The following is a 72,089-nucleotide window of genomic DNA, read 5'->3' on the forward strand; positions in this document are numbered from 1 at the left end:
GGCCCATATCTGGGTCCATGGCTTTGTGATAGACATGGTCTGTGTTGATGTCCATGGTTCCTGTTACCACTGAAGACAGGGAAGACAAGGATGAACAGAGTTGTCCCTACCCATCACTGACTGGCACTATGGAGAACTGGTCCTGTACCTTGCCTGAGCTTCACAGTAGAGCTGTCCCCTTTGGCGGGAGCACAGGTAAACCATCCCTGAAGGTATGAGAGTGGGAGAGCTAGCCCCACTGTCTGTCATGCTGTGGCAAGAGCCAGGAAGTGATACCACCTTCACCTCTCATCCCTTGCCACATTGTTCCAGGGTCACAAGAGTAGGAGAGCTAATCCAGCCCCTCATCAGCCACAGTACTTGGGAGAGCAGAACCTGCACCTCACCTTGGTAGCACAGCAGGGCTTACCCCTATTGATGGGGGTTAGGCTGGAGTGGCACAGGTAATCTGGCCCCACCTCTCATCTACCATACAGTGTAGTGGGTGAAGAGAGAATTCTTCCCCCACAACACCCACCTACCCCTCATCACCTCTGATGGGTGGGAGAGCTGACACTGCCCTTCAGTGGCTGCAACATTTGGGAGAGCAAGCCCTGCACACCTCTGGGGAGCACACCAGAGCCGACCCTGTTGGCAGGAATGCATGTGAGTCAGCCCTAAGAGTATAAGACCAGGAGAACTGTTCCATCCCACCCCCTGCCCCCGCAACACACACCCTGTTATGCCTCCTAAAGCATGGAAACATGGAAAGGGACAAACCTTCAGATTCAAAACTGTAGGATCTCCACAACACAGGACAACAGGGTATCCACCAAGGAGTCCCAATGAGATCGAATTATCAATAACATAGCAGAAGCCAGAGGCCTCAAACCGGACAATGACTCAGCAATACACACTTACAAGTAAAGATATATGGCCTAAAGGGTAAACCATGTGACTCACCAGGCCACACTACAGCTTCCACAAAGGATTCTTTTCTTTTTGTGGTTTCTTTTGGTTTTTGTTTGGTTGGTTGGCTTGGATTTTCATTTTTCTTCTAAATCTTGTTTTGTTTTGGGAGGGTTGCAGGAGCAGATGGTGGATGCAAAGGGACAGGGAGATAAGTGAGATGCATGATATGAAATCCACGAAGAATCAATTAAAATAAAAAATATATACTAAACCACATAAACAGACTTGAGGACCAAAATCACATGATCATTACACAAATTCTGACATTCCTCCATGACAAAGGTTCTAGAGAATGTAGGACTAGAAGGAACATACCTAAACATAATAAGTAAGAGCTGTTTATGAGAAACTCAAGACAGCAGGATCATAAATAGAGAAAAGCTTGCAGCAATCCTACTGAGATCAGCAGTGACATGGTGACACCCACTGTCCTCACTCCTTCTCTGTAACATGCTCAAAGTACTAGCTGAAGCAGAGACATAAAGAAGTAACCTGATAAACGGGAAAGAAAGGTTTCAAAATATCTTTAATGGTAGATGATATGATATTATCCATCAGCTACTCTAAGAATCCTACCTGAAAACTTCTAACAATGATAAAGAAATTTGGCAACATGGCAAGATACAGAATCAACATGCACAAATCATAACTTATCTTAGACAACCAACAAACACACAGAGAATATGATTGTAGACACATTGTATTCATAATAGCCTCAAAGAAAATAAAATATCTAGGAATAAACTTAACCAAGGAAGTAAAGAACTTCTACAACAAAACTATAAATATCTGAAGAAAGACATAGAGAAAAGTGTAAGAAAATGGAAAGGCACTTCATATTCATAGATTGGCAGAATTAACCTTGCAAAAATGACCATTTTACCAAAAGCTATGTATAGATTCAATGCAATGATGATCAGATCAAAATCCTCATCTCATTCTCCACAGAAATTGAAAAAACGAACTATCCTAAATTCATCCACTTAATTTTTGACAAATATGTCAAAAGCATAACCTGGAGAGAAGAGTTCCTTTTTAACAGATAGTGAAGGGTAAAGCAAATGTCCACACAGAGAAGAATGAAATTGGACCTGTGTCTATCAAATTTCACAAAAACTAACTCCAACTGAACCACAAAACTAAATTCAAAACCTGACATATGGAAAATGCCAGGAGAAAACCAAGGCAGGGCACTGCATGACATCGGCATAGGAAAGGTCTTTTGACTAGGATTTCATTTGTGCAAGAATGAAGTCTGACAGCTGACAAGTGAGACTCCATTTTTAAAACTAAAAATATTCTGCACAGATAAAGGAACAGTCATTAGGGTGAAGAAAAAGCTCCTAGAATTGGAAAGACTCTTTTCTGCCATCTGACAGAGTATTCATATCTAGAATATATAAAGAATTAAAAAACAGAATTGGTTAAAAAAAAAAATGGCCTATTCGGGGGAAAAAAAATGGGACTAGTACCTGAATAGTGAGTTCTGAAAAGAAGAAAAATGGCTTAAAAATATTCTCAAAAAATGTTCATTGACACTAGCATTTAGGGGGATACAAATCAAAACAACATTAAGATTTCTTCTTAGAAAGGGGTTTGGGGGAGATGGGGCTTGTGGGCTACAAGGTCTGGTGGGGGATGAAGCATGACCCCACCTTAGACTACTAGCAATAGTTGAGAGGGCGCCTGAACTGGTCTATTCCAGTAACCAGATTAGTGGACACCCTGTCATCATAGAGCCTTCATCCAATTACTAATGGAAGCAGATGCAGAGATCCACGGCACCAGGCTGAGCTCCAGGAGACCAATCAGCAAGAGAGAGGAGGGATGCACTAAGCAAGGGACATCGAGATCATGATGGGAAAAATGAACAGAGACGACCAGCTACACTAGTGGAAACTGTGAACTGTGGCCCCATAGCTGTGGAGCCCCCATGGGACTCGTCTAGGCCCTCTGGATATGTGAGACAGCTGTTTAGCTTGAACTGTTTTGGGGGCCCCCAGGCAGGGGGATCAGGATCAGTCCCGGGTGCATGAGCAGGCTTTTTGGAGCCCAGTGCCTAAGATGTGACACTTTGCCCAGCCTTGGTGCAGGGAGGAGGGGCTTGGGCATGGCTTAACTGAATGTACCAGGTTCTGCTGACTCCCCATGGGACACCTTGACTTGGAGGAGGTGGGAATAGGGGGTGGGTTGTGGGGGAAGACTGGGGGGGTAGGAAGAGGGAGGAGGAGGGATCTGTCATTGGTATGTAAAATGAATAGACAATTTCTAAATAATAATTTTAAAAAATGATTTCTTCTTACCCAATTCAGAATGGCAAAAACCAACAAAACAACCAAAAACAAATGCTAGAGGGTATTGGAGGAAAAGTGAACCTTCACTGTTGGTGAGATTATAAACTGGTACAACCACTATAGAAATCAAAGAAAATTCTCAAAAAAATAAAAATTAATCTACCATATAAAGTCTCTCACTCTTGATCCTGGAGGACATGGGAATGGAGGGGAGGGGCTGGGGAGGAGGTGGGGGCTGGAGGGGGGAGGACAGGAGAACCTATGGCTGATGTATAAAATTTAAAACACATAATAATAAAGAAAAAAAAGTCTCTCACATATGCTCTAAGGACTTGACATCTTACTCTACAGATGCTTGCTCAGACACGTTCATTGCTGTTCTATTCACAGTAGCTAATTAAATGCAAACTAATTAAATGCCATTCAACCAATTAATGGATAACAAAAATGTGGTAAAAGTACACTATAGTATACTATTTTGAACACTGTAAGTATATGGGTTGAACACGGAAAAGTCATATTGTGTGAGGTAACGAAAACACAGAAAGATAAAATTTGCATGTGCTTGTTACCAGTCTCCTAGCTCTACATTTTTAGATGTGAATACACATTGCCTCAAGTAACTGAAGAAAACAAGGGGACCATTACTAAGAAAGAGTTGGTTGAGTACAATAAAGAGGAATAACATGGTACAAGGAATCTGTTCAGGGAAATGTGAAGTGCTGGTTTTTAGCAATGAGGATGGAGGTAAATACAAAAGATGGGAGGTACATAAAGCAGAACAGCAGGACACAGGTGATCAGATAAGCTAGATGTGAAAAGGGGGCTCTCTAGTGAGGGGTGACGAGGTGACAACAAAAGGTGAGGAGGGTAAAATAAAAATAAGGAGTTATACTACTAACTACTTTCCTAAAAACCATAATACATGTAATTCTGATTGGATAGTTTTGTTTCTTTCTTTTCCTTTCTTTCTTTCTTTTTTCCTTTTTTCTTTCTTTTTTCCTTTTTGCCTATTTTGTTTTTTTAAGACAGGGTTTCTCTGTGTAGCCCTGGCTGCCCTGGAACTAGATGTGTAGACCAGGATGGCCTCAGATTCACAGAGATCTACCTGCCTCTACCTCTCAAGTGCTGGGATTAAAGTTGTGAGCCTCCATAGCATGTTTTTTTTTTTTCCTTTTTGATTATTTATGAGTTTGTAATTTAAAAGCATTTCACCCTTCCCTAATCCCTCCTCCAAACTCTCTCAAATATCCTTCCATATTCTCCTTTATATTCATGTCCTCTTTTTCATCAGTGGTTACTGCATGCATATATGTACTTGTATGTACATATGTATTCTCAAATATAAACTACCTGAGTCTGTAAAATGTTACTTGTGTGAATGTTTTCAGAGTTGACCTTTTGGCACTGAGCAATCAATTGTGTTCTTTCCTGGGCATGGCCACCTCTCCTATCCCAGCTTTACTTAATTGTAGCTCTTTGCATAGGGTTTAGGCCTTATTGACTTTCCCCCATGTATTATTTCAAATCAAGCTTGGGTTGTCACACGGGTGCGATTTAATGGGGATAGCTTCTGATGTTACCAAACCTCACAGTAGGGAACATGTATAGTTTTAAAGACCTTTTCTCATCTGGTCTGACACTACTTCTTCCAAGAGCCAAGACACCTGATAAAAATCCCAATCCCAGGCATGAAAAGCCTTCTTTTAAGTTATTGGGCAGATCTGTCTAAGAGACTCCCAAAATGTATAACCTATTGCTTTTGCCTTTGGTTGCTCCCAGAGGTGAAAGTTAAGTCCCTGTTTCAGTAGTCATCAAGGAGTTCAGACATAGGACTTAGAGGGTCCTGAGCGGGAAATGATCTGAATGCGTGGTTGTTGAGGACTAGCTTTCAAAGTACCAGAAAGCACCATTTAAGCTTTCAAAGTAAGTAGGTGACCCACAGTCCTATCAAACTGTGAGACATATGAACCACAACAGCAACCAAAATGGCAGGATATCTCTTAGGGCACAGTTGTGACTTGAGTATCTGCTGGTGGTAACCAGCATGTCTAATAGGATTTAAAACCTGTTCAACAAGAAAGAAACCATGCCTAGTAAAGGAAACCGATCCAACTTCCTAGGGCTATCAACAAATAAAAATGCAGAGTTGTGGGGCCCAGGCACAATGGATACATTCATCTACAAAACACCCCATATCTGAGATTCAGGACACACTGCGGAAGAGCGAGTAGAATGATTGTGAGAGCCAGAAGATCAAAGATTTGCTGTGAGACTGTGTCTGCTAGCAATACCAGAAGCCACACCCATAGTTTAACTAACAAGACAGTCCAAATGTGAGCTGAAAAGGAGAAACCCCAGGAGACAGCCAAAGTTGGTGGGAAAAAGCCCAGGAGGCCTCAGTTCTTCACAAAGAACTACAAGCAAACTGAGGAATGCTTGGAGTGTGCAAAAATGTTGGTTGCCCAATTCCAAATGATCAGCCTTGAAAACATACATACAAGTAACATTATATGGACTGATATTAGAATACACATAGACATAAAAATAATACAGTTATACATATGCAGTAATAATTGATGAAAACAATTTCATGTCCTCTTTTATGTTTCTTTGTTTTAGTACTCACCTAGTCTAATTTGTATTTCCTGTGTATTCATGTATATAGGCCATCCCCTAGACCATGGTGGACCTATCAGGACACACTTTCAAATAAAACTAACTCTTCCTTCTTCAGAAGCCATAGACTATCAGTTGTGCCTCAGCCAGGGGTGAGAATTACGATTCACCATCCCAGACAGAATGTTGACTAGGTTTGTTTTATGCATATCTTCACATTTCCTTCTGCATCCTCTTATGAATTACTTTATCTATAAGATTGAGAACCTGTTGAAAAATTGTTAGAATGTGTACAATATATTTCCTGGAGACAAGGTACCCTGCCAGGGGCCAACACTGATGATGACCAGGTTCCAGAGAGAAGGCAAGGAGTAGGCAAGGGCCGATTGAGCCAGGCTATGGGGCTCCGGAGACTCCTGCAGCCTCGCTAATTAGCAGTCAGAGTGCTTCTTTTTTATTTTTGTTATTCATTTTACATACTAACCGTAGACCCTCCTCTCATCCCTTCTCCTGCTCTCCCTGCAGCTTCCCATCCCCCTGATTCACCCCTCGTTACCTCTTCCAGAAGGGTAAGTTCTCCCATAGGGAGCCTGGTACATTCAGCTGATGCAGGACCAAGCCCCTCCCCACCGCATCAAGGGTGAGCAAGGTGTCTGACCACAGGTAATGGGATCTAGAAAGCCAGCTCATGCACAGGGATAGATCCTGATCCCACTGCCAGGGCCATCATACAGACCAGCTACACGTCCTCTTTCACTTCCTCTTCTATATGTTTTAGTCATCATGGATAAACTGTGACAAAACAGAGTTATCTTTTATAATCATTTTTACTCATCAACCCCATAACTCAATTTTTAAGAAGTTCTTATGGTTTCAAGGGCACTAGACGGAAAATCTCCAAGTCATCCCAGGCAGTTTGCCATGTCCCAAGTAGGGTATTATTAGCTCTTAAATGGTCAGAGTGCTCAAGGAAAACCCTTAGGCCTAAGGATTTTCCCTGGTGCTGCTGCAGTTATTATTCTTTTTCTGGCATAATACAATGTTTCCATTTTGTATCTTTATAGACTTTATTATATGCCTAATCTTGTTATTCTTTTATTCCTTGGATATAAGATATCATAGTGGCTCTGCAGAAGCTTACTTTTCTAAAAAGGTCTTAATATCTCAAATTTTTATCATTTTTCTACATCATTCTTTGCCCATCAATATAAGTCCCTGTGTAGGACAGAGATAATTCCAGCTAATCCAACTTTGTTGCTATATATGCCGTGTAATCTACTGAGTGTTTATTAGGAAGAGGCTTGTAATCTGATCTGCTTATTACAACTGTTTGAGTTTCATGGTTCCTTTTTATCTTATAGTTCCAGTCTGAGTTCTTAAAAATTATAAAGCAGAATTATTTCTCCTATAGATAGAGGCCCTCTGCCTTTGCATGTGGGAGGGAAACCATTGCAGTCTATACCAAATGATATTACAAATCACAATCTAAGCCATTTGTAAGCAGGGCAGCTGAAAATATGGTATTTGTTCCAGAGGGAGTCATCACATTTTTATTCATATATCTAAAACAAGGTCTCTAGATATAGGAGACACTTGCTGTCTGCATATGATAGGATCCTTTTATTTGTGTTGTTTTGTTTTTTGAGACAGGGTCTCAAGTAGTACAGATTAGCTTAGAACTCACTATGTGGCTAAGATAAACTTGAATTTCTGATGACACACATTAAGTGCTGGAATCAGAAGCAGGCACTACAAACACCTGCCTTATGAAGTCCTGCAATTCAAACCCAAGTCCTTGTGCATATTACATTAGCACTCTGCCAACCAAGTTTCATCCATAGCCCCAGAAAGTGGGGTAAAGATTATGCCTTTATAAAAACAATTATGCACTTAAAAAATTTTTTTGGCATCTTGACACAAGCTAGAGACATCTGGAAAAAGGGAATCTCAGTGCAGGAATTTTCCCATCAGATTGGTCTGTGGGAATGTCCAGGGGCATATACTCTTGACTGCTAATTGATAGAGGAATGAGTAGCTCACTATGGGTGATGCCACCCCCAGGCAGGTGATACTCTGTTGAATAAGAATGACAACTAAACATGAGCCCCAGAGCAAGTCTGTAACAATGTTCTTTGTTGTCTCTGCTCCAGTTCCTGCTTTGAGTTCCTGCCTTGGATTCTCTATATTTTGGACTATAACTGGTGGCTTAATAATCCAATTTCTTTCCAAGTAGTTATGGTTAGTTTTTTGGTTTGTTTGTTTTGTTTTGTTTTTAAATCATGGCAACAGAACTCAAACTAGAATGGACATTGGTATGAAGTTTTGGCTTTTGCTCTGACCATATTGTTTTTGTGGGGGAGGACTGGAGAAGGACTTGGTAGCTTTGGGCTAGAAAGGAACATTGAGTTCTTAAATTTTAATGATTTACTATGAGATTTTGAATGATATGAATGTTGATAGAGGTAAGATCAGATCACAGAAGCCTGGAAAACAAAGATTCTTTCAGGATAGGTTATGTTTTGTTTTGGATTAAGAATCCATGGATGTGAAACTTTGCTTTACTGGAATAATCAATGCTGCTTATCTGGGGTTGTAGAGTAGAACATGATTAATAAGAGGCCAGCATCAGTGAGGTGAAATCTAGGAAATATTCCCTTGGGATAAGAACCCAAAGCTGCCATCTGGGGAGACAAGGCTGCATCTCCAATGGGCAGCCAAACTTGGTAATATGCAAGATTTTCCTATATGGTAGAGTTTGGAGGTCTGAAGGAATTATGGAAAGCAGCTTAGGCTTGTTGTCATGTGACAGGTTCAGAGTCCTCTGGAGGAGCTTCCACCAGCGGCCATTTGTAAAGGAGCAGACTCAGTTGCAGTGGAAAAACCAGGATTGAAGAGTCATAGAAACAAAGAGAAGGTTGTTAACCGAGACCATGTTAAAGTTCCTAAAAAGCCACTCACGAAGGTGCAGCCTAAGTTTCAGTGGAGAGCCTTGGATATTGGAGATGGTGGATAGCAGCAGGTGTGGAGGGAGGCCAGCCTGAATCAAGCAGGAAATTTGCTGCAGGTGGGAAAACCAGAAAGGTGGGGCCACCCAGGTCCTTTGCAGTTCAGAAGATGATGGGTGACTTCTAGATATCAGGCACTGAGGTATTTACACTGATGGTGGTTTTTTATTTGTTTTGTTTTGTTTTGTTCTTTTGTTTGTAATTGTATCCTGGTTCTTCTCTCTTGGTATAAAAATCTATGGCATTTGTTTAGAATTTTGCAACAATCCACAATGAAAAGATTTCAGGTTATTTTTAAAAGACATTGAATTTTTAGGTGCTGGAATTTTGAGAACTATGATATTTTTAAAGTGATACTGTATTTTTTCTTTTCTTTTTTTTTTTCATGAAATATATTCTGGTTTTCCCTCTCCAACTCCTCCCAGATCCTCCATGCCTCCTCTCCCATCCAAATTCCTACCCTTTTGTTCTCTTCTTAGAAAACAAACAGGCTTCTAAACAATATCAAAAAATAAGATAAAACAAAACAAATAAACCAGAACAGGAAAAAACAACCATCAAAAGGAAAAGAGTCTAAGAAAAAGCAAAAGAAACACAGACATAGAGACAAACATGTTTGCTCACATAGAAATCCCATAAAAATACAAAACCAGAAAACATAAAATATAAACAAAATACTTATAAGATTAAAAAAAAAAACTCTCCTGAAAAATCATTATGAGACAAAGAACCTCCAAAAATACTACAGTTTGTTTAGTGTTGCACATCTACTGACAGACATGGAGCCTGCCCTTTAGAGTGGTTTGTTTCTCGGGTGAAAATCACTTGGAGAAAGTTACAATTTCATTTGTAAATCATTATCAATAAGAGATAGCTTCTGGGTTATAAATTGGGGTTTGTGTCCACTTGTTCTCAGTGCTGGGACCTCATCTGGCCCAGACCCATGTGGACACTGTACATGTTCCCACAGTCTCAGTGAATTCATATGTGCCTCAGTCCACTGTGTTTAGAAGGCTTTGTTTCCTTGGTGTCTTTCATCAGCTCTGGCTCTTATATTCTCCTCTTCCATGGTGTTCCGTGAGCCCTAAAGGGAAGGACTTGATAGAGTAATACCATTTAGCACTGAGTGTTCCAAGGTCTCTAACTTTATGCTCATTGTTTGTCTGTGGTTCTCTGTGTTTGTTCCCATATACTGCAGGAGGAAGATTTTCTGATGATGGCTGAGCAAGGCACTGATCTATACGTATACCAGAATGTCATTAGGAGTTATTTTATACTCTGTTCCTTCAATAGAACAGTAGTATTTGGTTTTCCCCCAGGTCGCTGGCCTATCTTGTCCCCCAAGTGCTTGGCCCACTCAAGCAGTGTGGAGACTGAGTCCATCCTATGGAGTGAGCATTTGATCTACTGGGATAGTGGTTGGTCTTCCCCCAAGCCTTGTGCCAGCACTTCACTAGCACATCTGGCAGGCAGGTCTTTGTTGTACAACAAAGGATTGATAGCTGGGTTGGTGTTTGTCTTTCTCTTTTGATAGTATACAGAGTACTTTCCAGTGCCAGGAGCACTAGTCAGTAGGGATGAATACTACTGTTCTGTTGATGTTTGACTTTTCCATGTTCAATGAGTTGTATAGGTATTATCTTAAGCAATAGAGCCTTATCATTAGTTCGTAGATACCAACCAATAACTTTGGTTTTTTAAGGATTCCCATGGGGCCCCTATGGCCAACAGCCACAGTAAATATAATCCATACCCAGAACTGGAAATTTTGTTTGATGAGAAATGTCCAGTTGGGGCTCTGTCTCCTCCAATATTTGACTATTTCATTTACATTGCCTTCATATATGTGTGTGTTTCAAGAAGACTATTGTGTTTCAGTTCCTTATGAACCTTCTAATGGTCCTTGGTTTTAGCTGTTCCTCTCTGTTTTTCCTAACTCACCCTTCCCCCTTCCTCCCAGATTGAATCTCCTTTCCATGTCCATTTATAACATTGTATTGTGTTTCTCCTTACGAGGGACAATCATCCCAGTATATCTTACTCTATATCAAATCTCTTTGGTTATGTGAATGTATTCTAACATCCACATAATTGAATATGTACTGTATTGGTCTCTTTGGTTCTGGGTTACCTCTGTCAAAAAAATTTGTTTCAGCTCCATCCATTTACCTGCAAATTTCATATTTTTAACAGCTGAATAATATTTCATAGTGTAAATATACCACATTTTCTTTATCTATTCTGTTGGGGATGTCTAGACTGTTTCTAATTTCTGGATATTATGAATACAGCAGCAATGAACATGTTTGAGCAATTGTCTCTGTAGTAGGATGAGTGCCTTTTAGGTATATGCCCAAGAATGGTGTAGCTAAGTCTTAAGATAGATAATTCCCATCTTCCTGAGGAACTGGTACACTGATTTCCATAGAGGCTGTACAAGGCTGTACTCCCACTTGCAATAGAAGAATGTCCCTTTTACTCCACATTCTATCTGGAACCAGCTGTCATTTGTTTTGAGAGATTCTGACAGATGTAAAATGAAATCTCAAAGTAGTTTGGTTTGCATTTCTCTAATGACTAAGGTTGCTGAACATTTGTTTAAGTTTTTCTCAGGTATTTGTTTTTGCCTCTGTTCTAAATTCTGTTCAGATCTATACCCCTGTGATGGTTTGAAAGAAAATGCCATTAAAGGGAGTGGCACTATTAGGAGGTATAGCTTTTTTAGAGTAGATGCAGCCTTGTTGGAGGAAGTGTGTTATTGTTAGAGTGGACTTTGAGGTCTCCTATGCTTAACCTACTCCCAGTGAGACAGACCATTGCCTGTTGCCTCTAAGATGTAGAACTCACAGCTACTTCTCCAGCACCATGTCTCAGGCATACACCACTATGGTGATATTTTATTTGTACTGAAATGTGATTTTATTTGTATGTTAATAAAGTTGCCTTGGGGTAGGGCATGCCATAGCAGAAGCTGGGTGGTGGTGGTGCACGCCTTTAATCCCAGCCCTTGGGAGGCATTGCTAGGCCTCTGTGTGTTCAAGGATACAGCCAGAATGGAGACATATGCCTTGAATCTCATAGAAGACCTGGAGGTCTGTAAAGACAGGCAGTGACAAGGAGGTCATGTGGTTGGGTTTACAACCAACGAGAAGGCAGAACACAAAGTATAAAAAGGAAAAACACACAATAGATCTCTTGCTGAGGGAAGGACAGGAGCGGCAGTGAAGGGTAAGGTCTATAGCTCTTAACTATTGCTCTGACCTCTTGGCTTTTAACTCTGCAATTGGCTCTGTGTTTCTTATTTAACAAGACCGTTACATCTACACACCACCATGTCCCACCATGATGATAATAGGCTGAGCCTCTGAACTATAAGTGAGCCACCCCAATTAAAAGTTTTCCTTTATAAGGGTTCCCATGGTCATGGTGTCTCTTCACAGAAATAGAAACCCTAACTAAGACAATCCTACTTTTAATTAGGTATATAGGTTGCTTTCTTGATGAACAGATTTTTTTAAGTATTTATATATTTTATTTATTAGCTCTCTATTGGATGTTTAGTTGGTTAAAAAAAAAAATTCACACTCAATAGCCTACTTTCTCCAAATGTCCAAATGATGGTTTGTAGCTGTGTAGTCACTACATAAGTGTGTGGGTTCACATGGGTCCATGGAATGAAGGTACAGAGGCATCTTAAGAATGAATCTAGCCTATCATGGCTGCAGGGGGGCGGGCAGCCTTTAAGGACTGAAGCCCTAACCCTTCACCTAGGGCAGTTTTATTTCTCTCCAATAGATTTTAGCCAGTTAATTTCCATATCTTCAAAGCAACCCAAAAGGAGCTCCCAGAGGCCAAATGCCAGGTGCAAATTACTTGAATTATTAGGTACCTTGGTTTTCTGGGGTTTCCTGCACCAAGTTTTGCATAGGCCTTTGATCCTTGGGGGACTCTCTGATCATGACTATCAAACAAGACTCACATAGGGTGATAAAAGAAACAAAAGGTAAAGAAACAAAACGTGTGGTTACACAAAGGAAGGATTAGGGCTAGGTGCTGCTCTCTGGAGCCAAGCCAGGAGCTCAGCAGGAATGCCACCACTATGGTTCCTTTGCAAGCATTTAAGTTTCATGAGGTCCATTTATTAATTGTTCTTATTGCTTATGCTATTGCTGTTCTGCTCAGAAAGTTTTTCCGGTTACAGTGAGTTCAGGAATGTCCTCCACATTCTCTCCTGTCAGATTTGGCATATCTGGCCTTATGTTGAGGTCTTTTTTCCATTTGGAGTTTAATTTCATGCAGTGTTATGAGTATGGATAAATTTGGATTTTTCCATATGCAGCCATCCAGTTTGAACAGAACCATGTGTTTAAGATGCTGTCTTTTTTCCAATATGTGTTTTTTTCCTGCTTTGAAAAAAATCAGTTGTTCATAAGCACATGGACTTATGTATCATCTTCAAGTGTATTTCATTCATCAGTGTGTTTATTTTTGTGCCAGTTTCATGCTGTTTGTGTTAATATAGCTCAATAGTACAATTTGAGATCAGTGAGCATGATACCACCAAGAGTTCTTTCATTGCTCAGGATTATTTTAGCTAAACTGGACTTTTTGTTTTCCTGTGAATCTGAAAATTGTCCTTTTAAGTTTTGTGAAGAATTGTGTCCTAATTTTGTTGATAATTGCACTGAATCTTTGGTTTTCTTTTGATAGCCTGGTCATTTTTACACAGTTCTATTTGTAACTTTCCTTGTTGTAACAACATGAGGAACAAGAAGTAACTTAGAATTGAAGAGTTATTTGGCTTACAATTTGCGAGGATACAGTATATTTTGGTTGGGAAATCCCGGCAGCAGGGTGATCTAATTTGCATCTGCACTAAAGAAGTAATGGACAGCTGGGAGATGGTGACTCAGACCTTCAATCCCAGCACTCGAAAGGCAGAGGCAGGTGGATCTCTGTGAGTTCAAGGCCAGCCTGATCTACAGAGCGAATTCCAGGACAGCCAAGGCTACACAGAGAAAACCTATTTTTGGAGGAAAAAAAAACAAAACAAATCCAGAGAACAAAAAGAATTGGAATTAGACTATCAAACTTCAAGCCCCACCCACTCTAGTGACTATCAAGTTTCCACTTCCCAAAGGTCACACAGCCTTCCTGTATTGTTCAATCCTGTGAGCTTATGGCTGTCATTTCCCAAACAGTGACAGGGTTCTAGCAAGGGCCCGGAAATAACTACTGCAGGCTTCAGATGCTACCTGGTGAAATTTTTAGTTTCCGTTGTTTAGTTTCCGTTGTTTTAGATGCTAATGGTGAAAGGTAAAATGAGTGATGTTTTGTGTATTATTGAATGCATGTAGACAGGTGAAATTATGAAAAAATGCTGACTGTCATAAATGAAGATTCCCTACTTACAAAAAGAGAGAAATAATTCAAATATATACCTACTTTGCAGATTTTTCAGTCTTGAATGACTTCATGATTTTTCAGCTTGGTGTCATGGCCATGCCAGGAGGATGTGTTGAAAATGAAGAGATATTAGGGCCATAAAGAGTTTCAAAATTTATGTGGCGTTAGAATATTTTTAGTTGATCAAAAACTAAAATGCAACTTTCAATATCCTCATTTTATTCCATTGCCCACTCCTGTGTTTGGTTGACAACCTTTTATAAAATTCTTCAGTGTGTATTATTAACGGATGAATATTTTCAACCAATCCAAAAAACTAAGAGTGCTATCGTATAGCAGCCCAGACGTATAGCAGTTTTCTCCGTTTTTCTGCAGATTTTAATCTATGCACCCCCACCAGCAACTTCTTGATGTTCCACTTTCTTCATTCTGCAACTAATGAAATCTCATGTGTGCAGTTCTGTGGTGAAACATGTCTTTTGTGACATCGTCAGTAGGTGTTTCTAGGTCATGGTCACTGGTATTTGGTTCAGAACAAATTTATCTGAGGCAAGAGCTATTTTGTGTTGACACTGATTTTGAAATAGACAAGTTTGTGGTGGTATTGTGTTCCCAAAAATATTGTGTGTTCCCCAAAATAAACTTATCTGGGGTCAGAGAACAAGATGGCCACAATATTAAACATGAGGTTAGGCAGTGGTATCACATACCTTTAATCCTAGCATTTCAGAGACAGAAGTACCTCTGGATCTCTGAGTTCAAGGCCACATTAGAAACAGCCAGGCAAGGTGACTCACGCCTTTAATCTCAGAAATCCAGTCTTTAATCCCAGGGAGTGAGGGAAGAAAGAGAAAGATATAGAAGGCGTGAAGACCAGAAACTAGCAGCATTTGGCTGGTTAAGCATTCAGGCTTTGGAGCAGCAGTTCAGCTGAGAGCTATGCTGGATGAGGACTCAGAGGCATCCAGTCTGAGGAAACAAGACCAGCTGAGGAACTGGCAAGGTGAGGTAGCTGTGGCTTGTTCTGCTTCCCTGATCTTCCAGCAGTCACCCCAATAACTGGCCTAGGGTTTGATTTTATTAATAAGAACCTTTAAGATTCATACTACACAGTGGATAGAGTTGCTATTATTTTATGTTGGGCATCTATTTTCAGTATTTTAACATGTTTATAAAATATCTTCTAACTAAAGTAATCTGGCTTTGGGGGTAGAGGTAGGGTTTTGAGTGAAAATTTGAACTTAGTGATTGTGTATAGAATATTTAAAGTGGAAAGAGTCACTGCTGACAGGTTGATGACTGTAGAAAGAAGAACAGGCTGAGTACAGGTGCTTATGATCCTGTGGGTCAATTAGAACTTGGGAAAAATATGCCTGATATACCCACTAGACTTAAGCATCCTTTTCACGGCTGTCAAACTTAAGAACTACATTTCCCATAAACCATTTCGATTGTAATTCTTCTTAGAAGCCATTGATTGGTTTCCAGGAGATTTCTTAGTTCCTCAAGACTGCAGGGTTCATTAAAGCTGTCAAACTTCATTTCCCAAAATGCACACCGTGAATGTTCCCCATTATAAACGGCCAATGAACTTCCGCGAGATTTCGGAGGAGGAAGTGAAATTGAAGCCATTAGCCTAAGAAAGCGATTGCAATGAAACACATGTGTGAAATAATGTTTAGGGGTTTCTCCCCTCTGTCTGTCCGGACCCATTTGTTCACCCAAGCGTTTGGAACCTTTTACATGAACTTATAGTCCTTCGGTCTTAGCTGCGGAGACTTCCGCTTCCTGGATTCCACCCTCAGTCCGGTAAGCAGCGGTTTCATCCCTAAACCCTTTAGCTCCTGTAAGCAGAGGGCAGTAGTTGTCAGGGCTGAGGACACCAGAAACCGTAGGAGGCGCGCCCTTTTGGTCCCCATAGCTGCCCACCAAGGAGAACTGGGGATAGAACACTTCTAGGTGACAACGGGAGGTTCTGCCGACCTGGTTTTAAAATTCGTACAGCGGGGTGTTCATGGGTGACCGGATGTCAGGAATTGTTCTTAGCGTGGGTTTTCTTTCTAAAACCGTCGCTGATATGAGCACACTGTTTTTGATACTGTTAAACTTGCATAATACCTTTTCTATTTTAAGTTAAATCTTCAGTTACTTTATGCGTTTGTTAGCTGACAGTCCTCATGCAAATAAATTACTTGTAAAAATAGTTGTCATTTAGTTTTACACACTGCCAATTTAACTCGAAAGTTAGTTCATTCAACACTGTATTCGCTAATGTTTTGCCTTGAGTTTTTCCCGTTATGTCTGCCCTTTATCCTTTTACAATAGACATGAAAAAAGGTCATAACTTTCATACTCAAAATTATAATTAAAAATACAGCACCAAGTATATTCTCTGCAGAGGCCAAATTTTTGTTTGCAGTCTAGCAGATGACAACAGTATCTGTAAATAATTAGCATGATTATAGAGATCAGTGATAATGATTACACAATGATGGACATACTAGGTGCCAGTAAATTGTACACTTAAATCGAAATAAAATGGTTATTTTTATATTATGAAAAATTTGAAAAGGTAATCATTGAGCAAATTTACAAGCTAAACTGTGATGGAGATCATTAAACCTTAAAAGCTTGTATGCGCTTGTTATAGTGAATATTTCTCTCTCTCCTGTAATTAACTATGTGGATTTTACTGTTCCCCAAATACATATTGCACTATTATGTATTTTCATAAAAATCGTGTTGTTCGTAATGATGCAAGTACGCCACTCTTGTGATTTAGAGATTTCTAAGTATCTTGTACTCAGCAGATAGTCATCATTTTCCAGCAGTGTCATACCTTATATTTTCAAATGAGATTATGAAACCCAGGTATGAGATTTCTGTTTCCAAAGTTTGTTGAATCTGTTTCTAAGCTTGAGAATATTAGCATATTTATGCCACTTTTATAGTTAACCTGTTACTATTTATAACTAAGAACTTTGACTTTGGGTGTCCAATTACATTTTCTTCAAATGTACTCAGTGAATCTGAGATCAACATTCTTGATAAAAAAATTTCTACTAATTTAGTGTAATATTTTGGATGTTATTCATAGGTAGTTTTATCACCTGAATAAAATAAGTAAATATGTATGCTTCCTTTGAATTATACACACTTGCTATAATTTGGCTGGAGACTTGAAATACATTAATGAATTTGTCTAGCAAAATCATAGATGGTCCTGTTTCCCTTCTGACTATGAGTGAAATGAACTTCCCATGTGCTCAAATATTTTTCTTTCTATGTGTATTTAGGTCAAGGAACTTGTCTTTTTCTGGAGGTGTTGTTTAATTTTGTTTATCTATTTTGCCCATTTGTTTGCTTTTTCTCCTCTTTTTCTGGTTTATTGCTGTAGTCTTTTACCAAGTATTTTCTTTTTTCTGTTCTTTTTTCCCACTGTCTTTCTGGTGTTGATAAATTCAAGTACCTTGTCTTGGCCAATATAATGATGATATAATGAATGAATAGACAAATAACTGTTCATTTTGTTTTGTGTTTGTTGTTGCTGTTCAAAGAATAGTGGAATTAAGACAAATGACTTCAGGTACACTGAATTTGTATAAGTAACTAACTTATTTAGAAAGGACACATTCTCTTGATATTTGGAACTTCAGTTTGCTATTTTTTGTGTATAATTTATGGTAAGTTTTCCTTTTCTATTTCAGGCTTATGCCAGCCATCCTCCTAAAATGAGGCAGAGGCTTTTCCTGCTCTAAATCTGGAATATTTGGGGTAAGAATATCACCATTTATTGGACATGTTGATACACCACTATGATTTCAGCACTTAGAAAGTAGAGATCAGGGCCAGTGTAGACTGCGTGCCTATCTGTAGGCCGACCTGGGCTGCATACGACCCTGTCTAATGGCTCGAAGACTGAAATCACCCGCAGAGCAGGTCTGATGGACAACCTGAGTACACATGTCACATCCCATCACCCCTTATAGGAAAGTGGAAGGCTAAGACAGTAAAATGGGCTAGAAGCGTGTGGGTGCGGGAGCGGGTGTCCTAGGAAAAACAGACTGCAGAACTAACAGAGAGACCGACTCAGCAAGGTGGAAGGAGAGGACTGATCCCAGTGGTTGTCCTCTGGCCTTCATGTGTGCGCCTAGACATACTTACTCATACTTTTTTGTCTTAAAGATACACTCTTCTTTTGTAGCCTCCCAATCTTCCTGCTTCAAAGGCCTGAGTTCTGTAAGGGGTTTTGCCATCACTCCCAGCTCGGGTAAACTTTATTTAAAGCTGTGCTTGAGTTTCTGGAAGACTATGTTGCATCCATGTTTTCTATTTTGTTACAATAATTTCTTTAGGAAGTTTTATTTCCACATAATGTTTAAGTTATGTAATCAAAGTTTGTTCACAATCACTTAAGTTTTATTGTGTTCTACATATTCCTAATATTTATAATTAATCTTTTTTTTTTAAATTTAAACAGGCTCTTACAATGTAGTCCAGACTGGCTTCTCAAATTTATAATCTTCATGTTTCAACTTCCCTCTGTGATTATACAGGTATGTACCACTCCTGTTTAGATATTTATTTATTTTATTTTAAACAAAAACATTAGAACTTTGCTTGACTTAGACAATCCAATTTATTAAACATACTTTCTGTTTCACAGGTTTCTGGCTTTTTTTCTAACTTTGTGTGGGAGGGATAGGGTCTTTGAAGCCCAAGCTGGCCTTGAACTTCTCAGATAGCTGAGGGTGACTTTGAACTCTCCTGATCCCTCCACCTCTCAGTTGCTGAGATCATAGACCTGCTCTGGCTTCTTCATTACTGTCTTCATTTAATTTTGTAACACTATTCCTTTTCCTGACTTAGGCTAGATTACTGTGACATCTTCCAAGGTAGAAATACTGTTTGGGGGTTTTGTGTTTCATACATTTTTTTGTTGTTTTTAGACAATGTCTTATTATGCAACCCTGGAAGACCTAGAACTCTGTATAGATCAGGTTGGCCTCAAACTCAAAGATATCTACCTGTCTTTCCCTCCCCCATGCTGCAATTAAAGATATCCATCACCATGCTTGTATAGTTTGTTTCATATTATATAATTTCTAAATATGATTATCATATATTATGAATCTTTTGATATATGGATTAATGTAGCAGTTTCTCTTGAATTTCATTTCTTGACATTTTGTTGGAAACATATCTCACACTATTTGGGCAAAAAAACTATTGCTGACAAAACATTGTCAAAACTAGGCCAGCAGGATGCAAATAAAAAGTGACTACCGAACGTTGCCAAGGCAAGGTAAGACAGTCTTTGAAAATTCCCTGTTTCTCAGAAAAGTCTCTGTCAGATATTCTAGGCCTGTAAGCCAAGGATGAATGCCCCAATGTTACAGAGGAAACATAGGGTGACTGTCTAGGCAGCCAGATATCCCTGCTGTTAGGTAATATTATATCCTTCTGGTGCCTTTGATGGAGTTGAAGACTATATTGTTATAGTTTTCATTAGTTATGATAAAAAGGTAAATTAAATGTAAAAATGTAAACTCACCAGGATAAGATAGATAATAGAGTATTTTCTCTAATTTTGCCATATACAAATGGAGTGGATATTATAACTAATTCTCACTTGATAACTATTTAGTTATATATAGTTTTACTATATTTAGATTAAAACTTTCCATTTTAATTAGACAAAAAGGGAGAAATGCTGTAGAATAATCCTGTACACTGAAAATACATTGTTCTCATTGTTAATAAAAAACTGATTGGCCAGTAGCCAGGCAGTAAGTATAGGCAGGACAACCAAACTAAGGATGCTGGGATAAAGAAGGGTGGAGTCTAGAATTACCAACCAGACACAGAGGGAGCAGATGAATGTGCTGTACTAATAAAAGTACCTCCAGGTGGCAAGAACATAAATAAGGAATATCGGTTAACTTAAAATGTAAGAGCTGGTTAGTAATAAGTCTGAGCTATTGGCCTAGCATTTGTAATTAATATTAAGTCTTTGTATTGGTTATTTGGGAACTGCTGGGTAAGAAAGAACATCTGCCAACACTCTTCCCTTTTAGCCCCTGGGACATGGTCTAGATCACAGCAGATATATTATTGATTTATTGAGATATATTGATATATTATTGACTTATTGAGAATACAACTTGTATTGTTTTTTCCTAGTCTAGGTCATAATGGAGAGAAAATGAATTTGAGTAGTAGTGAAATTGAAGAAACAATAACGTGTGGTGTTCATTGCTTTGTGTATGTTTGCATGCATGGCTAGCACTGATTGAAATAGGCCCAACAAGGGCAAACCTCAGTAAAAGTGCTGTTCTGTATGTAATAGTTGCAATTAAATACAAATGCTCTGACACTGTTTTGTAAAGTCATATGGAAATAAAATTGAACATTGGAAGAATTGCAGCCACAAAAAAAAGGAGTTTATAACGTACAGTTTGGAATCCCAAACTCAATTTTGGATCATAAATTTGACAAGTGAGGTATAGCTGCTGTCATGTGAGAAGGAAGCATGGACAAGAGTAAGTTCTGCTAAGTACCAGGTGAAGTGCTTCCTCGGGGCCAGTACCTGGCACTCAAAGTATTTGTCTGGGTTAAGTTCTATAGTGAAAGGAACCAAAGATAGTTCAATGTAACATCTTGCTGATCCTGTGCATTCCAGCTGGGATAGTGGCACCCACACCTAGTTAACCCCATTTTCTCCTAGTTCATAATGAAGAGAAAAATGTGTCTGAATAGTAGATTTGAATAAACAATAACCAGGGGGATAATATTCAGTGTGTTACAAAAGCAGGTACCATAGAATCTAAAATTTGGTGTCTCTGAAAACTCTGCATGCCACTTCATCCATGATGCTGTCATTCCGATTACCACTGTCTTGTTCTATGTATCTTGCAGAAAACTTCTGGGTCAATAGTCACTGTACCTATTTCTAGATATGCCTTCACCCAGCCTATCTTCTGCTGCAACTGTATTCGAGATCTCTTGTTTGTGACCTTCATTCTGCATCAGTAGTCTCTCCATTGGCCTCTTGAGCTGGCATTACTGTAGAACATTGGACATATTCCACAGGGCTAGCCTGGATGGTGGGGCATTGTCTCAGTTTGAGCCACCTGGCCAATTTGCTCCATGAAGTAGACGATGAGGCTCAAGGTGCTGTCATAGTACCATAGTTACTGTTCATATCACAGGACCTTTGAAACTATTCCCAATCCTTCAGATTCTTTATACACCTCTTTTTTTGTAATTTTTGCAAGCAACTTACTTCATAGAAGCTGCCTTGCTATGCAAGTAAGTGAGGATCAATTTCTACCCATTTTTATTGACTCTCCACTTTCCTGTTAGGAGTGTTCACTCCAGCTCCAGAACAGTGAACAAGGAAGAGAAGTAAAAAACTAATCTTGGAGGGTATCGCCTGTTTAGAAATATAGAGAAAGAACTAACCAAGTAAACTGTGTAGTATGTTAGAGGCAGGGCATCTTAGTTTTGTTTCTCTTGCTGTGACAAGTACTCTAACAAAAAACAGAATGAAGGAGGAGAGGCTTTTTCCAAGTCAGTTGCAGAGGTCTTAGTGCAAGGCAGTTGGCCATATTATATCCACAGCCAAGGGCAGAGCAAAATGAATGCATCCATGCTGCCTGCCTACCTGATTCCTAGTACTTAGCTACCTTCTTAGACCCTTACACAGCCCATGAAATAATGCTGCCATAGTGGTCTGTGTCAACTAATAGTCAAGCTACTTTCCCTCCTGAATGACCCCAGGGCAGCCTGGTCCAGAGAATTCTTCACTAGAAGCTCTCTCCCAGGTGATTATTAGTTGTGGAAAGATGACATTTTAAACCAGCCATTGCAGGAAGCAATGCCTCCTGGCCATTTTCTGTGGATGTTTGGAGATAGCAAGAGCAATAGCCTAACTCTGATCAGTTTTCTGTAAGCATTTGTAGGCAAAAGCCTAGAAGAAAGAACGAACAGTTCCCCAAGTGCTACCTTCTGCCTGTACATGCTCAAAATGGTGAGAGGCTTCAGTGACTGTGGAACCAAAAGATATTCCTGGGCAACTCAGAGTGTTCACTACTGTGGCAGCTTGAACTTGCAGTATTGCTGGAGTTAGTGTCAGAGCCTGGATCCTACCAGTTTTAGCAGACTAGGCTTGGTGAACATTCTCAATAAGACATTTGAAAAGATACTAGTAAAAAGTAGGAAAGGGATATTCATTCACTGACTCCTCAGTGGGAAAAAAAGTGTTGCATTGACTCCAGAAGTCCATCTACTGGTGCTGACATGAGGTTTCAGCTTAAGCAGAGGGGACAAAGTATGCATAATTAACAGTTCCAGTGAAAGTGTGGTGTTCCCTTCAAGGTGATCTGATAAATTGCCAGAAACCTCATCATATATATATATATATATATATATATATATATATATATATATATATATAAAATTTATTTCTATTTTATGTGCATTGATATTTTGCCTGTGTGTGTCTCTTTGGAAGCCCTGGAACTGGAGTTATAGTCTTGGTCTGCCGTATGAGTGCTGGGAATTGCACCTAGGTCCTGTGGACAAGCTGCCAGTGCTCTTAACCTCTGAGTCATCTCTGTAGCCCCATCAGAAGCCTCTTTATTGAAGACTAGTTCCCTTTCTGAACGGCACTGGCTTCAGTCTATTCCTTTTCCCAGCATGAGATTCTTGGGCAAATTTTGTTTTCAGGATTGAATTGTCTAGTTAGTCCAGTAATAAAAGGGAGGGTATCAGGGACTCTTTAGAATATCTTCATTTCTCTGGGGATGATCACAGCAAGATTTACAAGACCTTGTTTCATCCTTCCCTCCATCCCTCCTTACCTTTCTTTATTGTGTTCAAATTTTTGTGGGTTTCTTTATCCTGGGTTCAAACCCAGGGCTTCATGCTTGCTAGGTAAACATTCTTTCACTAAACTGTATTCCCAGTTCTAAATTCTACTTTATTGATTATTCATGTCCATATTTATCTATTTGTAGTAAAATATAGCCTGTTATAACTTCGTAAAGTGTATCAAGGGGACATATGTATTTGGGGGGAAAATAAATGTGGATGAAAAAAAACAAGGGTTTGCATAGTAAGTGGAGTAAATAGAAAGTACTGTTTCAGACCCTAAGAAAGACACAGGGATCACCCAATGACAGAGAAATGGATGAGATCTACATGAACAAGCTGGGGCAAGGGTTGTGGGAAAGAGAGCTTAGGGGAGCAGGAGAGGGAGAACAAGGAAAAAAGAGACCATGATTAATGAAGACCCCATGGGAATAGGAAGAAGCAAAGTGCTAAAGAGGTCCCCAGAAATCCACAAAGATACCTCCACAATAGACTACTGGCAATGGTTGAGAGAAAGCCCCAACTGATCTACTTTGGTGATCCAATGGCAAAACACCCTAACCGTCATTCGAGAACTCTCATCCAGTGACTGATAGAAGCAGATGCAGAGATGCTTGGCCAGCCCTAGGTGGAGCTCCAGGAGTCCAATCAGCAAGAAAGAGGAGGGATTGTATGAACGAGAATTGTTGAGACCATGATTGGAAAAAGCACAGGGACAAATAGCCAAACTAGTGGAAACACATGAATTATGAACCAATAAGCTAAGGAGCCCCCAACTGGATCAGGCCCTTTGGATAAGTGAGACAGTTGATTAACTTGAACTGTTTGGGAGGCATCCAGGCAGTGGAACCGGGACTTGTCCTTAGTGCATGAGCTGGCTGTTTGGAACCTGGGGCTTATGCAGGGACATTTTGCTCAGCCTGGGCAAAGAGAGGAGGGGACTGGGCCTGCCTGGATTGAATCTACCAGACTGAGCTGAATCCCCAGGGGTGTCCTTGCCCTGGAGGAGATGGGAATGGGGGGTGGGCAGGGGGGAGGTGCTGGAGGAGGGAGGACAGGGGAATCTGTGGCTGATATGTCAAATTAAATCAAATTAAATCAAATTAAATTATAAAATAAATTTTTAAAAGTAGTTTCAAAAGCCTTAAAGTTTAATTTAAAAAAAAAAAAAAAAAAAAAAAAAAAAACCTGAAGAGAAGAGCCAACCAGACACAGTGTAGGGAAGAAGATTGGAAGGAAGAGATAGCAAAGATAGCAATTGACAGAGGCCTAAAGGATGTGCATGTCTCAGGGTATGAGGCTCTGTGAAGAAGTCAGTGTGGGCTGAGCTAGCATAGCAAGTGACTGGGAAGATAGTCATGGTGGGTTGCCTGGGGTATTGAAACCTGTTCTGAAGAAAATGAGATGACATCAGAAGGTTTTCAGCAAGATGTGGTGTCACCTGTATTTCACAGTGTTGACAACAGCAGCAGGGTTTAGGAGACCAGCTGGGACCAGTCAGGCTGGTTCAGACTTAGAAGAGCAGTTATAGTGGAGATGCTGAGCAGAAGCCAGAACTTTGCGTATATTTTCAGTGAAATGACAGGATTTGATCATTTGGATAGAAAATGTAGGAAAGAAAGAGAAGGGACAAGTTTAGCTACATAATTTAAATATCTTGGTCATTCCTTTCTTTTTCTGTCTCTTTCTTTGTTTCACCTGTGTCTGTGAATATGTGCACATGTCTGTGTATGGATATACTCACTCATATGTGTGTAGGCAAGAGGTTGATGTTGATGTTGGATGTCTGCCTTTATCAGTCTCCACCTTATTTTTCTGTGTTGAGACAGAATCTATCATTGAGCCCAAAGCTTGCTGCTTTGGCTAGATTGGCTGGCCAGTAAGTCTCCCAAGGTCCCAAGTTGATAACATTTCCTTGTTTCCAGTGATATGATCATGGACTTGCACTGCCATGGCCAGCTTTTTCTGTTGGTGGTAGGATCTGTAATCACATCCTTAGGCATGCATGGCAAGCACTTTATTATTGTGCCATCTCCCCAGATATTTCTTTTGCAGTGCTGAATATTAAACCCAGAGCCTTAACCAATGCCAGGTAAGCTCTCCATCATTAAATTACATCATCCAGTGATACCCCTCCTTCTTGTTTTCTTGTTAACAGGCTAGCTATAAAATTCTGTTCTGTTTTTAACTATTACTTTGTATCTCTTGCCCAGTTTTAATGAATCCAAAACTAATTCATCAGCTTGGCAAGTCAGGTGTTTTTGCTCATGTGTAAGTAATATGTACACAGCTAAAGGGGCTGCAAATGAAACCGTTTCAAAAGATAATTTCCCAACACATAACAAAAGGCTTAAGCATGTTCATAATACTGCTCAAGCATTTTGTCATCTAGATATTCATTCTAAGGGGGAAAGAGGTATATTAATAATATTTAATATAATATACAATTTTAGCTTCACAGATTTATTGTAGGTATAGTTTTTCCACTTGTGAAAAATTAGAACATTCTAAATATTTAAACATAGAACACAGAGCATTTAGTAGAGTAACATGTAAACCCCTGCTCCTAAGGCTTAGAAATAGTTGGAGAAGACAGTTCTGGGGCAAAGCATGAGAATCTAATAATTCAGTTATAGTTTGTCAGCTTCTAAAATTTCCCTAAGATTTTCTTCTTAAATAATTTGTTCCAGATCCTATGTCTCATGCTTATTAATACCACTTAAGTAATAAGTTCTATAGAATACTGAGTTTTTTTCAATAGCTAATTCTCCCAGGGAATCACCATAAGTGTAGCTGGAAGTTTTCCTGTGTCCTGGCTAGCTAGTGGTCGGGACAAATCTCTCCCACTCACTTCCCCCAAGTAAACACACAGAAGCTTATATTAATTATAACTGCTTGGCCATTAGCCCAGGCCTATTACTATCTAGCTCTTACACTTAAATTAACCCATCATTCTTATCTATATTTAGCCATGGGGCTTGGTACCTTTTCTCAGTTTTGCCTTGTCATCTTGCTTCCTGTGTCTAACTGGCAATTCTTGACTTAGCCTTCCTCTTCCCAGAATTCTCCATGTCTGCTTATCCTGCCTATACTTCCTGTCTGGGTACTAGCCAATCAGCATTTTGTTTACCAACCAATCAGAGCAACACACATTCACAGCTTACAGAATGACATTCCACAACACATAAGTTTTACTCTTAACATCGGCTTTTGTAAGAATTTTTACATTGTCTCAGTTCTAGCCTTCAGTGAGGGGCCCTTAAGAGCAAGGAATTCAAACATTAAACATGCCAAAGACATAGGCGAGAGTTGTGCTAAATTCCACCAAGGACAGTGAAAGGTCAGTCCAAGTTGTCCAAGCACTGTGATCTTTGTCAGGCAGCAGCTCCAAGACACTTGGCATCGCCAAGGAAGACCGTAAGAGCCTGAGATGAGGATATTTGCTTCTAGACAGTGTATTCTTTATAAAAATTGTGACATGGATTAGAGGTGGGTGGGGGGAAGGAGCTGTGGTATGGAGAATATGATCAAAATACACTATGAAATTCTCAAAGAATTAATTAAATATTATTAAAACAGAACCATCAAGGATGTTTTATTTTACAAATACTTCAGTTGTTTCTAAATTCCATTTTCAATAAAATATACATGAATGTATATTTTGTATACAAATATGTATAATGTATTTGTCTTAGTGTGCTCATTGCTATAAAGAGACACCATGACCATGGCAATTCTTATAAGAAAAATATTTAATTGGGATGGCTCACTTACAGTTTCAGAGGTTCAGTCCATTATCATCATGGCAGGGAGCATGGTGGCAGACAGGCAGATGTGGTACTGGAGAAATAGCTGAGATTCTTACATCTTGCAGGCAACAGGAAGTTGACTCACAGACTGGGCAATATGCCGAGTATAGGAAACCTCAAAGCTTGACCCCACAGTGACACACTTCCTCCAACAAGGCCATATCCCCTCCAACAAAGCCACACCTTCAAATAGTGCCATTGACTCCCTATTAGATTATGGTGACCAATTACATTCAAGCTATCACAGAAATTTTTATAATTTTTTTATTTTTGTATTTTATTCTCATTGTATTAGGCTGAGAAGGGAAGTTTGAGTCATAGTTATGGATTTGTGGTATTCTGTTGTCTTTCAGACAAGATTGGGATCCCGTTGAGATCAGCGTTCTGCAAAGTTGCCTATGGCTGCTGGAAGCAGGAGTTCCTGGGAAAAGGAAAAGAAGCATGTGTGCAATTGGCCATGGAGGGTTTCTGGGCCAGGGTACCAGTTGAAATATCAGAAGATCCTCCACAAAGGCCACAGGTGATGAGGCCCACAGTAGGTTCTGATAGCAAATGGGAGATTGTAGTCCTAGGGAGACTGGTGGTCAGGAGCATCCTCACAGAAGCCTTGTCCTTTGGTCTGTATCCTGAGATACTGTGCTGTATTTTTCCAAGGACTTGCTGCCTGGTTTCTCCTTGGCTTTTCAACCATGCAGATCTTACAAAGTTACCAGCATGTAGAAACAGTCTTTTACATTTCTCCTTCTGAATTCTTCCATACACCCCTCCCCACTCTCCTTCAAATCATGGCCTATTTTTTCATTAATTATTATTGCATGCATATATGTATGTACATATTAGTCCTAAACATAGCCTGCTCAGTCCATATAAAGTTACTGGTATGTATAGTTTCAAGGCTGACCATTTGGCGCTGGACGACCAGCTGGTGTGCTCTTCCCTGGGGAGGGCCACCTCTCCTGTTCCCAGCTTTCCTTGGTTGCCTGTAGTTTGTAGAGTTGAGGCTTTATGGACTTTTCCCCATCCACTTTGGTGGTGCATTGGTGCTATTCTTGTTCAGCTCACATTTGAGCAGTCATAATTGTGAGCCTTTATGGGGGGGGGGGACCAATAGAAAATAAAATCTCCCAGCAAACTCCCTGACCTTCTGGCTATTACAGTTTCTCTGCCCAACTTTCCTAAATGATCTCTGAGCCTTAGGTGCAGGAGTCTTTTGAGTCTGGGCTCTACAACTCGTTTTTATTGGTTGTAGTTTTCTGTAGTAGTCTCTGTTGCAAAGAGAAGTTTTCTTGATGACAGATGAGGACTACACTTATCTGTAGGTAAATGTTCAGAATGTAGTTAAAGACTTCGCTTTTTTAGTGAAGTGTGGGTTATAGGTTCTCCTCCAAGATCCATCCATGACTAACACTGAGAAGTTAGTTAGGTTTCCAGTATTAGCCATGGTTTCCCTTTAGTAGAGCAAGTCTTAAATTCAACTAGAAAGCTATTGGTTACCACCAACGTATGTGTGCAACAACTGCCCCTTTAGGGTTATCATACCATGCTCGTCTTGTGGATCATGCCTCATAGCTGAGTAAGACTGTAGGTTGCTTCTCTCCTGCAGTTAAGGAGGAAGCTTACCACACCATAATCCCATACAATGAAAGCTCTCCTTAGGAAGGCATTCAAGTCAGTTCCAGCTCAGGGGCCTCTGGACCCTGTGTCTCAAATGCTTGGTACCTTCAGCAATGGGCTTCTACCTTGTACCTTTGCAGGGCAACTAAGGGCAACAGCAGTATTTGGAGAGTCTCTTGGACAGCCATGGTCAGCAACCCAAAAGAGGGTTCTCCTTGTCTGGTATTGGGGTTTTGGTTAGTGTAAATGGTACAACATGAAACTGTTTATTAAAAAACAAAACAAAACTTGCTGGACTGCCTCAGACAGTGGAGGACAGCACCCAGCTGCAAAAGCTTGTTAGGTTTTATAAGGGTAGATGAAGGGGACCTTAAAAGGTGGGACAGCCGGGTGGGTCTCCTGGGGACTCTGACAGACAGTGGTGGTGCTGAGAGTTGTAGTCAGGAGCCCTCAGCCAGCCTTTAAGGGCTTCTGAGAAGAGCTTTAGGTTCTGTTTCCTGGCAGAACCAGCTCAGGTTGGAATTGAATCATTGTCATGAGCACTGCCACTGGTGGGGTGCTGTTTTGTGGTTAGGTGGTTTTTGGCTCTTGGAGGGAGCACACACAGACCAGATGAGAAAAGTTCATTAAAAATATCTATGTATATTTATACACAGATTATGTGGACTATCGTTTTTTAAGGAAAACAGTTAATAGTATGATTTTTGTGGCTTTTTTAGACATCATTATTGTTATTTTACCCTGCTCCCTCATCTTCTGTATTTGCCTCCCTCCCTGCTCCTTAAAATCCCCCCTTTTCTCATTCTACCTAACAGATGGCTTGAATTCTGCTATTCCCCTTTGCCCTCTGCCTGCCTCTTCTGTATTTACCTCCTTTCCCTCCCTAAAGAGCCTCCCTTTGCTGTTTCCCTGATTAGGTCATTTTTATATTGCCATTCACCTCTCTATTGCTCCCCAAACTCCCTTTCTTGGCAATAGCCTGGTTTTACTTTCCAGGTTCCTATAGTTACTGTAGGGTATACACTCATATTTGAAGATTTTGAGTTAGGAATGTCTAATGAGAGAGAACATACTGTTTGCCTTTCTGGGTCTGGGTTTCCTTAATTCAGTATAATATTTTCTGGTCCCATCCATTTACTTGCAATGTTCATGATTTCATTTTCTTTGCTAAATGGAATTCTATAGTAGATACGTACCACTTATACATTTATCAGTTGTAGGACATCTAGGTTGTTTCCATTTCCAAGCAATTGTGAATAAAGCAACATTGGACATGGCTAAGAAGAAATAGCTGTGGAATTGGATGGCAGGTCATTTGGGCATATGCCAAGGAGTGAAAGGCTGATCATATGATGAATATATTTTTAGCTTTTTGAGACTTCTCACTAATTTCCGTAGTGACTGTACCAGTTTTCAGCCCCACCACCAGTGGATGACGGTCCTTTTCCAGTCCCACCACCAGTGGATGACGGTCCTTTTCCAGTCCCACCACCAGTGGATGACTGTTCTTTTTCAGTCCCACCACCAGTGGATGACGGTCCTTTTTCAGTCCCACCACCAGTGGATGACGGTCCTTTTTCAGTCCCACCACCAGTGGATGATGGTCCTTTTCCAGTCCCACCACCAGTGGATGACGGTCCTTTTCCTTACACTTAACATTTGTTGTCAGTGGCCAGTCTGACGGTGGTGAGGTGAAATCTCAAAGTTTTTTTGATTTTCATTTCCGTCTCTAATCACTAGAGACAGCAGTTTTTGAGATATTTCTTAGTTATATTTCTTCTGATGAGAACTTTATTTTGGTTCCCACTTTTCAAATGAATCTTTTTTTTTTTTTTTTTTTTTTTACTTTTTGAGTTCTTTGTATATTCTGGATATTAATCCTCTGTCAGATTTGTAGCTGGCAAAGATTCTCTCATTCTGTGGGCTTTCTCTTCACCTGATTGATTGTCTCTTTAGCTGTGCAGAAGATTTTTGGTTTCATAAGGTCCCACTTGTCAATTGTTGACCTTAATTCTTAGGCAAATGGAATCCTATTCAGAAAGTCCTTTTCTACACCTGTCCTATGAGGTACTGCCTGTGTTTGCTTCTAGCAGTTTCAGAGTTTCACATTTCACACCTAGGCCTTCAATCCATTTGGAGTTAGTTTTTGTGCAAGGTGAGAGGCATTTGCATGTGGACATCCAGTTTCCCACCACAAGTTTCTGAAGAAGCTTTTTTCAGCATATGCTTTTGGACTACTTGTCAACTATTAAGCGGCTGAAGTCATGTGTTCTCATGTTTGTGTCTGTGGTAGTGTTCCATTAGTCTACACATCAGTTTTGGTGCCTTTACTATGGCTCTCTAATTTATAAGATTTGGAATTGCAATCCCTCTAACATTTGTTCCTTTTAATCATTTTGTTTTGGCTATCCTTTTGTGGTTCCATATGAGTTTTATAATATTTTTATTTCTTTGAAGAACAGTGGAAGGCTTTTGGTTGGGATTGTATTGACTCTGTAAATAGCTTATGATATAATGATCAGTTTCATAATGTGAACTAATCCATTTTCTAGTGTCTTTCTCTATCTCTTTCTTTAGAGGTTTAAAGTTTAGGTTTATTCCTAGATAGTTCATTTTCTTTGAGGCTATTATGAATGGGAGTGTGTCCATGATCTCCTTCTCTGTATGTTTGTTGTTGGTGTATAGAAAGGTATTAATGTGTTCAGCTTGATTCTGTATCCTACCATATTGCTGAATTTGTTTTTTTGTTTTGTTTTGTTTTTCTGAAGTTTTCTGGTAGAATTTTGGGGATCTCTAATCTGTAGTATCATCTTGTCTGCAAATAGGGATAGTGTGACTTCTTCCTTCATTGTTTGTACCCCTTTAACTTCTTTTCTTGCCTAGTCCTCAGGTACTTTGAGCATGTATTGAAAAGGAGTGGGAACAGTGGATATCCCTATCTGGTTCCTGGCTTCAGTAGAATTGCTTCAAGCTTTGCTGCACTTAGGATGATGTTGGGCATTGATTTCTCATAAGTAGTTTTTATTTGGGGAGGTAATTCTCTGGGACTAAATTCTCTGGAACTTTTATAATGGAGGATTTTTTCCAAATGCTTGTTCTCTAGCTATTGAGATGATCATGTGATTTTTGACTTTAAGTCAATTTATGTGGTTTATGATATTTTTTACCTATAAACCATCACATAAATTTGAAAGAAGAATGCAGGTTTATGCAGGAGGGATTGGAAGGAGGGGGAAATAATGTAATTACATTGTAACTTCAAAAAATTAATTTTAAATTCTCATATTCAGTTAAAATTGTACATATCGTCAGGGTAACAATGATATATATCATGAAGGAAATTAATGTTTAAGTTAAAATTAATATTTCTTTAAACATTTGTAATAATTGCAAAAATGTCTAAAACATTTTCTTCTAGGTTTTGAAATGTAATTTTTTGTTGCTATCTCTAGTTTTCCTTCTGTACAGTAGTTTTTAACACTTTAAGTACTGAGATAAAATAAGTGATAGGCGGTCTAACTAAGCAGGTAAGAGCACTTGGTATTACAGAGGACTTTTGTTTGGTTCCCAACATCCTGTGGCAACTCAGAACTGTTCCCCCAGTTCCAGGGGATATGACACTGTTTTTTGTTGTTGTTTTTTTGTTGCTTTTTTTAATCTTTACAGGCACTAGGAACACATGACACATACATATATGCAGGCAAAACACTTATAAACATAGAAATCAATCAGTCTTTTTTTTTTTTGAAATGAAATAAAACAATACTTAGCCCTTATTGTTCAGTTCAGTGGTGGTCCATACATTCACGATGGACTACATTCCCCAATGTAACTTTTGAACTTTTCTATCATTTTAAACTGAAACTGGAAATCCAGTAAAGAGTAATCCTCCCTTGCTTTCTCCACAGCCCCCGGCAAAAACACTCTGCTTTTTCTCTTCATGAGTGAATCTGACTTCATGACTCACCACTCCCAGCAACAAACAATTTGCTGTTGTATACTTGGTGCATAATTAATCACTAAAAAGGTGTTTTGGTTTTTAACTCAGAACCATTTTTGTGTCTGTAATGAAAATAAAGGTCACCTTACTTTTTCAAATAATGAAATGAATAAATCTTCTAAGCATTGATCATAAAAGTCCTTTGGTATTGAATTGCTTTGTGCTCTTACTGAAAAATTGTTTGTTGCTGGGAGTGATGACACACGCCTTTAATCCCAGCACTCTGGAGGCAGAGGCAGGTGGATCTCTGTGAGTTTGAGACAACCTGTTGTACAGAGCGAGTTCCAGGACAGCCAGGACTGTTATACAAACAAAACCTTGTCTTGAAAAAGCAAAAGGAAAAAAGGAAAGGAAAGGAGGAAGGAGAAAGGGGGAAAAGAAAAAGGGAGGGAGGGAGGGAGGGAGGGAGGGAGGGAGAGAGAGAGAGAGAGAGAGAGAGAGAGAGAGAGAGGGAGGGAGGGAGGGAGGGAGGAAGAGAAAGAAAGAAAGATTATTTGTCTATACATGCCAAATTTCTTTCTAGCCCTCTTCTGTTCCTTTGACTTTTCTGGGTATACTGTAGTCATTTTTCATGTTGTTAAAGACCATTATTTAGAATCTTCTAAGTTTCCCTATGTTTAACATTGTTATGAATTTTTTGCAGTTATTTTTAAATCATATTTACTATTTCTTCCCCCCACCTCTTTTTGTTCCATTTTCTGTTGCTTATCTAATGCTGGTCCTGAGGCCTACCCTTAAGAGTGATTTGTTTCTCCAGTGAGACTCCATTGGAGAAAACTCACGTTTCTTATGCGAGCAGTTGTCAGTTAGAGAGAGCTTCTGGGTCGAATTGAGCTTGTGTCCACTTTTCCTCTCAGTGCTGAGACTCCATCTAGCCCAGACCCACGTGGGCCCTAGGAATGCTACCACAGTCTCTGAGTGCTTATGTGCATTGGTCTGCTGTGTTTAGAGGGCCTTGTTTTCTTGGTGTCCTCCAGCCCCTCTGGCTGGTACAGACTTTTCACCTCCTTTTCCACAGGATTCCCTCAATCCTGATAGGAGGGATTTGATGGAGGTATCCCATTTAGGATTGAGTGTTCCAAAGTCTCCCGCTTTCTGCTCATTGAGGGTTTCTGTATTTGTCCCTGTCCACAAGAGGAAGAAGCTTCTCTGATGATGACTGTGCAGACAGTGATCTATGAGTGTAACAGAATGTCCTTAGAAGTCATTTTATTGTTGCATTCATCAGAAGAAGAATGGTATTTGGTGTACCACTATGTCCCTAGCCTGTGTAATTTCAGGTTCTTGGCCACTCGAGCATCATCAGGGATATATTCCTCTCATGGAATGAGTTTTAGTTCCAATCACTGATTGGTTGGTCACTCCAAGTTCTGTACCTCTATTGTGCTAGCATAGCTTGCACGTGGGACACCATCAGGATCTGTAGCTGAGTTGGTGTTTACCTGTCTTGTTTGACAGCAGGCAGCGTATGTTCAGTACCATGAACCCTAGTCAGTAGGGGTTAAGTCTAGTTGGGCACCCACTCAACTTCCCCCTGTTTAATGAGTTACTGAGGTGTTGTCCTCAGCAATAGAGCCTTACCATCAGTTTGTAAAGAGCAATCGATAGCCTTGGAAACAGCCAGGGTTGTTTAGATATTTCCATGGGGTCTCTTTGGTCAAAAACTCAATTATATGTAACCAATTCCCAGAACTAGAAGTTTGACTTGGTGACGAGTGATGTCAGGTTGAGGTTCTATCTCCCATTATTTGGTGATCCCTTTTAGATCACTTTCATACATGTATATATTTTAGAAAACTTCTACTGTATTGGGTTATGACAGGACCCTTCAAATAGCCCTTAGTTCTGACTTGTTCCTGATGTTAGTGGAAATGCTTTGAATTCCTCTTTGTTTAGGTTGATGTTGGCCCATTATCAGACAACTTAAGGGTCAAAAGAAATGAAAAGAAACAAAACTCAAGAGTTCTCCTCACTGAGTAAGAGAGGCAGCCTTTGAAGTGCTCTCATGCCAGCTGTCAGCTGTGAAAAGCCTCGTCACACACTCCTCCATCCAGCTAAGTTTGCCTGTGCCCCCAAGGATGGCTACCCTGGGTCTGTCTCCCACGTTTGGTGAGTTCTTTTGTTCTTGCCCTCAGTGAATGAGTATATATGTCTCTGGCCATGCCTGAGACAGAGGAGATGTGTATATGTAAGCTACTGAGACAGGATGGGTGAACTGCATGATGGTGTAGTTCATATGACTGACTATGGGCATGTGTGGGTTTGGGACAAAGAAGAGCATGTGTATGTGACATGCATAGTGAAGAAAGTAAAGGTGAAATTTCCCCTCATGTGATCTATTGTTTTGATAAATTGGGGAAAGGCAACAGCTTTACATCTTGGGACTTCAGTTTCCTCACTGAGAAAATGGGACTGTGTAGAGATTGAGCATCCTTAATCTGAAAATCCCAATTCTGAAACTTTGTGAGGATAGCTACGTTGCCACTCATGGGAAATTCTATATCTTACCTCTAATGACAGGTTGTAGTCAAAATAGCTGTTTTGGAAAAGTGCCTAAAATGATCTTCAGCTATATGTGTAACTGTAAAGCATAAATGAATCTTTTGTTTATACATGAGTCTCTCTCATCCTGAAGATATGTCTTTAAAACTTAAAAAAAAAAAAAAAATACCTGAAGTCATACATGGGCCTAAGCAAGTCATGTGCAGGATACATTGCTGCTCATGGTTGTATACACCAACATCCTCTTTTCTGTCCTTGTTTGTGAATAAGTAGAGGGGTGTGTGTGGTGGGTTGTGTTGTGTGTATGTGAGTTATTTGAATATCCTTTCTGAGAGAACAGATGAACCTGAAGGATTTTATTTTCTTATCTTAGCTATGTCCTCTCAGGGCTCTCCAGGTAGCCAGGAATCAGAACTTCCTCTTCCTTCAAAATACCATTCCTGTCAGCAGAATTTGCATTTGTTTGCTTGCTGTGCTCCAGAGCCTGATACACCAACTCGGGTTTCTTCTCAGGTACATAGGATCTCAAGGCCCAAGGGTGGGACAAGTACATTTTAGGACACCCTCACCACCACCATTCCATGTTGGAACTCTTTTAGATACTCATCCAGGTCTGTGAATGCCTGGTCAAGCCAGGACAACAAGGAAAGTTAAGAGGCTGTAATCACCACTAGGGAAGTTAGAGGAAGTGACAAATGTTTTTCTTCGGTTTGCAGAGTGCTCAGAATCAACTGTGAGTCGGAAAGGCAGTAAAGCTACAAGCCCTCAGCTGCCCTAGAAGGGGAAAGCAGTTTTCTTCTTGTCAGAGTTGTAGTGGTAGCTGTAAGGCAGACTAAGAGCTCCTCAAAGGGAAGAGACATTGTGGGAATATTCTTCCAACACATATACAGAAACCTTCAGGAGACCATATCTTGAAGCCAACACATATACAGAAACCTTCAGCAGACCATATCTTGAAGTCACACATCAGATTTCTCACGGACACCTTCTGCCTCTGTTGTCTTCTTATGAGCTGGTTTCTCACTGACCCCAAATGTGTATGGTATTCCAGGACTCTGTGACATTCCAAGATATTGCTGTGGATTTTACTGAGAAAGAGTGGCCCCTGCTAGATTCTTCCCAGAGAAAACTATACAAAGATGTAATGCTGGAGAATTATAGCAACCTGACTTCACTGGGTAAGGCTACCATCGTTCCCCTTACCTGTTTAGGGATAAGATGTTTTATCTAGTACTTGTTTTGACCCAAGACATAAATGGGGTTTGTAACAAAGTTAAGAACTAGTACCCCCACCCCATAGGTTCTCTGGTAGTAGGACCTGTTCATTACATTGAGCTTGGAGGTTTTCAAGTATGTAACTGAGCTTAACCATAAGTTTCTAAAGTAAGAGGTCCCCATTCTTGTTGATGGAGAATGGTGAGTAAGTAAGGTGATTTACTATGTAGTATGACAACCTGAGTTCAAATTCCTAGCAGAACATACAAAGCTGGATGTCATTGCAGATAACATCTGTAAATTTCACAGATATAGAAGGTGGAGACAAGATAATTGCTGGAGATTATTGGACAATAGCCTAGCTCCAGGTTCAGGGAGACACCCTTTCTCCAGGGAGTGAAGTAGAGTGATAGATCAGGATGCCCAATGACCTCATGTGCCCTCTGAACATGGGCAAGCACACACACAGAAAAATAAATTTATTAAAATTAACAAAATTTAAAATTACAAAAATTTGTCTTTAAAAGTTTCTATTCTGGTGATCAGATGGCCAAACACCCTAACTGTCGTGCTAGAACTCTCATCCGGTAACTGATGGAAGTGGATGCAGAGATCCTTGGCCAGGCCCCAGGTGGAGCTCCAGGAGTCCAGTTGTCCAGAAAGAGGAGGGATTGTAAGAGTGTGAATTGTTGAGACCAAGATTGGAAAAAGCACAGGGACAAATAGCCAAACTAATGGAAACACGTGAATTATAAGCCAAAAGCTGTGGAGCCTCCAACTGGATCAGGCCCTCTGGATAAGTGAGACAATTGAATAGCTTGAACTGTTTGGGAGGCACCCAGGCAGTGGGACCTGGACCTGTCCTTAGTTCATGAGCTGGGGCTTATGCAGGGACACTTTGCTCAGCCTGGAAGGAGGGAACTGGACCTGCCTATACTGAATCTACCAGGTTGAGCTGATTCCTCAGGGGAGTCTTTGCCCTGGAGGAGATGGGAATGGGGGGAAGGGGCTGGGGGGAAGGGGGCCACAGGGGGGGAGAACAGGGGAACCCACGGCTGATATATAAAATTAAAACACAAATATCCGTATGAATATATATATATACTTTTTTTTAAGTTTCTATTCTTGTCTGAGGTATAGGTCACTGGTAGAGTGGTTTTATAGATTATGTAAGGCCTCGGTTTTCATTCCCAGCACTTAAAACAAAAAAATCCACATTCTTTTGAATGGCAAAATGTATGAGTATGTGTGCATTTGGTTTTCATTAAAGATTTTTACTCTGTCCCTTAGAAATGTAACACGATCATTTTGCTGCTCCTAAATCAGCCTTGTCCACTTTCAGAAAATCCTGAAGACCAAATTGTTGATCCCCGTCTAATGGAAGGGTTATCCTCTGCAAGGTCCTCCTTCAACATGTGTCTTTCTCCTTGAGTAGGGTATCAGGTTGGCAAACCCAGCCTCATCTCACACCTGGAGCAAGAAGAGGAGCTGAGGATGGAGGAGAGAGGCATTCAATGGGGTACCTCTCCAGGTGAGTAAACACAGATGGGATTTTGCTGGAGCTCTTTTCAGTGATTGGAGTGGAAGGAATGCATTGTTGCTTTCCTGTTTCTGTTACAAAATGACCTAGAGGATTATTTAGCTCACATTTGTATCAATTCAGGAACATGGTGCCCATTATTTTGGGCTAGCTATGACATAACAAGACAGACTGCATTTGTACAGCAGGCACAAAGTGACTTAAGGGAAAAAGAGTTTATTTGGTCACATTTTCAAGGTTCAGTCCATCATGGCAGGAATGACCTGGCAACAGGAAGGTCAAGTGACTGATCACTTAGTATTTGTCTCCCAGAAGTAGAGAGGAGAGACAGAGACAGAGACAGAGAGAAAGGAGAGAGAGACAATGCTGTACTCAGCTCATTTTGTCCTTTTTGTCCAGTCCTTGCCTCCACCTCCACCTAGCTGGTAGGATGCTACAGACAGCATTTACGGTGGATCTTCCCCCTCTTCAGTTAAAATTATTTTAGAATCACTCTCTTAGTCTCACCCAGGCTATGTTTCCATGGTCAAACTAAATCCAGGCAAGTTAATAGTAAGATTATCCATGACAGCATGGTAGCATAACCGTATTCAAAGCTAATATCACATTGGGAAATAGGAAGCAAGAAAGCTAGGAGTGACCGGTGCTGGTGTTATGTAACTGTCCACTATTTGTTTCTTCTTTTTTTTTTCCAGACAGGGTCTCACTGTAGCTCAAGCTGGCCTTGAATTCATGATTCTCTTGCCCAACCCTCCTCAATGTTGGAGTCATATGCATATCATATCTGCCTTTATGAGACAGCCTTCTCTTACAGGAGGTAATTAACATTCTAAGACCGATATTGATTCCATCTAAGAAAAGTGTAATCAGTGACCTAATTACCTCACAGTTGGTCCCACCCATTTAAAGGTTCTGACATGTCAGTGTCACTATACCAAGGCCAACTCTTTAACACACGGACCCTTGAACAAATACATTCAAAACATTAATATGGAAGCCCATTTGATAATGTTAACTAGGAAATAGGAAGTGTTCTTTGTCTTATTATCCAACTATTCTTTCATAAACCTTTTGATCTGTAGACTTCGTCTCTGTGTTCCTTTAGCTTTGAATTTGACATATCATTTGATTCATTTGTATGTCCTTCCCTTTGCCTTGCCTTTCCTTGTATATCATTAGAATTTACGGAGGTCTGCTTTTCATTATTATCATCTCACTTTGTTTTTGAATGAGTCAAATTTTCCAATTTTTGTCTTTCAGATTGGGGAACTCCAGCTAAAATAAAATGGTCTCTTGTTATGGAAGATATTTTTGGGGAAGAAACATCTGATGGAATGACATTGGTAAGATTTTCCTAGGATATATTTTTGTCTTTCTGTAGAAGCCAAGGCAGCCACTCGTCAGCTCACTCAAGAACTAGTCAAGTGACCTACTCTAGAGGAAACAAGAGTTCCATAGTGCTAAGTTACAGTTGTAACTTAGTACCTGTGTTCTAGTGAGCTGATTCCAGTGAACTCACTGTGTCTACCAAGCTCTAAAAGTGCTCAGTTTCTTTGTATAAAATGTCACTTTTCATTGATAGAACCTGTATATACCTTGCTATATGCTCTACATTATTGTTACATTGCCTATGATACCCAATATATTGTGGCATGTAAAACATGTAAATAACTTTATTAGTATATGTTCAGTATTAATATAGTTATTTTTGTCTTTAAATAGTTTAGGACTGGGATTGCTGAAATCTTGATATTCAACCCATTGGCATTAAAATGAGACTCACTGTATTGTCAGTTTAGGCAGGATCCCAAATCTAGCCCCAGACTTTCTCTTTTAGAGTTCTGATAAGTAAATATTTCTATAATGTGTGATGGAGCGTAATTTTATTTTAAACAGTGAACAAAGATTGCTTACCAAAAAAAGCATTATAGTATAGTACACATGGAGCCTAATGGCACAGCAGCCACATTTTCTACTTTTATTTATTTTAACAAGCCAAGATCTTGACTAGCCTGGTATTCGAAATTCTTCTGCTTTAGCCTTCTGAGTTGGGATTATGAGTGAGTGCCACCACCACCTCAAGCTGCTTTTTATCTTGATAAAGCTCAAATGAAACAAGAACAGTGACTTCGTTGGTTATTCTCTTTGTTTGGGTATAATTGCTGTGATAAAACACGATGACCAAGAGCAGTTTGTAGAAGAAAGGGTTTGTCTGAGTTACACTTCCACATCCACAGCCCATCACTGAAGGAAGTCAAACAGGGGACCTGGAGGCAGGAGCTGATGGCAGAAGCCATGGAGGGATGCTGCTCACTGGCTTGCTCCCCAAAGCTTTTTTTCCCCAAGGCAGCCTGCTTTTTTAAAGAACTCAGGAGCACCAGCCCAGGGATGGCACCACCCACTACAGACTGGGCTCTCCCCCAGAGATCACTAATTAAGAAAATGCCCTACATGCTTCCCTATAGCCCCATGTTAATGAAGTGCTTTCTTAACTGGTGTTCTCTCCTCTCTGGTGTTGTTAGCTTGTGTCAAGTTGACATGGAACTATTCAACACAGTCATAGCAATGGATTTCTATTGGTGCTGCTTTATTCAGAGATAATATTTAAAGAGGCTGGGCCTATAGACTAATGCTGAAGCCCATGCTGTGTGTTCACTAGGCCTTTGATTCAACCATCAGCACCAAAAACGTAAAATGAAATAAGGGCTGTTATAAATGCTGAAGTCAGCTCTCATCTCTTAACCAACAGGAAAAATCTCATCTTTTGGAGAAATCTTCTGAATTCACCCATTTGTTTGAAATCTTCAGTATTAGCCCTCACCTTACTCAGCCAGTAGGAAGGTCCACAAGCCAGAGGCCCTATCACCACCACAGCTGTGGAATTGCTTTCAAGACCAGGACAAACCTGACTCAGCACATGAGCTTGTATGATGGGAGAAAAATGTATGAATGTCACCAGTGCCAGAAAACCTTCACTACCAGTGCTTCTCTTACAAGGCATCGTAGGATTCACACTGGCGAGAAGCCTTATGATTGCAGCAACTGTGGCAAAGCCTTCAATGACCCCTCAGCTCTAAGAAGCCACGCAAGAACTCACCTGAGACAGAAGCCCTTTGGCTGTAGTCAGTGTGGTAATGCCTTCCGGACCCTCTCTGCTCTGAAGATACACATGCGAGTTCACACTGGTGAAAGACCCTACAAATGTGATGAGTGTGGCAAAGCCTATGGCAGGAGCTGCCACCTCATAGCCCACAAGCGGACACACACTGGAGAGAGGCCCTATGAGTGTCAGAACTGTGGAAAAGCCTTCCAGCACCCCTCCCACCTGAAGGAGCATGTCCGCAACCATACTGGGGAAAAGCCTTATGAGTGTACACAGTGTGGCAAAGCCTTCCGATGGAAGTCCAACTTCAATTTGCATAAGAAGAACCACATGGTGGAGAAGACATATGAGTGCAAAGAATGTGGGAAGTCCTTCAGTGACCTCCTGTCAAGGAGGAAACACGTGAGGATTCATATTGTAAAGAAACCAGTTGAATGTCACCAGTGTGGGAAAACCTTCCGAAACCAGTCTGTCCTGAAGACACATATGAACTCTCATACTGGGGAGAAACCTTATGGCTGTGATCTCTGTGGGAAAGCCTTCAGTGCAAGTTCCAACCTCACTGCACACAAAAAGATACACACTCAAGAGAGACACTATGAATGCACTTCCTGTGGGAAGGTCTTTGATGATTACCTGTCCCAAAGGAGGCACATGAGCATCCATCTTGTCAAGAAGCGTGTGGATTGTCAGCAATGCGGAAAAGCCTTCAGGAACCAATCCACCCTGAAGACACACATGAGAAGTCATACAGGTGAGAAGCCATACGAGTGTGACCATTGTGGAAAAGCCTTCAGCATAGGTTCCAACCTTACTGTACACCGGAGGATCCATACCGGGGAAAAGCCCTATGAATGCCTTGTTTGTGGGAAAGCCTTCAGCGACCATTCATCACTTAGGAGTCATGTGAAAACCCACCAGGGAGAGAAGCTCTTTGCCCCATCCATGTGGAAAAGGCTTCAATGAGTGCTCAGATGCAAAGGAAACCTGGCAAGTTTAAGAAGTCACAAATCTCTGATGAACTCTCCACATACAGAACACAAGGGATCATATAGAAATTAGGAAAAATTCAGTTTGTATAAAGATTGAGAAGACTTGAGTTGGTGTTCAGCACTTGGGGTCTCGGTGAGAAAATGGAATGGGAAAAATTTTGTATTGAGTATCAAGAAACTTTCAGCATACTTTATGCTCTCAAATACACAAGAACTTAGGGAGAGAATCTTCAGCTTGGGCATTTGGTGTTAAATTCAGCAACAGTTTGTGGACACACTAGAGTGATTCTTTATCAATACAGTGACTGGGGAAAGCTTTCCTCCTGTCACATTTGTTCCTCAGGGCAAAAATCAGAGTAAAGAGAAAAATCACAGAAGTAAGAGACATGGAAAAGTCCATAAAAAGAGGTGAGCAAACTGGCCAGCTGTTTATTGTTGGCTCATAAGCCAAGATGCTTGATCTTTTTAAAGAGAAAAAGCATCTGGCAGAAATGCTGTGTGGCACTCAAATTCTGACATACATGCTGTTTGTGAAAATCTTTTCAGGCAGCATTGGTTCTCAACCTGGGGAAGTTTTGCTCTTCAGGGCATTTGTCAATGTCTGGAAAGATATTTCATTTTGAGAATGGGGAGAGACGTGCTACAGGCATATAGAAAGATGACATCAGAGATGCTACCAAAATAGCCTATAATACACAGAAGTCATCCATGTCAAAGAATTATGTGTACTACTGTAATAGTGCTGAGTTTGAGAATAATAATATCATTCATTCTGTGGTTATTATGATCCCTATGAACACTCACATTAGGAGAAAATTTTTACAGCTTTTTAAAAGAAAAAAGATGCAATTTGCAGTTCTTTCTGGAAATGTATGAGGATTTACACTGATGCTAACTCTGTGAAATTCCTTTAGCCACAGTGTATGAATGTAGGGTTGTATTTACAAGTCTTTCATAATGACAACAGAGTCCAGCTCTTTAGTTTTCTTGATCTTTTTTATTTTTAAGGTTATGGTCCTCTGAATAACTCTTAGCCCCATCACAAACAATATGTATATAGCTTAATTCCTATCTTAATTTCCCTTTGGGAAACTTAACCTAACCAATGGCATATTTAGAATTGTGTGATGCTATACACCGGGTAATGTGAGTATTTTTAGTATGTATCAGATGTGTTGTGGTCAAAGCATGAAGCTTCCTAATGTAGATAGATCCTTTGGTTGCTTGTGGCTTTCTGCCCAAAACAATAACAGAGATCTCTAGTTGCTTCCCCAGTATGCATGTTAAACTCCTACAGCAGAAGACTTATGGTTTTATATGATTAGCAAGTGGTGCTACATTAAGAAATCTTTGGCAGTTTTTCTTGTAACTAGTATTCTCTACATTCCATAACCCTGGCCATTGACTGATAAACTGAAGTCTTTATGTGGCTTTCTGAGAAAAAGCTCATGGGAAAAAAAGTCTGTTTTTTTTTTTTTTGTTTGTTTTTAAATTCATTGTGTGATCCCTGAAAATGAAAACCCAGTCTAAAGAGGACACTCTAAAGAAGTCACAGCGATTCTAGTCTATATTGTGACTTGTGAAAGAATTTACGTTGGTGCTTGATAGATTACATCAAGAATTTCTATTACCTGAGAAAACAATAAAATTGATTACAAGTTTATAATGGGATGGCTATTTGTTTCTGTTTGCTTTATTGGTTGGAAGTGAGTTTCCTATCCTGTAGGATGCTGTCCAGGAACCATACCCCTTTCTCTAGAAAGTTGATCACTGATACTTTTATGTAAAGTTTTAGTATTCTTGGAATTATTAGGTACAGATTTTTAAATACTTTAAATCAAGTATTCATGTGACTTTTCAAGTTGTTCATGTGCTGTGCTTTTGATAGCTGTGTGTAGATGTACTTCAGGTTACTACAGGAGTACATCCCCATAAACCTATCATACAGTCAAACATTAAGTCCTTCCATCATTTGATCCAGGTTCCCTCAACTGTGGAGTGAAGTTCTAGTATTTCCATTGTAAATTTGTAAACATGAAAATCCTAACTAGATCTAGAAGGTATCAGTTTTCATAGAACCCCAAGGAAGCAAGTACTATCAGCATTTCTGTTTCACATGTGTAGCATCTGAGACAGAGTTTAGTTTGCCTAAAACTCACCTGCTGGCAAGTGCTACTTCTGGTACCTCTTTTATGACAGCATTGTTCTTTGGTATCTAAGATTGAAAGCTGTGATTCAAATCTTACTGTGGTGAGGTTTTCCTTCTTGTTGGTGTGAGGGCATGATGTGTTTGTTTTTGTGTATCAGCCAAAAAGAAAGTGTTAACTATAAAGCTGAGAAGAAATATGGAGCTTAAGCAGTACTTAAGATCAGAAATCTTTTCTTAAGGGAATTCTTGAGCAGAGGTGTGGTAACGATGTGCCTTATAATCTGAAGAGGAGAGTCCTTGGCAGTTTAAAGCACTTGAGTACTGTTTTGGGGCACAGTTACTCAGCTGCCAGGAGCTTGGTATGAACAGAGCAAGCTTGGAGTTGAAGATGATGTTACAATGTATCAGGAACCAGGTCTGGAAGACTGCCTGTTAGTCTTAGTAAAGTAGGAAGTCAGGAGAGGGCTTAGTTTTGCTTAATTATTTTGAGACAGGCTCTCACTGTCTTGCCCAGACTGATAAAGTGGAAAGGAGCAAGGCACCACCAGAAACTAGTTTTAAAGAGTTGCAAAATTCATGTTAGATACCGGGAAGACCATATTAGTGATAGGAGTAAGTCACATTGGTCGTTGATCTGTGGTTTCAGTTTCCATTTGAGACAGTGATCCTCTACTATTTCACAGGGTCTGAAATTGTTGTGTCGTGGCAGTAAAATGCCAAGATCACTATTTTATTTAATATGAGATTTATTTAAAGTGTATGAGTGTTTTCCTACATGGATATACGTGTATCAGATGCATGCCTGGTACCTGCAAGGCCAGAAGAGAGGTTTTCTGTTTCCTTGGAACTGAAATTACAGAGGATTGTGAGCTTGTGAGCAGTTATTTGAGTTCTGGGTACCAAACCCAGATCATTTGCAAATGCATCAAGTTTTAACAGTTGAACCATCTCTCCAGTTCTGCCAAGTCATTTCTATAGTGATGGTGTAAAAATAAGCTGTGTGTGTTTTAAAACAAGTTTTATAAATGCACATAGGAAAGCACTCAGTTCCAAAGTGTAAAGCTTAGTTAATCATTACATGAACAACCCATGTAATCACCTGGTCAAGAAATAATTACCAGAATCTTTTTTTACCACCTCCAATTAAAAGTGCTCAGATTTCCTTAGTTTTTTAATATTTGTATCATAAATGATGTTTTATCTACCATTACTTATATTTACTTTGTGTGTTTGCAAATTAAATCTATATCTTAATTGTGTTACATTCACTGCATTCTTTCATGTTTTAGTTACTTTTTCACATTGCTTCTTTGAGGTTTTTCATAAATATTATTCTGTTGAGATAACTTGTTTGCCAACATTCTTCACTTGCAGATTTTATTGTCTAGCTGTGTTAGCTAGTACTGCTGGAAGCAGAGACAGTGTTGCTTTTTCTAAGTGGGAAACATTTCCAGTGTTTTCCATTAATTGTGGTAGTACTTCTTAGGACTAAGACATTTAGTTTGATCCAAGTATCCCCCACCCCTCTCATTATTTCTTACTCCATCTGGCATCTGGTAACCCTATTTAAGAAACTTAATAGAGCCAGGCGGTCATGGCACACACCTTTAATCCCAGCACTCAGGAGGCAGAGCCAGGTAGATCCCTGTTGAGTCTGAGGCCAGCCTGGTCTGCAGAGTGAGATCCAGGACAGGCACCAAAACAACACAGAGAAACCCTGTCTTGGAAAAAAAAAAAACTTAATAGAAGGTCTCTCAGATACCCATCAGCAGCTAGGTAGGTCTGTGCTGACACCAGATGCCCACTGTGATGGTAGTGTTCACACTGTTCTGTAAAATCTGTTACTTAACTCTAACCCTGCTACAAGCAAAAGCAGCAGCAATAATCTCAACACGCCCCAAGACTTAGTATGTTTTCAGGATAGACAATCACAGGAACAGGGACTGGACTTTGAATTTGGTGGTGTGTTCAAGTTAGTTGCTTTTCTTCTATTGTTTGGATGTTTGGAGGTACTAATAGTACCTTCTCAGCAGCCTTGTGCATGTGCTCTGTCAGTGAACTGGACAGCTAGTCCTATCAGCATTCAAGTGTCTACCTTGTGCTTCATTCGCATGTACCTTTTTGAGGATCCTTGGCTTATCACTTGGTTTTCACACTCTTGTCCACACCATATAGTAGGTGTCGATGCTGTTCTTCACCAGAGTTAATGCACTCTTTGGAGTGCACCAGAGGAGATGCACTCTTTGTACATTTATCCTAACATGGTATGAGATTTGGAATCTATATGAAAAGATCTGTATGGTATACTGCCTTTCTCTTTTATAGGATTTCTTGGGGAATGTCAGGTATGTATTGTAAGCTTGGATGTGAATATATTGAACTAAGAACTCCCAATCACTTTTCTGCTGTGTTTTCCTTTTTTTTTTTTTTTTGGATGAGGGAGGTGTTTGGTGTCTTGAGACAGCATCTCATGTATCTCAGGTTGTCCTCAAAATCAATATGTAGCTGAGGATGACACTGAACAAATCCTCTGCTTTTATCCAGTTCTGGAATTATAGCTGTACACCACTACACCTGGTATTTATATGTGTTTGTAACAGAAAACCTAAGAATTTTTAATTTGATATCAGTATTTTGTTTGTTTTTTACTCAAAGACTATATTATAACAAATAGTGTATTTGCCTGTATCACTTTATTTTATGTCACTGAGAGAACAATTGCTTTTCACATGATCATGTGAACCTAGCTAATTTTCCTCAATATACATCATCTACATGTGACAAATATATGGGAAGATTACATCTGTTCTGTACAGATACTAACCCATTTTGTATAGCAAACATGAATATCCATAGATTCTTATATTTACAGGGTTTGGGGGAACCAATCTCCTACAGATAACTGTGTTGGTCATAGTATGTGCCCTCTTCAGGCATTCCTAGGTCCTTCCTAGGCAGTAATATGACAGTCATGTACAGATGAATCTACACTAAACTTTTGGATTCATAATACAAACTGATGTATATGGTAAGTTCTCTGAGGAAAGGCAATGTAAAGGTTTACATAGATAGGTCTAGTATGTTAAGTCTCTGCTATAGATAGTAGTTATTGGCTGCCTGGACTTTTCAAGAAATAATCTTATACAAAAATCCTTAGGAGATAACTGTATTTCAGCTTTCTAATCCTTTAGAATAAAGCAAGTAGAAGAGGGTTTGTCATGCCTGCTTAATAATTGCATATGTATTTATTTTGCTATGGCAGAGCAATTCCAATTGTCTTTGTAGTACTGCATTTGCTTTATTCTAGTGTTGCAGGAACTAGAAAAGGGTTGCGTAATGATGTCAAAACTTGACTCTCCTTGCTGTTTTTAAAGGCACCTGAATCTTTACTTGCTTTATTACCTTTTTCCAGTGCTAGAGATGGAATCCAGAGCTGTGGGCATACTGAATGAGTACTGTACTCTCAAGTGACACCCTGGTTCAGACCTTCACCCATAAGTATTTTCACTGCTGTTTGCTTTGGTCTCACAGATCTAATTTTTGCCCCCTTCTGACCTCCCTCCAAAAAAAAAATAAAAAAAAAAAATAAGAAATCATTCATTGTAAGCAGTGCGGGGTCTTTTTAGTTGCACATTGCAAACTGTCTTGATTTCAGAATGAAGATCAATTTTGAAATGAATTCAGTTAGTGAAAATCTAAAATATTTAAATCTACTTTCATAGACAAATTCTAACCTTGGACTTTTATAACAATCTCCACTAATATGACCTTTTTTTTTTTTTTTCACTAGATCATGGGGGAAAATGGCAAACTTGAGCTCTTTCTGTGAGTTATCTGTTCTCTATCCCAGATCACTGCAAGGTAGACAGCCAGCTCCTACAGAGGGAGAAATGGAGGAGCAGTTAACTAGCTGGAAATGAAAGAGAGCAGCAAGTGGGCACAGTTGATAGTCACATCTCCAGCGAGAGCATTTATTTGAGCTAGTGTGTGGTGGTGTTTTAACACAGCACTGAGTCTTCTCTTTTGTTAGGAGTCTGTTATGCCTTCTTCTCCACTCAACAGTACCACAGTTCTTGGGTACATCTAGCTGGGTAGACAGTTGTATCTCACTGAATTAAAATGCTGAATTTTTAGTGGGCCTCAGTCAAAAGTTTACCTAAGCTCATTAGTGAAGAACAGCAGTCCCTTATAGGTTCTTGCCTATGTTAGAGGAAAAAGATGTACCCAGAGGCTTGACCTAAGGGAAGAAAACACTTTCTCAGCTTTGAGAAAAACTAAGCCATTTGTTTAATTAGGAGGCTTGGGAGTGCAGTGCTGCTTCTCCCTAGTGCCCAATTCCTCCCTCCCTCCCATAGGCTAGGGCAGACAGAGCTAATGAATTCTCACAGGCACTTAAGTGGCCCAGGCTCTTGCATCTCATTGCCCTTCCCTGCCAATTCTCAAAACAAAGTACCTTACATGTTCCCACTGAGGGGAGCTTCTAATTAAAGACTAATCTAGTCTTGGTGTGTGTTTTTTATTCCTGAGACTTCTCCAGCATGACCCATCTGTCTTGTTGAACATTAGTCAAACTTTTGATTAAATTGAACTTTTTTCTGTCTCTTGGGACTTCAGTATGAACATATATTGAATATCAGTTAAATTCTTGACACTTGGCTTTGGGGAAAGAAAGGTCAGTAAAGCATTGCCTTATCCTTAACTGAGTGAAAGGCTAGGAACAAAGATATAAAGTAGTTAACTCTAGGAAGTTAAGGATACCCAAAGAGGGGATGTTGAACCACGGGCTGTCAGACACATGGAGAAGTGGTGCAAACATTGTGTGGTGAAGGCTTTTTAAAAGTAAAGAGAAGCAGCTGGTGAATACTTGCCTAGAGTTCATGAGGCCCTGGGTTCAGTCACCAGTACTGGGGAGAAAAAGCCAACCAGAAATAGAATTGAGTAAGTATGCTAACCCTGAATGCAGAGATACAGGAAAGCTCTAAAGAAATCACATTACTGAAGTAAATAGGGAGTGAGGGACTTTATAGTAAAGCTGGAGAGAGGTGGCCAGCTTGCATCCTATATCAGTGTGCTAATGCAGCCTCAGAAGATCACGTGCTACACTGCTCTTCAGATGTCTGTTCTGTTTGTTCACACCACATTAGAGCCTTCCACTCACGTGACTGCCCCCAGGATGGAACCTGCTCAGTTTATTAGAAGAGGCGTAGATACAGAGAATTTTTTTTTCTTTTAACAAGATCTCTTGTAACCCTGGCTGTCGTCAAACTGTAGCTGAGGAGGAGAGGGTGTTCTTGAACTTCCGATCCTTCTGCTTCTACCTCCTAAGAGCTAGGGTTTACAAGCCCGTGTTACTATGCCTAATCACACAATCCTGGAGATCTAACCTAGTTTCAAGCATGAAGTAAGCACTCTATCCCCAGCCCTGTGGTAGCTAATCTTTTTGCAGTGTACCACAAACCATTTTGTTTACATTATGAAAATCCAATTGAGAGTGAATAGTTTTACTGAGATGCAATAAGAAATTGCATATATTTTAAGAGTATAATTTGTTAAGTTTTAAGGTCTCTATGTCCATCAAACCATCACTAATGTCAGGATAGTCTCAAAAACATTTTGTGATTTACCTGTTATCCCTCCCCATTGTTCCCTAGCCAACCAATCATTTGCTTGAGTGCAAGCAGATCATGCTTCTGTGTGGCTTTCATTACAGAATACCTCAAACCATGTTTTTCTGTGAGGAATCAAAGGGGAATTTCAGCACACTAGTTTTTTTTTTTTTTTTTCTATCCTTTTTAATTTCCCCCAATAGATTGACATGATCCTCTGGTGTAGGTCACAGGTAAGATGAACAGATATGCACAAACACTTAATTGGAGTCCAGAATTTAGAGACTGCCACATAGATCATCCTAGAAATGGGAAGGAAACAGTTTACAGTGGAAGGAAACTTGGCTTATGAGTCTAAGCAGAAAGATAGAATTGTCTAGAAGACCAGGACCCCTTTTTTATAAGATGAAATTCTTGGTAAGCCACTGAGACCTTCACATTAACCAGTTCATGCCTGAAAGATCACAAAAGAAGAACTTTAGCCAGGCAGTGATGGTGCACGCCTTTAATCCCAGCACTCGGAGGCAGAGCCAAGCAGATCTCTGAATTTGAGGCCAACCTAGTCTACAGAATGAGTTCTAGGACAGGCACCAAAACTACACAGGGAAACCCTGTCTCAAAAAACAAAAAAAAAAAAGAAGAAGAAGATATTTAGTTAATGTTCTTAATTTATTGATTTATCTTTACTTCTGGAGCAAAATAAATTGACAAGCCCCAAGTACTGCCTGAGTGCATACTTGTGAAAGAGAAAACAGACAGCTACATATTTGGAAGTTCTTTGTCTCACAATATCCTGTCAAGGCTTTTTCTTCCTTTTTTTAAAATTATATTCTCTCTCTCTCTCTCTCTCTCTCTCTCTCTCTCTCTCTCTCTCTCTCTGTCTTACATATATATATATATATATATATATATATATATATATATATATATATATATATATAAAGCTTCTAGTTTTGTATTTTTATGGGATTCCTGTGAGTGGATCTCTGAATCTGTATCTGTTTCTTGTGCCTTTTTCTTGGGCTCTTTTCTTTCTGTTTATTTGTCTTGTCCTATTCCATAATTTTCATATTATTATATTATATTAAATTATATTATTATTGCTTAGAAACCTGTTTGTTTTCTAATGTGAGACAGACAGTGGGTGTATTCAGGTGGGAGGGAAGGTGGGGAGGAACTGGGAGAATTAGAGGGAGGCAAAATGGTAATCTGAATATATTATATGAAAAAAATTCAATAACGGAAAAAATCCTGCTCAGCAAATACTGTTACAAAAAGTAGAATTTAACTAAAATATGCCTCCATATGACTGGAAGGTAAGTATTGTACTTGCCAGGCATTTTAGAAAGTGTAGGAAAAGTTTGTACCATAATTAAAGTTTGGAATAGCTAAGAAAATGTCTCAGCTAATGTTTTTTCACTAGCATTGACCTCCAGTGGATCTCCATTATCAGAAGAGGAGGAGGCAAGTCTGATTTCCAGCTATTCCTAAATCACAGAACATGCCTCTAAGGGACAGCTTAAGAGGGCAGTGCAAGATGATTTAAGTCTTGGTCTGCCGTTATATCCTGGTTCAAGAAAAACAATCCTGCCAGGTAGGCAGGCAGGATGACTGTGGCTACCAACCATTTGAAAAGAACAGCACTGGTGTACTTCAGAAGTAATTATGGCACTATCTTTGCTGTGTAAGTGTTCCATCTGGCCAAGCAGTTGTACTTGCAGACACTATTTCTGTTTAAATGGCTCTGTTCAAAGTATAACATGGATCTGAGACTTAAGAGATATACAGATGATTTCATATATGGAACGTGTAACCTTAAGACCTATATATGCTGGTAAATTTTTCTGTTCAAGACTGGTTCCCTTTTATGTTTTAGCCAGAAACAGTCAAATGCTACTATTAAAGAATTTTTCCTTTATTAATCTCTTAAATTCTTGGAGTTACTTTTCGCTGGAAAGTTACATATTAATTCTGTAACACTTCGGCATTGCTTCTAAATCTCAGCCCTTCTCTAGGCAAGGATTCCTGACTAGAGACCAATATCTTAGTGTACCCTATTTTAGGTCTCTGTTATTGGGACATCCCTTTACTACTTGTCCTTTTTTCTGACTTCCGATTCATGATAGATCAGTAGTTCTTACCAAAGGAGATTTTTCTCTGAGGGTGCTCTGGAGACATTTTGGGTGAATGGCCATGACTTAATGGGAGAGCACCTGTTAATGTCATAAAAATAAACTGTGTTAAATAGCTAAATATAGAACACTCAGGGAAGGCTGCACCACACAGGGTAAAAGTGATCTGACCTCAAATACCTATATAGTCCTAATCCATAAACATTATAATAGAGTAATAATTTCTAGAACAGGAAGTGAAAATCAAGGTGAACAATCCATGCTCATGAGAGTAAGCATCATTTTGCTCCCACCTCCACCCCTAATTTCAGACCAGGTTACCAATGCCAAGAGATCTGTGTATGAAGGGTAAGATTTTATTGCACTGAATAAGTTTTCCTGAGAGCCAGTCAGTTTATGACTTACTCTCGGGTGCTTCTTGGGTATGGTAGCAGGGCACAGCTTTCAGGAGTGGAGGGTCTGCCGTTAGATCTGCCTCTTACTGACATGAGATAGGAGGATAAATAAACACCATGTTCACAAAAATGCCTGCCATTTACCAACCATCTATGTATTAAACACACAATGCTGATTCTGTAATCAATCCAATAATTATTGCTGAAAGACAGGAATTCTTTAATAAATGGTGAAGTTACAAGTAAAACATTTGAATTTGAGTGAGTCTATACCCACTTCTCACCAAGTGGGTGAGTCAGCATTCCTCAAGCCTACTCAGGGTAGGTTTCAGTTTTGGGGTCTGTCTTAGGGTTTCTTTTCTTCTGAAGAGACACTATGACCACAGCAACTCTTAAAGAAAACATTTTAATGAGTTGGCAGCTTACAGTTCAGAGGTTCAGTTCATTATCATCATGGTAGGGAGCATGTAGCATGGATGCAGATGTGTTGGCTACATCTTGATCAGAAGGGAACAGGAAATGGACTGTAACACTGTAACACTGGACAGTATCTTGAGCATATGAGCCCTCAAAGCCTGGCCCCACAGTGACACACTTCCTCCAACAAGATCACACCTACTCCCAACAAAGCCACACCTCCTAATAACTCCTTAGGAGCTTATGGGGTCCAATTGCATTCAAACTACCACAGGGTCTAAGTTCCAGAGCATTTCCCTATGAAGTTAAAGATATATATATGATGCTATGTCCTATCAGCTCTTTGGTATAGGAGAATCCTTGTATGGAGCTACTTTTAATTTATTTTTAAAAATATTTTACCCTGACCATTGCCCTCCATTACCCCACCTCCTCACCCCCAATAGCTCATATAGATCTCATCCATTTCTCTGTCGCTGGGCAATCCCTGAGTCTTTCTTAGGGTCCTCTTTACTAGGTAGCCTCCCTGGAGTTGTGCATTGCAGTCTGGTTATCCTTTGCTTTACATCTACTATCTACTTATGAGTGAGTACATACCATGTTTGTCTTTCTGAGTCTGGGTTACCTCACTCAGGATGATATTTTCTAGTTCCATCCATTTGCCTGCAAACCTCATGATGTCATTGGTTTTTCTCTGCTGAGTACTACTCTGTTGTGTATATGCACCACATTTTATTTAACCATTCTTCAGTTGAAGGGCATCTAGGTTGTTCCAGGTTTTGGCTATTACAAATAATGCTGCTATGAACATAGTTGAGCATGTGCCCTTGTGGTATGATTGAGCATTTGTCAGGTATATGCTCAAGAGTAGTATGGCTGGGTCTTGAGGGAGATTGATTCCCAATTTTCTAAGAAAGCATCATATAGGGGAGTGGGAGGTCCTAGCTGGATCAGGAACAGAGTGGGAGAACAAGGAAAGAGATACCATGATAAATGAAGACTCCATGGGAAGAGGAAGAAGCAGAGTGCTAGAGAGGTACCCAGAAATCTGCAAAGATGACTACTCCACTATAGACTACTGGCAATGGTCGAGAGAGTGCCTGAGCTGACCTACTCTGGTGATCAGATGGCCAAATACCCTAAATGTCATGATAGAACTCTCATCCAGTGACTGATGGAAGCAGATGCAGAGATCCATGGCCAAGCCCCAGGAGGAGCTCTGGGAGTCCAATCAACAAGAGAGAGGAGGGATTATATGAGCAAGATATATCAAGACCATGATTGGAAAAAGCATAGGGACAAATAGCCAAACTAGTAGAAACACATGAACTATGAACCAATAGCTGAGGAGCCCCTATAGAACTGGACCAGGCCCTCTGGATAAGTGAGACAGTTGATTAGCTTGAACTATTTAGGAGGCCCCCAGGCAGTGGAACCAGGACCTGTCCTTGGTGCATGAGGTGGCTTTTTGGAACCTAGGGCCTATGCTGAGACACTTTGCTCAGCCTTGGTGCAGGGAGGAGGGGATTCGACTTGCCTCAACTGTATGTACCAGGCTGGGCTGACTCCCCAGGGAAGACCTTACCTTGGAGGAGGTGGGAATGGGGGGGGGGGCATTGGAGGAGAAGGCTGGGGGGGGGAGGAGGGAGGACAGGAAAATCTGTGGCTGATATGTAAAACAACTTGAAAATCTCTTATATAAATTTTTTTATATAAAAATTTTTTAAGTGTGTATACTTTGCTAACTTCTCAGTAGGATATTGCCTTGATAGTAGACTTTGGACCAAAAGTACAAACTTTGAGCTCCCAAACCCATGATGTTTACCTATATCTTCCATAGTTTCACTCTTTGGTTAAATTGAAATATGAGAGAACATTTTGTCCACCTTTAAAAGCTCTCTAATTATACACATTTGCATGAGTAAATGAACTGTATAGAGAAGTGAAGGGTGTTGAACTGATGTAGCAAAAGAAAGCTATCCACGTTTGTTACTTTAAGAACTTTAAGAATAAATAAAATGATGCATCTCTTCTTACATGGAATTATCCAAAAGTATATTTTATTCAATTTACAATAAGATACATTTGTAAGTTACACCCTGAATAGACCACACTCAACTCCTCTTATTCCCATCACCAAATCCTCCCCTACATATTCGGGTTGTGTTTTGTTTTATAACCCCTTGACTTCACTTAGTGCTGCACACATGCCCAGGGGTGTGGGGCCGTCGAGGCATGGGCAGCTTACCAATTCCCGAACCACCAAAGGAAGATAAAGACTGGCTGCCCCCACTACCCCTTTCCATAGCCTGCCAATAGAGCTTCACTTTGGGGTGGGGCCTCGCAAGTCCCTCCCCATCCGTGCTGCAGTTTTGACTGGCTTGATCTTGTGTAGGTAACCATAGCTGTTGTTAAGTTCATAAGTGCAACTCAACTTTTATTTCATGTTGTTGAAAAGGATCCAAATGTGAAGTTTTGAGAAAGTGTGTCTAGGCAAGAGCAATATTGAGCAAATTATTTTCTGTGTTTTATTTACCACTGTGAAGTTCAGGATGACTTTGAATTCCTAATTTTTCTGCCTCCACCTTCTGATTAGTAGGCACTCTGTACTTTAATTTGATATCAATTATAATATGCTGGTATATAGCTGCATATATATATATATATATATATAATGTATATCATATATGTGTGTTTGAGTACATGTGAACTTGTGTGTGTGTGTGTGTGTGTGTGTGTGTGTGTGTGTGTGTGTGAGAGAGAGAGAGAGAGAGAGAGAGAGAGAGAGAGAGAGAGAGAGAGAGATATTCTTAGTATAATTATTTTCCAGACAGAGGCCAAAGAAAAACATTTCACATTAAGCATCGTGTTGGAAACAGCAATGACTTAGAGGAGTTGGGCAATGATGTTTAGGTATGTCTTACCTCTTTTTACTTGCTGTGTTTTCTACTTTACCCCCTACACACTTATAAATATATATCCTTGAAATTGTTTGCATAAGAGGTATAGTTACTGGCTACCCATGATTCATGTTTGTTGTTTCAAGTTTATCTTTGGTCCTGGAATATTTTAGTTTTGTATTTCATGAGTTGTATTTCTTTTCTGTGTCTTAAGAATACAGGAGAATGTAATGTGTGCAGGAATACATTAATCATCAACTCTAGATTCATGTATCCATTTTTCTATTATCACACTGAGACCTATCTCTTGTGCTATGAAAAAGTCTTCTAATAACCTGCTTCATATCCCTATTCCTCAGGCTGTAGATGAAAGGGTTGAGCATGGGAGCAACCACAGTATACATCACTGAGGTGACTGAACCCTCTCTGGAGTTATAGGTTGTTTGAGAAGTAAGGTAGACACCAAGGCCTGCACCATAGAACAATGAGACCACTGAAAGATGAGACCCACAAGTAGAAAAGGCTTTATACTTCCCCCTAGCAGATGAAATGCCCACTATGGAGTTGATGATTTTAGAATAAGAGAAAAGAATCCCAGACAGAGGAATAATACCTAGCAAACCAGTTACACAGTAAAGCAGGATGTCATTGTCATGGGTGTCTGAGCAGGCAAGCTTGAGGATCTGAGCAAGTTCACAGAAATAGTGAGGGATTTCTGTTTTCTTGCAGAAAGACACCCTCAAAAACATTAATGTTTGTAACAATGAATAGGCAAGGCAGATTAGCCAAGACAGTAGCAGTAGAAGACCACAAAGGTAAGGGTTCATGATAATCATGTAGCGCAAGGGGTGACATATGGCCACAAACCGGTCATAGGCCATTACTGTCAGTAACAAACTATCCAGTCCAGAAAAAAACATGAAAAAATACATCTGGGTGACGCAGCCTTCATAGGTGATGGATTTATTCTGTGCCTGGATGTTCACTAACATCTTGGGAACTGTGGTGGAAATGAAACAAATGTCTGTGAAAGATAGGTTAGAGAGGAAGAAATACATTGGGGTCCAGAGGTGGGAGTCAGAGCCAATAGCCAGGATGATAAGCAGATTCCCTATGATGCAGACCAAGTAAATGAACAGGAACAGCCAAAATAGAAGTGGCTGGATATCATTTTCTTTTGAAAGTCCCAAAAGAATGAATTTTGAAGTGGCTGTTAAGTTCTCTGGCTCCATATAATTTACAGTCTTTGCCTGGAAAGAAGTAAGCATAGTTACAATGAGAATATACCATGAATTTCAATACCATTCATGAAGCATTGTATTTTATCCCAAATGTTTTTATTTGCTTTACCGCCCAAGACTGCTGTCTCCACCACCACTTCCTGCAGTGTCTTGTCCACTGCATCTTTCCTGGCTGATGCAATTATATTCTCTATAAAATTTCTGGGAAGGAAGGAACCTGTTTTCTGAACATCTCCCCTCTGCCTTGTAGTAATTGCCTCTTTCAACCCCAGGAAAATGTTGAGATAGGCAATTATGGGATGTAGAATTTGACAACTTTTTAATTATCCTTATACTTTCTTCAGACTATCCTGTTTCATTTTATCAAAAGAAGGATAGTTTGAAAATATTTTGTAGGAAATCCCACTATTGTTACTTTAGTATTGTGAGTCCTCTCTATCCTTCTAGCTCCATCATAATAGTTCTTAATCTCAAAGATCAATTCAAGAACTCCATCATACATTTACATTTTCCCTGCGTGTTTACATTCTTCTTCAATTTCCTTATATTGAAGCAACTGTGTCTTTTCGAGTTCATTTTCATTCCACATTTCCTGTACCGCAGACAGTATTGGACAGTGAGTCCTACACTTCGTGGATTTAATAGGCTACATATCAAAAGTATTTCAGTAGCCTATCATGCAGATGGCTTCAATTTTGATCTTCTGCAATTTGAAGAGAGACACAAAATAAAACAAAAATAAAAACTAAAACAAGAAGAGCAAATCATGCCAGGCATGGTAATACATTTCCCTAACTGTGGTACTGTGGTGAATGAAGCAGAAGGGTTGCAAATTTGAGGCAGCCAGGCTATGTAGCAAAACTATATCTCCAACAAAAAGAAAAAAGCCCCAAATATATATGTATATAATATATATATAAAATACATATGTTTATATAATTTATAAAATATGTTATAGTAATATATTAGAATAATGTCTTCATTTAAAATGTTTCTTCTTTTAGTTTCTCAAAGTCACAGTAAAACTACTATAGTGTTTTTATTATATTAGTATATAATATATTACCTAAAAGTTATTTAATACATACAGAAATATATGGAAGGTCTATACAAATGCTGTACCACTTCATAGAAGGGACTTAACAGCCACAGATTTAGGTCATACAAAGGGAATTTCATTGTGTGCAGATACTGAGGAATGACTATTAAAAAAACTTTTTCTATAAATATTTGTGCACTGAAAGGTAGTTTAGAAAAACACTCCAAGTGAGACTATAGGCAATTCCTTATTCACAAAACCCTTTAGTAAGTCTGGAAATGTAAGTCAGTGGTAGTGGGTACTCAGCATGTGTATGACTTTGAGTTCAATCCTTACCTCTATAGAAACAGAAGAACCAACATGAACAACCTTTTAGCCAAAAAGAAAGGCACCATTTATCATTAAGATGTCTCAGTTGAACATAAAGAGAATGGAAGCTTACTATGTCTTATCTCAACTTACTGCTTTTAAAGGCCTTGATTTGTGTTTAGGTACTAATTTCTGGCTCATAATGGAATTTCTTAGCTTCATTATGAATGTCTTCAATTTTATTCATGTGTTTCACAAGAGATTTCTTCCTTTAAGTTGAAATGCCTTTGCAAAGTGCACGGTCTTAGTTTCTACCTCCATGAAGGTAATTTATCTTGATTGAGAAAGTCTTTAGATATTTGGTGATATGTATATTTTCACCTCCATCTCTTCATCTTTTTCTTAACTCACAATTAGTGGACTTACCAATGCATGCCACACCATACAATAAGACTATGGGTAGGGAAGGGAAATCAGCACATGCCACGCATTTGTAAAGCAGTACTTGGGAAGCTAAGATGGGAAAATATGGAGTTTAAGGCCAGCCTGAGCTGCAAAGACGCTGTCTCAAAAAGATACATAGGTCCTTCCTAACTTTCTGGAGCTTTGAGTGACACAAATATAGTGTTTGGCCTACCTCCAGTAGCTCTGGTCAATCAATATCCATGTGATCCAGGTTAGCAATAAGATTATTAACTGTGTTAGGAATGGTAACTGCTCAAGATAAACACTGTAGCAGTTTTATCAAGGTGCAGATTAAGACTGTTCTGAGATTTTTATCTCTTCCCCAGTTAAAATGGCTATCATCAAGAAAACAAATGTTGACAAGGATATGAGGAAAGCAAACCCCTATTCACTGGTAATGTAATATCAAGCATTCACTATGGAAGCCAGTTTCTCAAATAACTAAACAGAGAACTACAATATAGCTTGGCTCCACTACTCATACATATACCGAAATGTCTCTATATTTTACCACAGAGACCTTTGTGCATCAGTGCTCATTGCTGCTATATTCATAATATCCAGTTCATAGAAACAGCCTCAGCATTCTTCAGCTGATGGAAGAATAAAGAAAATGTGGTACATTTGCATAGTGTAATTTTATCATAAAAATAGATGGAATTTGAAAAATATTGTTAGGTAATCAAATCCCCAAAGGAGATATTGCTTGTTCTCTATTTTTCTCATGTGTGAATCTAGCTCCTTCCCCTCCTCTTTCTGTATGTGCATGTGTGTGCACCTGTATCTGTATATTTGCGTATGAGTATATGTGTGTAGCAGCCAGGAAACTAGAAAGGAACTTATGAGAGGAAAACTAAGGACTTCTAAGGAAGAGAGTGGGGAAGTTAATAAAATGTGTGTGACATGAAAACAGAAGGAGGACATGAAATGAAGGAATAGAGAGGTAGGGACTAGAAACAACTAAAATAAGTGAACAGAAGCCACACAGAAAAGTTCTTTATAAAGCAATTAAACAAAAGTGCACTCAATATCTTAGAACCCCAGGATTATCTTAAGTAATTTCATAGTTCAGTACTTACCTACCTTACCTCCTGTCTTGTCTTGCAGTCCTCGATGATCTGGAAAAACTCTGTCCTTTCACTTTTTTGTTTACTTTTACAGTGCTGGAGAGGGATCCCAGGACAAGAACTCCTTCACAGACCTATATCCCTGTACTCCTTCTATACTTATGCTAGATTCTTCATTGATACTCTCAGTGAACATGGGGACCATTTGGCTTCCACTGTTCCTTGCAGAATGCAGGCTATGCATGCAACAGTGTCCCCTCTTGGAACACATTCAAATGAGTTTGTAAAGGACTTCAGAAAGGAAGCTCTGAATCTTAGATGAAACTGAAAGGAGATGAGATCTAAAGATGGAAACAGCTGTAGGGCATAGTGAAGCTGGGATAGTCTTGCCCTGTTGTTTATTTGGCTTTAGTGCACATTATCTACCTCAGTATTTCTGACTACCCACAGGAAACTGCACAGTTGGAAGCTTTGGTGACTTTCTTACCTCTGCTTCATCATCTTCCTTTAAAGCTCTGATACCACCGTGGAAATTCTGAAAACTGGAGTTCTACTATGATTCCTTCCCCTCAATGTATATAACATTATATGCCCAGCAGAGCAGATTCAAAAGTGGCTCTGGGTGAAACTGATACCTGGCAAGGGCTATTATCTAGGGTAAAAGTTACAGAGTTATTACTTGGAGAGTTACATATTTCATTTCTCATTAAATAAATTACTGTTTTGATTGTGTGTTTCTATAGTTTCCTTCATGGGAGTGAGGGAAGTGATTTATCCTTCCATGTTTCCCCTATGGGAATAGACTTTGAGCCGCATGAAAGATTCACCTTCTCCCATGGCACAGTCCAATTCATTTAGGCTTTTTCTTCATACAGTAATTTTCTCCTTTTGTGGCCTCTGAAGTACCTAGTTTCCTTTAGGAACATTTTATCCACACCATATCTAGATCTCTACAATGCTAACCACTAAAAAATCCTTTTGGGCCGGGCGGTGATGGTGCACGCCTTTAATCCCAGCACTCAGGAGGCAGAGTCAGGCAGATCTCTGTGAGTTCGAGGCCAGCCTGGGCTACAGAGCAAGATCCAGGAAAGACACAAAGCTACACAGAGAAACCCTGTCTCGAAAAACGAAAAAAAAAAAAAAAATCCTTTTGGATCAAACTTTGGTCTGTGTCCAGATCCTAAAGTGTTCTCTAAGAAACCCAAAATAAGGAATGTACAATTTTGTTTATATTATTATGAACATCCACCAGGTATGTCTTAAATATAATAGAGTTCTACAAGGTGAAATCAGAATAAAAGATAGACACTGAATGTTTTATAAACAATAAAAATAAAAGTGTTAGGCTTCTTCAAAATAAAGGAGGGAAGAAAGAGTATATAAAATTCTTTCAGAAGTTTCAGCTCTTGACTGAAAGAATTGCTTTTAGGCAATTGTGCAGCCCCACATCATGGTGGAAGATTTATAGGAACAAAGCTGTTTACTTCATGGACAGAAAACAGAGAAAGGAACCTGAAGACAATAAAATACCTTTAAAAGGTATACCCAAGTAGCTCACTTTCCACAGTCATGTTACATGTAGTTGGAGATCTTCTCTCCAGGTGCCACCAATCCCCCCCCCCCTAGCAAGCGCAAGGCCCTGGGTTCGGTCCTCAGCTCCGGCAAAAAAATAATAATAAAAAGACACCGCCAGCCGCCGCCATGAAAAGCAACATGTAAAGACACTGGTAAGCCACAAGCCATGTGGCAAAGTATAGACTAACAGAAATGGGTTAATTTAAGATAGAAGTAGATAACAAGAAGCCTGCCACAGCCATACAGTTTGTAAACAGTGTAAGTTTCTGTGTGCTTTCTTGGTTGGGTCTGAGCGACTGTGGGACTGGCAGGTGAGAGAGATTTGTCCTGACTGGCCCAGGCAGGAAAACTCTAACTACAGTTACACATTCTATAGTTTCTACAAATTGGCAGTATTCTCTTTAATTATTCATATTTCAGTGGATGAAGCAGTTGATGAGGTCAGAATCTTCATATTCTGGTGACCTCCACAATGCCCTGCTTCTGACTATTAAATTGGAGACCAAACCTTAACCACTTAAGCTTTGCAGGATAATTAAGAGCCAAACAATAACAATACAAGCTCATAGATTTCTCAGTTCTACTTCTTAATGTAGAATTTTGTGACTCCCCATGCTCTTTGTTGATGTTATTTCAGAGATGGACACCTTCTATTATCTTTTATAAGCACAGACTTAACTTTGCAATATTGGTCTCATTGCAAAACAGGTAGCTGATTTTTTAAAAAATTTATTGAAATAAGATTTTTTTTCATGCACTGTAGTCTGGTTATGGTATCCCATACTCCAAATCCTCTCAGTTTCTCCCCACCTGCCTTCCCATACAGATCCACCCCTTTCTGTCTTCCTTTTATAAAACAAATAGCTAATGAAGGTATAATAATATAAAATAACATTTAATATAACAAAACCAGCAATAAATAAACAAAACAATTGTAATATGATGAAACAAACAGAAATTAAAGGGTCAAAGAACAAGCAGAAAGAACTCATACAGATGCAGAGACATACATTTACAAACACAGAACTCCCACAAAAACGCAACTGGAAGTCATAATAAATACACAAAAGACCTGGGGGGATGGGAGGAGCAGAGAAAAAAACCAGTCTTGACATAACATTATGAGACAAAGAACCTCCAAAGATATGCTAGTTAGGGTTTCTATTGCTATGATGAAACACCGTGACCAAAAGCAATTTGAAGAGGAATCAGTTTATTTGACTTACTCTTCCACATCATAGTCTGTCACTGAAAGAAGTCAGGACAGGAACTCAGAGAGGGCAGGAACCTGGAGGCAAGAGCTGATGCAGAAACCATGGAGGGATGCTGCTTACAGGCTTGCTCCCCATGGATTTCTCACCCTACTTTCTTATAGAACCCAGGACCACCAGTCCAGGTATGACAACACCCACAATGGAGAAGAGCCCAGCAGAATCTTATGGAGACATTTTCTCCGTTGAGGTCCCTCCATTCAGATAATTCTAGCTCATGTCAAGTTGACATGAAACTAGGCAGCACAGATGCCTTTGAGTTTGTTTTTTTCTTAGCCATCTACTCCTGGGCATGTGGCATCCTATTAAGAGTAGTTTGTTTCCCCAGTGAGACTCCCTTTGGGGAAACTATTTTTTTTCCATTTGTAAGTTGTCAATTGGAGATAGCTTCTGGATTATAGTGGTGACATGTATTCACTTCTCCTTCCAGCTCTAGGTCCCCAGATGTCCAGATTTGTGCTGTCCCAGTACAAATTGCCACAGTCTCTGAGAGGTCCTATTGTGCATCAGTTCTACTGGGTTTAGAAGGTCTTGTTTTGCTGTGGGATGTCCTGTATGTTGTGAATAAATAAAACACTGATTGGCCAGTAGCCAGGCAGGAAGTATGGGATAGGTGGGACAAACAGAGAGAGAGGCTGGGAGATGGAAGTCTGGAGGAGACGCCAGCCTGCCATCTAGGGAGCACCATGTAAAGGCAGCAGGTAAATCCATGGAACACATGGTGACATATAGATTAACAGAAATGGGCTGAGTATAAGAGTAAGAGCTAGACAATGGTAGACCTGAGCTAATGGCCAAGCAGTTTAAATAATATAAGCATCTGTATGTTTATTTTATAAGTGGGCTACAGGACTGCTGGGGCTTGGGGGGACTTGGAGAGAAAAACTCTAGCTACATTGTTTCATTGGTGTTCCCCATTATTCTGGATTTCTAACTCTTTCTGCCTCCTTTTCTGAATATTTCACTACGCCGTGGGGGGGGGGGATTTGATAGAGACATCCTATTAAGAGCGAATGTTCCTAGGTCTCTCACTCTCTTCATATTGGATGTGGGTCTGTATTTTTCATATATACTGCTGGAGGAAGATTTTCTAATGATGTCTTAGTCGGGTACTGATCTATGAGTATAGCAGAATGTCACTAAGAGTCATTTGATTATTAAAGGAATGTAGTAGTTTAGTAGAACAGTAGTATTTAATTTCCCCTAGGGCACTAAACTATTTGGTCTCAGATTCTTGGTCACCTAAACAGCATCAGATATAGATTCCATCTCATGGAGTAGGCCTTATATCAAATCAGACATTGATTGCTTACTCTGAAAAGCTTTGTGTCACCATTTGACTAGCATACCTTGCAAACAGGACACCACTGTAGGTCAAAGAGTTTGTAATTGGGTTAGTATTTACCTTTCTCCTTTAGTGACCTGCAGAGTAGTTTTCAGTACTAAGAACATTATTCCAAAGGGTAAAAGGCTCTAGGGAGGTAGCAGCTCTACTTATTTCTATTTAATGAGTTATGCATGTGTTGTCTTCAGAAATAGGGCCTTGCTTTCAGTTTGTTGAGAACAACCTTTAGCCTTGACAAAAGCCTAGATAGCTTGGGGTATCCCAAAGGGTACATTTGGGCAACAACTTAATTAGATCTAACCCATTTCCAGTACTGGAAACTTCATTTGGAGATGAGATGGACAGTTAGGGCTCTTTCTCCTCCATTATTTGGTGATTTCATTTATATTGCCCTTACATATGTGTACATTTTAGGAAGCTCCTACTTAGCATTAGATAAGTTACCAAACTATCCCTCAAATGGCCCTTAATTTTAGATTTCCCTTGTCACATTACCTTCTTCATTACTTTCTTTCTTTCCTCTCCTGATTTGATCCTCCCATTACAGGCCCCAACCTGATTCAACCAGAACTATCTATTCTATTCCCCTCCTAGGGAAATCTATCCCTTATAACTAGTCCCTTACTCTATATGTAATCTATTTGGGTCTCTGTTTTGTAGCTATTCCATATCCCAGGACATATTACAGAGCCATAGTAATAAAGCATAATATTGGCACAAAAAGACATGTATAGCAATGATACAAAATCAAAGAAACAAATATGAATACATGTATCTTGTGCCAGAATAGTTGGCAAAGATGCCAAAATCATTAACTGGAGAAAATAAAACACTTTCAACAAATGGTGATGGGAAAACTGGAAATGCACATGCAGAAGAATGAAAATAGACCTGTATCTATCACCTTGCCCCCCCCAAAAAAATACTTCATATTGATCAAAGTCTCAAACCTGAAACACAAAGCTGCTAGAAGGAAAAAATAGCCAACACCCAAGATGATACAGGTGTAGGAAATGACTTTCTGAATAGAATTTCATTTGCCCATGAATACAGCCAACAATTTACAAGTGGGACTTCATAAAACTAAAAATCTCTGAACAGCTAAAAATATATCAGTGAGGTAAAGAGAAAGCTACAAAATGGGAATTTTTTGCCAGGTATATATCTGATGGATGATTAAAATCCAGAATTTATAATAAACTAAAATATAAAGAGTTAAAAAACAAATGACCCATTTGAAAAATGGTCCTGGAACCTTGTTGTGGTTTGAATAGCAATGACACCATAGGCTCATATATTTAAATGCTTGGTCATAGGGAGTGATGCTACTTTAGAAAGATTAGGAGATGTGGCCTTAATGAAGGAAGTGTGTCACTGGAGGTTTCAAATGCTCAAAGCAAGCACGGTGTCACTCTCTCTTACTGCTGCCTGTGGATCTGGATGTGGAGCTCTGAAGCTATTTCTCCAGCACCATGTCTGCCTGCATGTTGCCTTGCTTCCCACTATGATGATGATGGACTAAACCTCTGGAACAATAAATAAGCCCCAATTAAATGCTATCCTTTGTAAGACTTGCTGTGATCATGGGGTTTCTTCACAGCAATAGGACAATGACTGTAAAAATCCTAAACAGAGAGTTCTCAACAGAAGAGAAAAATGGCTAAAAATATCTCAAAAAATATGTAATTATGGAAATACAAATATTGAAGTTTCACCTGACTCCAGTCAGATTGGCAAAGATAAACAAAATAACCAACAATAAATGCTGGAGAGAATGTGGGTGAGGGCCATCATCTACCATTGGTCAGATTGAAAACTGGTCCACATATGTTGCAATCAGTGTGAAAAATTCAGAAAAAGCTAAAAACTAATATACCATATGGCCTAGTTCCACCACTTCTGGGCGTATTCCCAAAGGACCTAACATCTTAGTCCACATACACTTGCTAAGCTGTGCTCATTGCTACTTTATTCACAATAGCTCGGAAAGAGAATTAATCTAAATTTCTTCCAATTGATTAATGAATAATGAAAGTTTGGTGCATATACACTGTGGAATACTATTCATCTGTAAAGAAAAATAAAATCATAAACTTTGCAGGGAAATGGATAGAACAAGAAAAGATCATGTTGAATGAAGTAACCCAGACCCAGAAAGACAATCTCTGCTTATTCCCTTTCGTCTGAAGCTCATAGCTCCAGATGCCCAGATGTGAGTTCAGATCCTGGAGAAACTGCAGAAACTAGTAAGATAATTGGGACTATTACCAGTGTAAGTGTGTTGGGTAGTAATAGAGAAGGGAATAACAGGGAAAAGGGAAATGTGGGACATCTCTTTAGGGAGAGATGATCAACGTAAATGCAGAAGATGAAGAGAGAAGGGTAAAGTAGCAGAAAGGATATCAGAAAAATTCATAAAAACACACTATTAGCTAATTCATTAAAAAATAATACACACTGGGGGTGGTGCACACCTTTAATCCCAGCACTCGGGAGGCAGAGCCAGGCGGATCTCTGTCAGTTCGAGTCCAGACTGGTCTACAAAGTGAGATCTAGGACAGGCTCCAAAGCTACACAGAGAATCTTTGTCTTGAAAAAAATTAATAATACACATAATTCTGTATATAAACATACTTATATAATTTAAATGAAAATTTCTCACCTGGGCAGAAAATTTTTCCTTAAAGAGCCAAAAAACCACCTAAGTCCCCAATATCAGGCATCAGTTGTTTGTCAGCATTGTTCAAGAGACCAAAAACTTTCAGCCTGTTTCTATTGCCAATGTCTCAACACTAGTGAAGTCCTAGAACTTTGAGGTCCTACAATAAACACTTTACTAAACCACCATAATTCCTAACCATCTAAGCATATGTCCTATCCTCACAGATATGTGTAGTTTCCACTCTCTTCAAGGAAACTTCTCTTTGCAGAAGATAGAGACCATTACAGAAAAACAGAACCAAACAAAACAGAATTTTGAAGCCCAGTCTCAATGGATACAATTGCAAAGCACCCCCATACCTAAGGCTCAGGTAAAACTGAAGGGGCCAAAAGATTTTAAGAACCAGAGGATCAGGAGCTTGCTATGAGAGTATATCTCCTAGTAATGTCAGAAGCTACATACATATAATCTCACAAATATGAGCTGAACAAGGATAATAAGAATAGACATTCTAATGTGAGTGGAGGAAAGCCTTGGAGGCCTCAACCCTCCATAAATATCTATAGGTAACTAATACTGAGATACAGAGAAATAGTGTTCCCTAGAGAAGAACACACCAATTGGCTATCCAATATGTGATTGTCCCTGAAAACATATATATGAGTAACATTATTCAGGCTGATCAGATTATATTTAGGAATAGACATGTATGTACACAGACATATGTGCATATAACAACAATTAACCCTGAAGAGGACATGAATTTCAAAGAGAGCAAGAAGGGGTAAAGGGGAGAATTTGGAGAGAATATGGGAATAAATAATGATATATTTATATTCTCAAAAGTATTTTAAAATGAAATTTTTAAGCAACTCCTAAAATTTTAATATTTAGTTACGTTATCATAGTCATTATTTTTATATATTAAAATCAGTAAATTTGTTTGTTACCATAATTGCTATGTCTATTAACATTGGCTTCAATATCTATATTCCACATTCCTGGAATTCCAGATACTTAAGGAAAAAATTACTTATAAAAATGCTAGCTGGACAGTGGTGGTGCACACCTTTAATCCCAGCACTCAGTAGGCAGAGCCCAGTGGATCTGTATGAGTTCAAGGCCAGCCTGGTCTACAGAGTGAGATCCAGGACAGGTACTAAAACTACACAGAGAAACCCTGTCTCAAAAAAAAAAAAAAATGCTGGCTTATAATTATGCTTAAGTTCACATATCGCAACATCACAAAATTACTAAGTGTAAAAGTATGTTTCCCAAAAGGTATTTAAGGATATGAGGGAATGTATTAGCTAATTGACTCTGTAATTTACTTTTTAAGCTTTAGGATTTTTCTCAACCTATTGAAAGAAATCAATAACTAGATCATATTTTCAAAACACTAATAAAAATAATACGACATTTTAAATTAAACACAGGCAATTTGCTTTTAGTATTTAGTTTGAAGTTTCACTGAAAATAAGAAGTTTGGATAAACTAATATTAATATCTGCCATTTAATCATCTGTCCCCATAATAATAATATTCTGCCATTTAACCAGAAAATGTATTTTGGTATTTTCCCCAGTTTCTTCATAGCAGTTAATAATGAACTAATTTCTGTTTTCTTTACCCAGGAAGGTCACATGGTCTGGATACAATGACTGCCAAAGGCCATGTTTCCCAAGTAAATTACTTTATTGACTAGTGAAAACATAGATTCACAAAAAGCACATTGAATCATGTGTTAAAAAGTGATGTTTAGGTTAATAATAAAATCATATCTATGGCAATTCCCAGTACCATATATATCTTAACTTTTCTGAGTACACTTTATTATATTTACATGTTGTAAATATATGATGTCACACTCATCACATAAGATGAAATTGCATAAAGGAACATTTGTCAGAACATATTTCTGCCATTAAATACTAAACAATTGCATTTAAAACTGTTTTTAGACATGGGGTTGGTGAAGATCTTTTCCCATTCTGTAGCCTGCCGCTTTGTCTTATAGACAGTGTTGTTTGCCTTTGCAAAGCTTTTCAGTTTCAGGAGGTCCCATTTATTAATTGCCAATCTCAGTATCTGTGCTATTGGTGTTATATTTAGGAAGTTGTCTCCTGTACCAGGCTGTTTTCTACTATTTTCTACTTTCTTTTCTATCAGGTTCAGTGTAACTGGATTTATGGTGAGGTCTTTGATCCACTTGGACTTGACTTTTGTGCAGGACAATAGACATGGATGTTTTGGCATTCTTTTATGTGATGACATCCAGTTATGCCAGCACCATTTTTGAAGATGCTTTCTTTTTCTATTGTATAATTTGGACTTCTTTGTCAAAAATCAGGTATTTATAGGTGTGTGGATTTACACCAAGCTCTTCAGTTTGATTCCATTGATCCACATGTCTGTTTGTATGCCAATACCATGAGAACAGAGGGCTGATCTCCAAAGTATATAAAGAACTCAAGAAACTAGACATCAAAATAACCCAAATAATCAAAATTTAAAATGTGATGTATACTTAAACAGAAAATTCTCAACAGAAGAATCTCAAATGGCTGAAATACACTTAAAGAATTTTTCAACGTCATTAGCCATCAGTGAAATGCAAATCAAAATGACTCAGATTCCATCTTACACCATTCAGAATGGCAAAAATAAAAAACACAAGCAACAGATTTTATGGTGGCAAGGGGAACACTCCTACACTACGGTAGGGGTGCAAACTTGTACAGTCACTTCAGAAATCAATATGGTGCATTCTCAGAAAATTGGGAATTGATCTACCTCAAGACTCAGCTATACTACTTGGGCATATACCCAAAGGAAGTTCAAGCATACCCCAAGGACACATGCTCAAATATATTCATAACAGTGTTATTTGTAATAGCTAGAACCTGGAAACAACCTAGATATCCCTCAACCAAAGAATGGGTTAAGAAAATGTGGTATATTTACAATATGGAGTATTACTCAGCTGTTATAAACAATGACATCAGGAAACTTGAAGGCAAATGGATGGAGCTAGGGAAAAAAAAAGTCATCCTAAATGAATTAACCCAGACTCAGAAAGATAAAGATGGCATGTACTCACTTGTAAATGGATATTAAGTGTAAAGTAAAAGATAATAATGCTACAATCCATAGCCCCAGAGAGAACAGGTTACAAGGAGGACACATGGATTTCCAAAGGGGGACACATGGATTTTCCTTAGAGAGGGAAATAGAAGATACCTCCTGGGTGGACATGGAGAGTGAGAATAACGAAAGAGATTACTTGATGGGGAGCATTCGGGGTCAGGTAGAAACCTGGTGCAAAGGAAACTCCCAGGAATCTACAAGGATGTACCCAGATAAGACTCCTAGCAATAGTGGATAGGTAGTCTAAAGTGGCCATCTCCTGTAATCAGATTGGTAACTACACCAAATGTCATTAGAGACCCTTCATTCAGTAACAGATGGAAGCAGATGCAGAGATCTACAGCCAAGCTCTGGGCCAAGCCTGGGGAATACTGTTGTGGAGAGAGCAGGATTATGTGAGCCAGGGAGTAAGGGCCATCACAAGGGGATTCCCTGAAGCAACTGGCCTGCTCATAGGAGCTCACAGACTATGAACTGATGACTAGAGAGCCTGCATGGGACTGGCCTAGGACCTCTGTATATGTGTGATGGTTGTTTGACTTGATCTACTTGTGCAACTCCTGGCAGTGGGAGCAGAGCCTGTTCCTAACACTTTGGTGAGCATTTGGGAACCTGTTCCTAATGCTGATTTGCCTTGCCCAGCCTCAATACAAGGAAAGGAGCTTAGTCCTACCTCTACTTGATATGCCATGCTTTGTTGGCACCCATAGGAGGCCTGTCCCTTTGTTAACAGGGGTAGAGGAGGGATGGGCTGGGGCAGTAGAGGGGAGGAGCAGTAAGGGAATGAGGAAATGGGGGGACTCCAATCGGGATATAAAATACATTAGATTTTTTAATTAATAAAAATAATAATAACAAAAAACCTTTTTATACTAAGTAATATAGAGAAAATGTACTGTGCAATAAATTGAGCTGATTCTTCATAAACAAAGATAAGGAGCCTCTGGGAATGTGTGTTGAATTTAGACACAGACTAACTGCAGCTGGATATGAAGCAGTAAATAGTCTGACTATAGAAAATGAACTTCATTGTTTACACAGTCAGGAGCAGTAAGACAGAACAGGAAAAAACAGCAAAATTAGAGTTTCTATAATTGCATATTATGTTTCTGTTTGGGCCATTTTAGTTAAACCATGTTATTGTGATGAATTATGCTAGAAACTAGAGCAACATCTATAGAATCTTATTAGCTTTCAACCAAATTTTCTTCTAGAGTTATCATTTGTAGTGGGAGCCTTCGAATGTTTCCAACAATCCTACCTTCTACATGCATGCCATTGCATCAAGCCCATCCAGTTGACCACCTCCTGGCCTTGGTAATGTCCAGCCAACAAAGTATGACAAAACTGATAGCGGTCAGGATTAGAATGAAAAAAAGATTAATTTTTAAAGTCAGCCTTTCTGTAACTTTGGAATAGTTTCAGTTTTGTTCCTGTGATAAAATATACTAACAAAAGAAAACTTAGGAAGAAATCCCTTGTTTTAGCTTAATTCCAGGTGCCCCCCATTTTTAGTTTGGGTCTCTTCACATCTATTAAGACAATTCACCACAGGCCAATATGATCTAGAATTGAGATTTAGATTCTAGTTAACCTCTTACTGAGACTTCCAGGTGATTCTAGATGTTTCAAGTTGATAATTAAAACTAATAGAAACATGTTTTCTTTTTCTGGTGGAAACTAGCTGTTATATGGTATGCTTTATTTAGAGACTCATATAGAAAAAAAACTTTTGGAGGGCTCTAAACCTCAGAAGGAAGACAAACCAACAGAGAACAAGACATGGAATAAAGAATCCCAGGCATTGAAGACAAGGTAGAAAAAATTAACTCAGTCAAAGAAAACATTAAATATAAAAAAATCCAGGAGTAAAATATACAGGGAATTTTGGACACTATGAAAATACCAAATATAGGGATAATAGGAATAGAGAATGGAGAGAAGAAACACAGGTCACAGAAAATATTTTCAACACAATAATGGAAGAAAATTTCCCTAATCTAAAGAAAGAGGTGCCTATCAAGAAGCATATAGAACACCAAATAGGACCAGAAAAGCAAAGTGCCTGCAATACACAATAATCAAAATACTAAGCATACAGAACAAAGAAAGAATATTAATCACTACAAGAACAAAACATCAAGTAATATAGGCCCATTAGAATAATAACTGACTTTTCAATGGAGACTCTGAAATCCAAAAACACCTGGACACACATTCTACAAAGTCTGAGTGACCACATATGTTAGTCCATATACTTATATGAAGTCAGGAGATAGATATGATCACAGATCCTGAGATAATTTGGAAGAGGGGATGAAGGGTAGATATGGTCAAGATACAGTATGTGACTGTATGACATTTTCAAACACTATGTAAAAAAATAAAAGTGTAAAAGATCTTCATACTCTTCATATATAATTGAATCAGATTGAATTGAGGTGA

The 72,089-nt window shown here is 39.3% G+C and overlaps 2 protein-coding genes across 2 annotated transcripts; one reads left to right on the top strand and one right to left on the bottom strand.

Moving 5' to 3' along the window:
* The first annotated feature begins 15,897 nt into the window (after positions 1-15,897).
* Znf317 (zinc finger protein 317) lies at positions 15,898-43,595 on the top strand. Its single transcript, XM_036192808.1, has 10 exons — positions 15,898-16,084; positions 17,983-18,049; positions 18,756-18,831; positions 27,312-27,478; positions 34,469-34,681; positions 35,448-35,587; positions 36,126-36,252; positions 37,725-37,820; positions 39,090-39,172; positions 40,579-43,595. Exons 5-10 carry the CDS (start codon positions 34,651-34,653, stop codon positions 41,896-41,898), a joined length of 1,797 nt encoding a protein of 598 aa, XP_036048701.1. The 5' UTR covers positions 15,898-16,084; positions 17,983-18,049; positions 18,756-18,831; positions 27,312-27,478; positions 34,469-34,650; the 3' UTR covers positions 41,899-43,595.
* A 12,194-nt stretch (positions 43,596-55,789) lies between these two features.
* Positions 55,790-56,758, bottom strand: LOC118586944 (olfactory receptor 7D4-like). The gene has a single exon (XM_036192411.1). It carries the CDS (start codon positions 56,753-56,755, stop codon positions 55,790-55,792), a length of 966 nt encoding a protein of 321 aa, XP_036048304.1. The 5' UTR covers positions 56,756-56,758.
* Positions 56,759-72,089: the final 15,331 nt, after the last annotated feature.

The sequence above is a fragment of the Onychomys torridus genome, chromosome 7 (genome assembly GCF_903995425.1).
Source record: "Onychomys torridus chromosome 7, mOncTor1.1, whole genome shotgun sequence".
Lineage (NCBI taxonomy): Eukaryota > Metazoa > Chordata > Mammalia > Rodentia > Cricetidae > Onychomys > Onychomys torridus.

Excerpts from the sequence above, each read along its gene's own strand:
- Znf317 (XM_036192808.1), top strand. The coding sequence starts at position 34,651 with ATGGCTACCCTGGGTCTGTCTCCCACGTTTG. Across the intron at positions 34,682-35,447 it reads GGGTCTGTCTCCCACGTTTG|CTATGTCCTCTCAGGGCTCT; the intron begins GTGAGTTCTTTT and ends TTCTTATCTTAG. Across the intron at positions 39,173-40,578 it reads CATCTGATGGAATGACATTG|GAAAAATCTCATCTTTTGGA; the intron begins GTAAGATTTTCC and ends CTTAACCAACAG.
- LOC118586944 (XM_036192411.1), bottom strand. The coding sequence starts at position 56,755 with ATGGAGCCAGAGAACTTAACAGCCACTTCAAAATTCATTCTTTTGGGA.